The sequence below is a fragment of the Lissotriton helveticus genome, chromosome 5_1 (genome assembly GCF_964261635.1).
Source record: "Lissotriton helveticus chromosome 5_1, aLisHel1.1, whole genome shotgun sequence".
In the NCBI taxonomy this organism is placed as follows: domain Eukaryota; kingdom Metazoa; phylum Chordata; class Amphibia; order Caudata; family Salamandridae; genus Lissotriton; species Lissotriton helveticus.
The window spans coordinates 93,076,267-93,148,355 of record NC_136065.1 but is presented as its reverse complement, the minus strand read 5'-3'; positions in this window follow the sequence as shown (position 1 = coordinate 93,148,355).

Here is a 72,089-nt window from a genome sequence, read left to right as displayed (position 1 = left end):
CTTTGATATTAAGTAAACTGATTCAGTTTACTGAAGTTCAAAGACGCCGAGGGAGCTGCGGGAAGGGGGGGTTACGCCTGTATGCCCCAATGGACGCACCGCGCCTGGGTATGGGGTTCCCTATTCAAGCCTAAGAGACCTTCTATATTTTATAAAACATAGTACCTAGCTAGGGAGGGTGGCATTCAAGGCACTATAGGACCTGTTTCCACTATCATTATAATATGATTTCTCCTTTTGTGTTTTATGGAATTGTAACAATGCTGATCGTATTATTTTTAATCATATGTCTGCTTATGTTAGCAAAAATATTGCATCTTAGAGCACGTTGTTAAAATAAACATTTTAAACTTTACCGTGTCTCTTTTTACCCATGTTGTGGACTGGTATGAGAATAATAAACAAAGAGTGTTCTTGATTCCCACCATTCCTGAGTATATCTGAAGTCGCATGTTCTGGCTTGTCTAATCATTGGTTCCTTTGCCATAGGACGAAGAGCTAATGAGGCACTGATGCTAGTCGGTTAGGGGTTCTAGGTACTGAGGTGAGTATTTTGGTCCACCACAATTCACTGAGGTCCTGGGTCTCTGTGCACAGTTCTGTGTATGAGCAGAACCCCTGCAACAAGAAGAGGACTTGGAGCAAACCCCTTTAGAACTAAGAGGGTCTAGAGTCAACACCCACGGGAGCACCGGAGTACTTGAGTTACCTCACCCAGGGAAGCCGGGTGCATAGGTGTCTTTTCGTGTCGGGTTTCGTCGCTGATTTCAATAGCAATCTGCTGCAAAGTGCTGCTGGCAACCAAGTCAAAAGTGTCTGAGTGGATCCAAGGGTGGATCAGAGATATGAAGAACCTGAAAGCAGAGGGGACAGAGTCTGGGTCACTTAGGCGATGGGCGGATGCCCACCGATGTCGGGTGATTTCAGGTGAAGCTTGACTCTTCATCCACGAGGTCCAGGAGGCATCGACGATGACCAGGAGTTGGATTCGAGCTGTCCCACAAAGTATGTCGAGTGCTGCTGTGTCGGTTTCCGGATTGGACCCAGCAAGCCTTGGCAACAGCAACCCATGCAGAAAGCAGAGATTGGCTTCTGTGCAGACCAGCAAGGTCCGAGTGACTCACCACTTGGTGGAGAGTCAGGGCACATCTGGAGCAACCAGGGAAGCCCAAAGGAAAGAAGAGTTACCTTTCGTGGGGACCCACCAGTCAACGGACCAGGGATCGCGAAGGGGCCTTGAGCAGAAATGCTAGAAGCGGGCTCGCGGAACACTCGTGGAGTGTAGGCCCCCAATCTTCGATGCAGATGGTGCTCGGGACTAAGACTACAAGTAGCCCAATGCACAACTTCGGGAAAGCTCAGGAAGTCAATGCCCTAGCAAATGTGCACGGTGTCCAGGAGTTCCGATTCCACTGCACTCGTGAGGGCTGCAGGTCTCAGCTTTGCTGGGATCTCGTGTCAGTCTCTGAGAAGTCTGGAAGTCCATGTCCTGAGTCCGGCGGGAGCTTCGAAAAAATGCAGACCGGCAAGATGCTTCTTTGGTGCCTGTTTGAACAGGTGAGTCACTCCTTGACCCCAAAGGAGATTCTTCAGTCCTCTAGGCGAAATAGTGTGTCGAAGTTCCAGGATTCAGTATCAGAGTTTCGTCCAGGTATAATCTAAAGTCCTAAGGACTGGGGTCCCATACTTATACTAAGTTAGGGGGTTGGACATACTCTGGGGACCCACCTATGGGAGGGTCTGGGGAGAGGGGTGCACCAGAGCAGGGGCTGAGTGCCCCTGCAACTGGTTTGAACTGGGGTATGCACAGGGACACCAGGTGTGCCCCCAGCACTGTCTGAAAAGCATTCTATGAATGCACCCACCCAGCCCCAATACACTAAAGCCTGTCTGGGAGGTGATTACACCTCCCTGTGACAGGAAACCTATTGTCCAGGCCTCCCCGGCCAAAGTTTCATCCAGTAGCAGGAGGTCAGACCTGTGTCTGTGGCTGCAGCATTCATTTTGTGATGCTAAGGCTCTTTTAAGCTATTACCGGTTAGACCAGTGTGTACATGTCTCTCCCTCAAGAAGGGTGGAATTCTACCCCCGCTGTCAGAACTGGCGGGGGGGGGGGTAGGATTCCAAAGTGTTTGACACCAAACACGACATGTTTCCATGCAGCCATTCCAAAGTTAGCATTTACTGCAAGGTTATAATGCACTTAGGAGTATATGGTCTGGCTGCATCACAGAACAGCCTCAAAGAATAGGCTCTGAAAGCTGCAGAGGGGTCCAGATAATGCATGGGCACCCTCTCACACAAAACCAAGCACTCTTCCTTCAGGATGGATAAGGCTTGCCATAGGAGTGACTTATAGGTTTATATGTGTCAGTGATTAAAGGTAGATATAGGTAGCCTCTATCTTAGTAAGGGGTGCATGCACCACCTTACCCAGGCTGCAGTAGCAGACCGGTGGTGCCATTTTGGAAGGCTTTCCAGGGGTGGCATACTACATGCTACAGCCCCTGGTAAGCCTCTGGTACCACATACTAGGGACTCACAAGGGTAACCCAGTAACCAATCTGGAGTGTACCTAAATACATGCAATCATTTTATTGGGGAAGCAGCTAGGCTGGGATCCTGAATAGCAGGACCCCAGCCAGACTAAAGTCGAGAAACAGTGAAACACCAGCAAAAAGTGGTGGTAACCATAGTAAGCAGATCCTAAACTCCTACAAAGGGGTTTCACCTCTGCCCGTTTCCAGTCGTATGGGCAGACGCCGGATCTGAGAGAGGCGTTGATGGTCCAACGTAGCTCGGGTGTGATGTCGGTGGCGGCCCTGTGGAATATGTGCGGTGGGCAGGGGTTTGCTGGGGCTCCGGAGTGGGTATTCTTCATGGTCGCGGTGATGAGTTTGATGGTAGCGGGGTCCCAGGTCGTGATGCTTGGTTTGTCGGCGGTGGTAGGTAGGGGGGTGGTGTCCGGCGCTGGTTAGCTTAAGTTGTTGTTGAGGACCTTGATCTTCAGATGGAATTAGGAGCTGAGCTTGTCGCAGAGTTCCTGGGAGGGTGTGACGTCCGTGGGTTCGCTGGTGGGTTTTGCGAACTGCTTTATGGCGTTGAACAGCTCCTTGGCGTTAGTCACGTTGGTCTGCACTTTGTCTCTTATGAAGGTCCGTTTGGTGTCTCTTATGCGCTGGTGGCATTCCTTCAGGGCACTCCTGTGGTTGTTCCGTGCTTCCAAGGTTTTCTGGTTTTGCCAGATGCTATCTAGGCGTCTGCAGGAGCTTCTGGCTTCTTGAAGTTCTGTGGTGAACCAGGCGGCCTTCAGAGGGCGTTGTTGGTGGGTGGCGGAGGGGTGCGAGCTTGCGGGTGCAGCAGGAGATCCAGCTGTGGAATTCCATGGCTGCGGCGTTGGTGTCAGTCGTGGCGCTGGGGGGGTTTTGAAGGAGGGTGGTGTGGAGGTGTTCCTCTGTGACCTTGCTCCAGTTCCGTCGTGGCGGGTGCGGGCGAGCTCGGGTGCAGTGGTGGTGTTGAAGGTGAAATGGACGCACTGGTGGTCCGTCCAGATGGGTTGGGTGGTGTGGCTTATGTGGATGTTTGTTCCTCCCGCGAAAATTGGGTCTAGGGTCTGGCCTGCTCTGTGGGTGGGCGTGTTGACCAGCTGCTTCAGTCCTAGGTTGACAAGGTAGTCGAGGAGAGTGGTGGAGTCAGGGTTGTTGCAGTTGTCGCGGTGGAAGTTCAGGTCCCCGAGAAGAATGCAGTGCATGGAGGTGATGGCGTGGGGTGCAGCGAGCTCGGTGATGGTGCTTGCCGACTGGGTGCGAGGTCCTGGTGGTCTATAGATGAGGGTGCCGCATAGCGTCGTCCTGAGGCTGGTCTGGATTTGGAAGTGGAGGTGTTCTGTGTTAGAGTGGGGGGTCACTCGTGCTGGATGTGGAGAGTCGGAGGGGGGTCTTGTGTGCGATGGCGTGTCCTCTTCTCTGGATCTTGTAGCCGTCGGGGATGGCAGTGGTGATGTCGGGCCAGAAGTGGCGTTTCCATGAAGAAGGCAACGTTGAGCGAGAGGGTGTCGATCAGGTCCCAGATTTCTATGGCGTGTCGGTGCATAGAGTGCATGTTTAGGAGGATGGGCCTTCGGTGGTAGTGAGATCGTTGATGCTGGCGAAGGATCTGCGGCAGGGTCTGCACAAGAACTTTCCGTGGGTGGTGTTTGGTGAGGTTCTTGCGCAGTCTGCATTTCTTCCGGGATTGAGTGCATGGAGGGTGGTTGAGTGGTAGCGAAGAGGCCTGGGAGGACCAGGATTCCTGGCGCTGGTCACGGTCGGGTCGCAGACGGGTTTGCCTTTGGTGCGCCAGCAGCACGGCAGGCATCTTGTAGGGGAGGTGGGAGGGAGGTGCAGCAGGGATGTAGGAGCAGGAAAACTGCAGAGGGGAGGGGCCGCGGAAGCAGCAGCTGTGAGAGGGGGAGCGGGAAACGGATGGGACGGCGCAAAAAAAGGATAACAAGGACACAGAGGGAAAATGATGCAACAAGGCAGAAAATACGCAGTAACAGACAATCAGGCACAAAGCAGTAAGAGACAACCAGGCACAAAGCAGTAACAGGCAATCAGGTACAAAAGGCAGAAATGAGCAGTAAACCGACAATCAGGCTAACAGTCAGCAAAGTGGGCAAAACGAAGCAGAGCGCACCAAGGCAAAGCAGGCAGACAAAGCGATCGGGAGACCTAGGCTCGAACCCCTACCAGCTTGGGCAGAGGCACAGCTCAGCAGACCGGAGCTACGTGGAGGAGAAGGCAGGTTCCTGGCCGAGGTCAGAGGTCCTGCTTGCACTCACCACACAGCGGCTGGCATCTAATAGGGAGGTGAGAGGGAGGTGCAGCAGGGAGGTGGGAGCGGGAAAACGGCAGAGGGGAGGGGCCACGGGGGCAGCAGTGGCGGGAGGGGGAGCGAGAAACGGGCGGGATGGTGCAAACAAGCATTTGCAATGCAATAGGTCTCGCATTAGGAAATTTTGAGCTATTGGTATTGTAAATGACAATTTTTTTATTTCTGTGTTTGTTTTGAAAATAGCTAAATTAATAGCTTTGTCATTTACAATGCCAATAGTTCTAACTTTCGCAAATGTGACACCTATAGCATTTGTAATGCAATATGTGTTGTATTTACGTGACTTAGATGTATTGCTAGTACAAATAACAATGGCTTTTAATCTTTTTAAATAATGAATACTTAAATAAAAGTTATTGTAATTTATAATGGCAATAGCGTAAACTTTTGTAAATAACTTTTGTGAAGATTGTGTTAAGTGTATTTTATTGTGACGAAAATACAAGAACAGAAGTGAAATATTAACATCTTTTTGTGACATTTGTAATAAAGTTTGAGACATTGAGAGAACATATTTGAACCAGTTGTTGTTGAATGGTTGCACAGATTGATGCTGTGGTGCCCCTGAGTGGTCGTGCTGAGTGAAGGCGACAGATAGATAGAGTGAGGGCGATAGATAGATAGAGTGAGGGCGATAGATAGAGTGAGGGCGATAGGTAGAGTGAGGGCGATAGATAGATAGAGTGAGGGCGATAGATAGATAGAGTGAGGGCAATAGATAGATAGAGTGAGGGCAATAGATAGATAGATAGAGTGAGGGCGATAGATAGATAGATAGAGTGAGGGCAATAGATAGAGTGAGGGCGATAGATAGAGTGAGGGCGATAGATAGAGTGAGGGCGATAAATAGATAGATAGATAGATAGATAGATAGATAGAGTTCGGGTGATAGATAGATAGAGTGAGGGCGATAGATAGGTAAAGTGAGGGCGGTAGATAGATAGAGTGAGGGCGATAGATAGATAGATAGAGTGGGGGCGATAGATAGATAGATAGAGTGGGGGCGATAGATAGATAGATAGAGTGGGGGCAATACATAGATAGAGAGAGGGTGATAGATAGATAGAGTGAGGGTGATAGATAGATAGAGTGAGGGCGATGGATAGATAGATAGAAAGTGCCTATAAATAAACCCATCAAAAGCATAAACACCTAATAAACAAAAATGCCTGATTATTGAAAAGGAATAGACCAAGATATTAGATTTGTGCAAATTCAATAAACAGAAGCAAGACAGTGAAGGGGCAGGAGAGAGTGAAACAGAAATAGAGGAAGAGTGGAGAGGCCAAGACAGTGAAGGGGTAGGAGAGAGTGAGACAAAGAGTGGAGAGGCCAAAACAGTGAAGGGGCAGGAGAGAGTGAGACAGAAATAGAGGAAGAGTGGAGAGGCCAAGACAGTGAAGGGGCAGGAGAGAGTGAGACAGAAATAGAGGAAGAGTGGAGAGGCCAAGACAGTGAAGGGGCAGGAGAGAGTGAGACAGACATAGAGGAAGAGTGGAGAGGCCAAGACAGTGAAGGGGCAGGAGAGAGTGAGACGGAAACAAAGGAAGAGTGGAGAGGCCAAGACAGGGAAGGGGCAGGAGAGAGTGAGACAGAAATAGAGGAAGAGTGGAGAGGCCAAGACAGTGAAGGGGCAGGAGAGAGTGAGACAAATAGAGGAAGAGTGGAGAGGCCAAGACAGTGAAGGGGTAGGAGAGAGTGAGACAGAGTGGAGAGGCCAAGACAGTGAAGGGGCAGGAGAGAGTGAGACAGAAATAGAGGAAGAGTGGAGAGGCCAAGACAGTGAAGGGGCAGGAGAGTGAGACAGAGTGGAGATGCCAAGACAGTGAAGGGGCAGGAGAGAGTGAGACTGAAACAAAGGAAGAGTTGCGAGGCCAAGACAGGGAAGGGGCAGGAGAGAGTGAGACAGAAATAGAGGAAGAGTGGAGAGGCCAAAACAGTGAAGGGGTAGGAGAGAGTGAGACAAAGAGTGGAGAGGCCAAGACAGTGAAGGGGCAGGAGAGAGTGAGACGGAAACAAAGGAAGAGTTGAGAGGCGAAGACAGTGAAGGGGCAGGAGAGAGTGAGACAGAAATAGAGGAAGAGTGGAGAGGCCAAGACAGTGAAGGGGCAGGAGAGAGTGAGACAGAAATAGAGGAAGAGTGAAGAGGCCAAGACAGTGAAGGGGCAGGAGAGAGTGAGACAGAAATAGAGGAAGAGTGGAGAGGCCAAGACAGTGAAGGGGCAGGAGAGAGTGAGACAGAAATAGAGGAAGAGTGGAGAGGCCAAGACAGTGAAGGGGCAGGAGAGAGTGAGACAGAAATAGAGGAAGAGTGGAGAGGCCAAGACAGTGAAGGGGCAGGAGAGAGTGAGACAGAAATAGAGGAAGAGTGGAGAGGCCAAGACAGAGAAGGGGCAGGAGAGAGTGAGACAGAGTGGAGAGGCCAAGGCAGTGAAGGGGCAGGAGAGAGTGAGACGGAAACAAAGGAAGAGTTGAGAGGCCAAGACAGTGAAGGGGCAGGAGAGAGTGAGACAGAAATAGAGGAAGAGTGGAGAGGCCAAGACAGTGAAGGGGCAGGAGAGAGTGAGACAGAAATAGAGGAAGAGTGGAGAGGCCAAGACAGTGAAGGGGCAGGAGAGAGTGACACAGAGTGGAGAGGCCAAGACAGTGAAGGGGCAGGAGAGAGTGAGACGGAAACAAAGGAAGAGTTGAGAGGCCAAGACAGGGAAGGGGCAGGAGAGAGTGAGAAAGAAATAGAGGAAGAGTGGAGAGGCCAAGACAGTGAAGGGGCGGGAGAGAGTGAGACAGAGTGGAGAGGCCAAGACAGTGAAGGGGCAGGAGAGAGTGAGATGGAAATAGAGGAAGACTGGAGAGGCCAAGACAGTGAAGGGGCGGGAGAGAGTGAGACAGAAATAGAGGAAGAGTGGAGAGGCCAAGACAGTGAAGGGGCAGGAGAGAGTGAGACAGAAATAGAGGAGGAGTGGAGAGGCCAAGACAGTGAAGGGGCAGGAGAGAGTGAGACAGAAATAGAGGAAGAGTGGAGAGGCCAAGACAGTGAAGGGGCAGGAGAGAGTGAGACAGAAATAGAGGAAGAGTGGAGAGGCCAAGACAGAGAAGGGGCAGGAGAGAGTGAGACAGAGTGGAGAGGCCAAGGCAGTGAAGGGGCAGGAGAGAGTGAGACGGAAACAAAGGAAGAGTTGAGAGGCCAAGACAGGGAAGGGGCAGGAGAGAGTGAGAAAGAAATAGAGGAAGAGTGGAGAGGCCAAGACAGTGAAGGGGTAGGAGAGAGTGAGACAAAGTGGAGAGGCCAAGACAGTGAAGGGGCAGGAGAGAGTGAAACAGAAATAGAGGAAGAGTGGAGAGGCCAAGACAGTGAAGGGGCAGGAGAGGGTGAGACAGAGTGGAGAGGCCAAGACAGTGAAGGGGCAGGAGAGAGTGAGACAAAGAGTGGAGAGGCCAAGACAGTGAAGGGGCAGGAGAGAGTGAGACAAAGAGTGGAGAGGCCAAGACAGTGAAGGGGCAGGAGAGAGTGAGACAGAAATAGAGGAAGAGTGGAGAGGCCAAGACAGTGAAGGGGCAGGAGAGAGTGAGACAGAGTGGAGAGGCCAAGACAGTGAAGGGGCAGGAGAGAGTGAGACAGAAACGAAAGGCACATGGCTAATTGCGAACAAATGTGAACATTAACAATGCAAAAATACAACAAAGGAGGGCGAAGTTGTGGTGTGCATGGACCTAAGAACAAACTGCAGGAAGAAGCTGCCTCAGCCATGTCTGGAGGATGTAAGAAGGGGTCGACAGAAGGCCATTCCTGGCGAGGCAGCAATTGTTCCAGTGTCGTCCCCTTTACATGGTCAGTAGGAGCAAGTGGGAGGAGGGAGTGGGAGAGGGGTGTGAGATAGTCAAAGCGTTTACTGTGATCAGTGGCCGCAGGCTGCCAGTGGGAGGGAAGGGGAGTCTGGTGCGAGGCGTGGGGGGTGAGGGAGGGGGAGCAGGCATATGGTGGAAAAGAGAAAGAAACAAGGAAGCCTCAGGTGTTTCACCGTGAAAGTTAATAAATGTGTTCTATTATTGACAAGAAATGAGAAACGGAAAGTTAGACAAACAAGGTAAGAGGCAACAAATAATTCATTCATGAGCATCAACGGGAAGGAGCATTAAAGAATGAAGCTTTTACACAGCTGTTGAATCTGGCAGGTGGGGTACAACATATATCTGGAGAAAATTACAACTCTTATGTCGAGAAAGCTTATGACTGGGGGTTCAGTTAAATAAAATGCACGGCTAGGATGGGTTCAGATTACAATGTATGAGCATAAACATCTTTGCTATGCAGCAGCACAAGTGGGCAAATATCGGTATGCAACGGGCTTACCATACTAAGCGCATGAGACATGCATCTACACTCCAACGTGCACACTGGGTAAAATAGGCCTGGAATGTCATTGTGGCATATCCTAACACCAGCACACACATTGTGAAAGAGGAGACGTATTATCTTTGCACTGGTGAAAGTACATTGTATAGAGTGTTGGATGCGGTCTATTGTGTGCTGTTCAAAGTGCCCTCCAATACGTTACAGACATGGCTATTTAACTTCTGAAGACATGGAAATGAAGAAATTTCAACGTGGGGCAGAAAATGTTGATAACTGCGCAGTATTCGCTGTCATACTAGCAGGCCCAGCTCAATTCTTGTGTTTAGCCATGTACAATTTACGGTACAATCTTCAGTAAGTTCTATGAGCCCCACCAGATGTTTTTTAAGTTTTTAGAAAATATTTATTGAAAGAATTGAAACAAAGTAATCACATTAGCATCATAAAAACATGGTACACAGCATTAAAACTCTAAGTAACATATCAGAAGAAAGGAAGAGATATATAAAAATAAAAAGAGAAAAGAAAGGAAATCAGAAAGAAAAAAAAAGGAATAAATAAAGCATGATAAAAACAAATATGGAATTATACTATAATCATGAATAATAAATATACCAAAATGCACCTGAAAAAACCACATAAAAGATCAGAGACTCGTACTAGAACAAGCGAAAGTCATTAAAGCAAAATTAGGCATGTGACATGAAATAAAAAAAACATTATGGAATATGAAGAAGCCTTCATGGGGGTTTAGGAACCTCTTGTTGCAAAGGAGAAATTGGCAAAGAGCGTCTGGCATAGTCATCGAACAAGGAGGTCACAGGTTCCCATAATTCTCGTCTCTTGGTCGCCAGGGACATAGGGTAAACGAAAGTTGTGTCCAATCTATGATTATAACAGACTGCATACCACCAGGCCTGATACGATATTTTGGTAAAATCCTTCCAATTTTTGGTAATTTGCTGAAAAGCAACCGCTAATAATAAATCTATAATCCTAGTACCCATGGTACACTGTTTCCAAATAGGAGAAACACTCCCCAAGAAAATGTGTATAACAGAAAAGGGATGTGCGGATAAAAAAACTTTGTTAATCTGGGACCATACCCGTAACCAAAAGGCATGCACCAGGTGACAATCAAAAAGCATGTGAAAAAGATCTGCACCTGACTTGGAACAAGACCAACATGAGTCCGTGGCAACTGGAAACTGCTTGCTAAGAGCAAGTGGGGAAAATAATAAACGATTATAGATAAAAAATAGTGTCTGGGTCGCATTAGCAGCTCTAGAGGATTTGCGCAGTTTCAGCCAAATCTTGTCCCATAAAGCAATGGGCCAGGAAACCTGGAAATCCTTTTCCCATAACTCCTCTGTTTTTGTTTTAGGTCTAGGAGAGGAGGGTGACAAAAGAGAGGCATACATTTTGGAAGCCTTTACACGTTTGAGAAGTAAAGAATATAGGAAAGGCATGTTGGAGGGCAAAGGAAAAGCAGGAGAAGAAGAAACCAGATAAGCATTACGAGCCTCTTGTAGAACAGATATTAATAAGTCAAATCTGGTACCAAAGGAAGAGGGAAAGTGGAAGAGAGAAGCGACTGAGGAAAAGGTATGAGGCCGGCCATGATGATATAATTGGTGTATCCAAATAAGACCATGTGTTCTCCAAGCCTTCCAAAAAATGGGCTTATTATTGATCAAAATCAAACCATTATTCCAGATGGGTTGATCAAAAAAGGACGGAATCGGGAGACTAGGGAGAATTCTGAAAGTGTGTTTAACAATAGGAGTAGTCACACATTGTGGTTTGCGAGAGAACATAAGATATTCTTTAAACTGAAATGGAGAAATAAAAGATTTCTCCAAATCTAACCAAAGAGGAGAGAAAGCATCATCTTCCAAAAACCACTTAGAAACATGATGCAACAAAAAGGATTTATGATATAAAGGAAAATTAGGAAAATTCACTCCACCTTCCGATTTGGGGCGAAACAACTTATTCAAGGACATACGAGACTTTTTGTGACCCCATAAAAATGCCGAAAGAAGAGAGTTGATTTTTGTGAAATATGTGGAGGGGATAGAGACCGGGATGTTGGAAATAGTAAAGAGAACAATAGGCGATAACATCATTTTAATCGTGTCAAGCCTCCCCCACCAGGATAAGTAAAGCGGATGCCATTTAGCAGTAAGAGTGGTTAATTTTTTAACACAGTCATCAAGACAACGCATAACCGTACCTTTTAGGGAAGCCGTGAAGTTAAGACCCAGATATTTAATGGACTGAGAATTCCAAGAAAAACCAGAAGCTGTAAAATCATGTTTAAGAGTAAATTTTGTAAGGGGCAGGATTTTGCATGTATCCCTATTTAATTTGTAGCCAGACACAGACGCAAAAGAATCCACCTCATTTAAGAATGCAGGAAGGGAAGAACTAGGATGGGAAAGAAATAAAAGAATATCATCTGCATACGCCGCCATCTTAATTTGGGACTGCTGGAAAGTAAAGCCATGAATGTCTTTATTTTGACGAATTCGTAATAAAAAAGGTTCCAAAGCAAGATCAAATAAAAAGGGGGAAAGAGGGCAACCCTGACGAACCCCTCGCTTGAGAGATAAATAAGGAGAAATACCCCCATTCGCCGATATGGCCGCCCTCGGGTGAGAATATAAGAGGGAAATCAATTTGGAAATTTTTGGACCAAAACCAAACCACTTCAAGGTTTGAAAAAGGTATAACCATTTAACTCTATCAAAAGCTTTCTCAGCATCAAGCGCAATGGCAGCAAGAGACTGAGAAGAGCGGGAAGATTTAGAGAGAATATCGAAAAATAGCCTGGTATTATCTGCAAGAAATCTGCCCTTAACAAAGCCAGACTGCTCCTTGCCCAAAAGATCAGGCAAGTGCGATTCCAAACGCAATGCTAGTGCTTTCGAGAAGATATTATAATCAATATTAACCAATGATATTGGACGATAATTCTTACAATGCTGCGGATCCTTACCAGGCTTGGGAATAATACAGATAAGAGCGTCTGAAAAGGAGCCAAAAGCGGAACCAGATTCAAGAAAAGTAGAAATAAGAGCATGCAATTTAGGGATAAGTAAGTGAGAGAAGTGAGAAAAGAACTCAACAGTAAACCCATCAGGACCTGGAGCCTTCCCAGGTTTCAAAATCCGCAGAGATCGCAAGAGTTCCGATGATGTTATTTCCGATTCTAAGGAAGAAAGATCAGGAGGGAAAACAAAAGGAGGCTCAATGTGAGAAAGGAATTGGGAAATGGAGTCCTCAGACGAAGTAGACTCAGAGGAGTAGAGCGTTTCGTAAAAATGTTGGAACTCCTGCAGAATGTCATTATCTTTATGCTTTAGAGAGCCGTCCAGACCATGAATAGTGTCTATGTTAACCCGATTTTGTTTAGCTTTTAAGTAATTGGCCAGCAATTTACCAGCTCTGTTTTGGCCGCCGTAAAATTTTGCACTAGACTTTAGTAAATAATTAGAGGCATTGTTAGTTGTGTCTTGGTTAAATTTAAGCTTGGTAGCAATAAGTGCGTCTAAACAGTCTTTGGACTTTGAAGTATAATAGGAATGCTCTAGACTTTTAATTTTAGAAAAAAGATCTTTGGTGACTTGTTGCGCCTTCTTCCGTTTACGGGATACAAATTGAATGATAAAATCTCTAGCAGAAGCTTTAAAAGCATCCCATACTACCGGGAATTGAATCTCGAATCACTTTGCAACCTGCCACTGCCTTCCTGGATTCTGTGAGGAGAATCTGCGCATCCAACCTCCACGCCTCGCGGAACCCGCTGCGCGGGTCCCGCTTCGCAGAGGGGCGATCTATTCTGTGTTTGGAGCCTGCTGTTGGGGTAAAACAGGGGCCGAGGGCTGCGAGCACAAGGACTGGGACTCCATTTCCCAGGAGCCCCAGGAACCCGCGCCCGCTCCACCTGGGCTGCTCTCCCTCCTCGCCCCGCCCCCAACAGACCGGTGAGACAAATACCGGCTTGCCCTTCACCTCGTGGGATCACTTTGCAACCTGCCACTGCCTTCCTGGATTCTGTGAGGAGAATCTGCGCATCCAACCTCCACGCCTCGCGGAACCCGCTGCGCGGGTCCCGCTTCGCAGAGGGGCGATCTATTCTGTGTTTGGAGCCTGCTGTTGGGGTAAAACAGGGGCCGAGGGCTGCGAGCACAAGGACTGGGACTCCATTTCCCAGGAGCCCCAGGAACCCGCGCCCGCTCCACCGGGGCTGCTCTCCCTCCTCGCCCCGCCCCCAACAGACCGGTGAGACAAATACCGGCTTGCCCTTCACCTCGTGGGATCACTTTGCAACCTGCCACTGCCTTCCTGGATTCTGTGAGGAGAATCTGCGCATCCAACCTCCACGCCTCGCGGAACCCGCTGCGCGGGTCCCGCTTCGCAGAGGGGCGATCTATTCTGTGTTTGGAGCCTGCTGTTGGGGTAAAACAGGGGCCGAGGGCTGCGAGCACAAGGAATGGGACTCCATTTCCCAGGAGCCCCAGGAACCCGCGCCCGCTCCACCTGGGCTGCTCTCCCTCCTCGCCCCGCCCCCAACAGACCGGTGAGACAAATACCGGCTTGCCCTTCACCTCGTGGGATCACTTTGCAACCTGCCACTGCCTTCCTGGATTCTGTGAGGAGATTCTGCGCATCCAACCTCCACGCCTCGCGGAACCCCCTGCGCGGGTCCCGCTTCGCAGAGGGGCGATCTATTCTGTGTTTGGAGCCTGCTGTTGGGGTAAAACAGGGGCCGAGGGCTGCGAGCACAAGGACTGGGACTCCATTTCCCAGGAGCCCCAGGAACCCGCGCCCGCTCCACCTGGGCTGCTCTCCCTCCTTGCCCCGCCCCCTAATTAACTCTCCCAGCAATCCTGTAGAAGCTATAAAACAAAGCGCGAATACCGCTGCGCGGGAGCGCGCGGGAGCTCGCCGGGAGAAGCCCGGGACAAGGGCGGGACCGTCTAAGGCCGTCCAAGGTCGATCAAGGTCGGGTAGGGACCACTCTCTTTCATTAGTGATCCTTGATCTCTTTTATTAAAATAGACTGGTTGTAAAACATAGTCTTTTTATACATCTAGTTGATTTTAGAACCCATATGATGTCCTTGCGTTCAGGGAAGGGTAGACAGGTAACTGTAAAAACGAACAATGGGAAAGCCACTGGAACCTTAGATGATTTTTTAACTCGGGCAACTGGGATTTTAGAAAAAGAAATTGCCTTTACCGAAAAGCGTTTGTCCTTAGATCTAATAACAGGAAAACGCTCATCCTTGGGAGGCATTGGCTCTAAAATTACCCCTAATAAGGTAACCATTCCTGAGCAGAGTGTAGATAGTGTAGATAGTAACTTAGAGGCTAGTCCAAATTTAGTGATAATCTCTGATTCTCAAACATCCACGGTAGCAGAGCCAGGGGATTCCCAATATGAAGCACTCACATCCAGTCTTATACCTATTCCACCAGGTATCATGGGGGATATCGCCCCAGACGGCAACCTGAGCAATAACGGGCCCATTACCACACAAGACCATGTAGCAATCTGCGAACGGGAATCGAAGAATCCGAATAAACGGAAAAGAGGGGGAAACCATAGAAAAGGGACTAGACCCAAGACAGCGAAGCCAGCTCCACTCAAAGCCCCGCTAACTGCTCCCAAACAAAAGGGTACCCACCTAGCTGATGTTGGACAGAAAATTTTCTCATTTAACACCAATAATAATGATAAACTTTTGGGGAAAATTGAGAAATTGGTTCAGTTGCTTTTGCTGCCCCTCTTAGAGAAAACACAAATTGTTAATCTAAAACTAGACCAATTGGAACATCTTATCTCACTTAATACCAACTCCCTTGAAACTCTAGTAAATAAGAGTAAATCACCTGAGGTGGGGGGTACTAACAATAACAAGAATATCAACGCTAACAATAGTAACCCAAAAAAAGGGGGAGAGAATAAAAATGCCAGTAAAACACCTAAAACATCTGCATCTGATGACCCCAAGGCAGCACCGATCCCTCTAGCTCGAACAAAACCTGTGCCATCAGTTCGCACTAAACCTGCAATGGCGGTCACTGTGGGGCCCCCAAGCCAAAATATGGCCAGTACAGTCCCAACATCTATAGACACTACCTCCAAACAGGGAACTACACATGGGCCCAAACCAACACCTTCACAGGGACAGGCAGCAGATAATGAGAGAGCATATAAAAGGAAATTACCACCTGTAAACTTGCCCCCAGATTCAGCCCCTTTTATGGTAATTCTCACAGGAGTACCCCCAGTTCTTCCAAATAAAATAGAAGTAAATCAGGAGTTGAAAAACAAAGTAACATACTGGCTCAATAACAACAGACCACTTCCTCCTAACTCTAGAACAAAAATACTTAGTGTGCGTAGAGTTCCCTGGGTAGGTCCAAGTGAGAAGGACCTAGAGGGGGATTGTATCCTGATTAATTTCAGTGACACCTGGGTAAAAGACATCATCTGTTGTAAACCAAGATTAGCTAGAGTTGGGGACATTCAATGTATAGGTCTAGAATACTTCTATCCAAAGTTGAATTTCGTTCCTCCGACCGTGATTCACAAGTACACAGGCCAGACACTTTACAGTGATGCACACCCTGGGTGGGTCCGGAGAAATAGGGCGGTATGGGCAAACGAAAACAACTGGGGACCTTTGCAACAGGGTGATGGCTTTCCTAGGGGATCAATTTATAATAATAACAATGCCGTGCAAACCTGGTACAACGACCCAAGACCAAGATTTCAGGGAGAAGACTACCTAGGTTGGTTTCCAAGTAACATTCCTTTAAAAAACCGCTTTGATCCACTTGTGGGCATGGAAGAGCTAGATTGACCATCACAAAATTCTCCTGGTAAAACTTCGACAATAGGAGAGTCCAGCCAGAGGGAGAAGGGAGAAAGTCGTAACGATAACTTATGGGAGAATGTTCCCGTTGGTGACGATCGTACTTCTAACCCCCAAGCCCCTGAGGCTGTCCCTACTAAAGAAAGTGCTCCATGTCCAATTATTTCAAGGCAAAATCTGGAAGTATCACCTGAACCAGCCAGAAAGAACCAAAGTGAACCAAGGATGTGCCTAATCTCCTGGAACATTGCTGGGCTTGCCTCAAGATTGGAGGATGAGGCATGGTTAGACTTTGTGGGTGTTTGTGACATTTTGTGCCTCCAGGAAACATGGAGTCGATCCACTCAGAACATTGAGGGCTTCCAAGCTTTTAACACATTAGCCGTACCTTCACAAGCGGGTAGGGCAAAAGGTGGTCTAATGACAGCAACTTCGCTAAAACTATGTAATCTTGCAATTTCTAAGATAGTTGATACCCCATGGTTTCAAGTGCTAATGTTGGTCAATTTGTTCCCTGAACCATTGTTACTGATTAATTGGTATTATAACATCTTCGACAATAATGAGACAACTGTAATGTCGAAGCTGGAGGAGGCCATAGCCAGGGCACGCCACGAGCAACCCCTACTCTTTGTCATCTGGGTGGGAGATTTCAACTGTTCGCTATGCACCCATGGGGATTCGAAGGTGTGTGGTTTGAGAGACTCCCATGATCATCCTCTGACACACTTCAAACACACACCCCAGGGGGACGCTCTAAATAATATCATTATCTTAAATGATTTATGTATAGTGGAACCCTGGGTTGGTCCAAATTTGGCCCCGATACCAACTTTCCAGGGAAGTAGAGGTATGATGAGTTTCATCGACTTTGCAATTGTTTCTAGTGGGTATTTTCATTATGTTGATAAATTGGAAGTAATTGCTAATGCTGCCAGTGACCACAATCCTTTAATCCTATCCCTGCTTTGTCCTGTTAAACCCAAACATTCTGTCTGGGATCAATCTATAAAGTATAACAGGAACCAAGGAATCACTCTTAAATGGGGTAAAATAGACGCAGCACGTCTTGAGGCAGAAATCCTAAACGGATATAGCTCCGAATATGAGGCATGCCTAACACCTACAGCTAACCCCGAAAAGGTTATAGGGAATTTTGAATCATTATGCGGGCATGTAGCTGAACGCCTCACAAAACCAATTGGGAAAAACAAAAGGTTAGGGCCCAGATGGTTTGATGCTGCATGCTCGGCAACACATAGATCCCTGAAAGTGGCATTAAAACAAAAACCTAGGGACATAGAGTTGGTTAGAGCATCTAGACTGGCCTATAAAGAAGCTATAAGAATAAGGAAGCTGGACTTAAAAAACCTAGCCTGGGAAGATCTAGAAAAGGCTTCGGAATTGAAGGACAGCAGGCTTTTTTGGGAAGTTATTAATCGCCCCCTTTTTATAAGTAATGGCAAGGACAATATTGTGATGCAGATCGCATGTGAAACTTGGGAATCACACTTTGGGGACATCTTTAACCCACATGGAATTTTACTCAATGAACCACCACTAGGTGATGCTAGGGAACTGGTGGTTTCTCAATCCTCTTTGTCCTTGAGTTCATCACTTACCTTGCAAGAAGTTGAAGATGCTCTGTCGAAAGGTATACCATTAAAAGCAGCCGGTCCTGATCTAGTGCCTCTGGACTTTTTTAAGCACAATGTTAAGGTTTGGGCTCCTCTGCTGTTAAATGTATTTAGAGCAGTTATTATTGGCCGTATTCCGGCATCATGGAAGGAGGCAGTAGTGGTGCCAATTTTCAAGAAAGGCGATAGATCTGATCCCCGATGCTATCGCCCTATCTCATTAATTGATGCATCGTGTAAAATACTGGGCAGGGTCATCTTAGCCAGACTGGAAACATGGGCAGATTCGGTGGGCATTATTGTAAACTCACAATATGGGTTCAGAAAAGGCAAAGGTACCGTCGAACAGTGCCTGAACCTGGCTCTGATTATAGGGAAATACATGAAGGCAAGGAATTCTTCCATCCATCTTGCCTTCATGGATCTCTCAAGTGCATTCGACACTGTGTGTCGGAGCAAGTTGTGGCAAATGATGGAGGCTATGGGTTTCGAGGAACCCTTGGTCACCTTGCTCCGTAGACTCCATGAATCAACCACAGTAGCTATAAGGTTTGGGCCAGGGGGAGAGAAAACTAAGTCTATTCTCTCAACTGAGGGCGTCCGCCAAGGATGCATATTAGCTCCTTTTTTGTTTCTTGTGTACACCAATGGCCTGGAAAAATACCTGTTGGACCACTGCCATGATTTTCCAAAGGTCAACGGCAGGAGCATACCAATGCTTTCTTACGCCGACGATACGGTACTAATGACACTCACAGGAAACAGTATGCAGCATTGTCTTGATGCCTTCCACAATTTTATGTTGGACCTAGACCTGAAGGTAAACTTTACCAAATCCTTTGCTATGGTCTGTGGCCCAAAGGGTACCAAAACCAGAAAGTTTGTAGTAAATAACTCCACCATTGAAAAGGTCGAAAATTTTAACTATCTGGGAAACCTTTTCAATAACAAATTAAGCTGGGCCCCGTTAATGAAGTCTCGAGCCCAGAGTGCCAGCCGTTCCATTGAAGGTCTGTTTCGTTTCTGCGGCAAACTAGGCCAAAAACCTGTCACACATTTAAAAACCCTGTACAAAGCAAAATGTTTGTCGGTAGCTACCTATGGGGCAGGGGTTTGGGGGACTGAAAGCCCCGACACGATTCAAATCATGGAGAACAAATTTTTAAAGCGTGTATTGGCTATTCCATCAAGTTCTTCAAATAGATTTGTCCACGACGAGATAGGTCTGAGTTACGTGAGTGACACCATTCGTCTCTCCCCCTTATTATTATGGGGTAAGATATGGTTAGCAGAGGATTTACAGCTTTCTAGAGATATCCTCCGGGACTGTTTAAAACTGGCAAACATGAAACAGATCCCCTGGCTATCGTATGTTAACGAAATGCTCCATAAAATAGGTCTGGGTGACATTTTTGACAACCCCGAAAATATACAGGTAGATATTAAAGCGGTTATTAAATCAACTTATTGGAAATCCTCATTTGTGCACTCTTCGGTCAGCCCTCACGTTTCTAGGGTTACTTTACAGCACCAGTTTTATTTAACCTTCACAAATCATGTTCAATGGCGATTCTATTTGACAAAGTTTAGGTTACACATCTTGCATTTTCTTTTTGCGTTTCCTAAACAGGGGGTTTGGTGTGAGAGACTGCCCCCCTGTGCCTGTAACAATAAAGATAGCCAAAGTACGATCCATGTTGTTCTCTTCTGCCCCCTATATAAGGATCCGAGAATTAGGTTTATTAAGCCGATCCTTAAGGAAAAGCAACCATGTCATTATAAAGAGGGTTACGACCATCTGTTATCTTTGTCTTCATCTGGTGTCTGTTGTGCAATGCTAAATTTTATTCGAGTGTCACTCTTGATTAGAAAAGGGTACGGTTAAATCTGGCTCCAAGAACCTGTCTCATTGCCAATGCTTATTTGTCGTGTCGTGATTTTCTTTCCCTGTACTCTAATGCATACCCTGGTATGAAGAACTTATGAATTAACCTAATTTTGATTGAAAGCAAAACTTATGGGTTCTAACTGTGATCACATTAATTAATGTTTTTTATTAGCTTAATGCTATAATTTTAAAGATTGTCTTTTAAATGAATTTCAAACTATGTTGTAAATACAATTGTTGACTTTTATGATTCTTCTTCTGAATCGAATAAAGTTTTTGAAACGAAACGAATCTCGTCAGATTGATTTAGCAAGAAAAACTCATGGAGGAAAGAAGTAAAAGACGAGACAAAAACAGAATCAAGGAGAAGGGAATTATTGAATCGCCCTTTTTTGGTCGAATTAGGTTTGCATAACACGTCCAATGAAATGGAAACTGGGGCATGGTCAGAAATTAAAATAGAATCAATTTCAGAGGAAATAAGGGACTGAGACAGATGATGCGAGAGAAAAAAATAATCCAGTCTCGATTGAGTGTGATGAGGCGGGGAAAAAAAGGAATATTCTCGCAGGGTAGGATGACATAATCTCCATGCATCGAGCAATTTAAATTGGTGGATGAGATGTGTAAAAGATTTATGTGATTTATGGGGAATGTAAGCAGTAGCTGACTTTCTATCCAAGAATGGGTCTAGAACCTCGTTGCAATCTCCAACTAGAATGAAATTATCATTGTAATTTTGTGTGATCTGAGGGGCCAGGGAGGACCAAAAAGAGGCATCACCAGAAACTGGAGCATAAACATTTAAAATAGACATAGGGACCCCATCTAAAGTAAAGTTAACCAAAACCCATCTACCTATTTGATCAGTACAACTTGTAACATCTTTAACAGGAAGCGACCTACGAAATAAAATCACAACTCCATTTCGTTTACCATCCCCCGGGGAAAAATGAACCTCTCCCACCCAACCTCTCTTCAGTTTGACAGACTCTTCAGCCGAGAGGTGAGACTCTTGTATGCAAGCTATATCTGCGTTAAGTTTAGCAATATGGGATAATACTCTTTGCCTTTTAATTGGGGAATGAAGGCCTCTAACATTCCATGTAACAATTGTCAACGGCATACCATAATAAGCAAAGTGAAGCATGGAAAACCATTCATGGTGCGTACGAGTAAAAATTTAAATAATCATGCATGTGTAAGGCATATAATAAGATAACAAAAACCGTACTATAGACATCAATAATAAGTAAAAAACAAAGTCAAAGAAATAACGAGAAACAATTAATGGAAGGCATAAGCTAGAAGAATACTGAAAAAAGGAGATGAGAAAGGAAAGTAGTGAAACAAAAGAAGAAGGAAAGACCAAACTAACAGTAGAAGAAAATGGAAAAGTACAGAAGAAACAGACATAATAATACCTAGAGAACCATACAAGTAGGTTTAGGAAAAAAATAGAGGAATATAACCTCGTCAGACAATTAAAATCAGGAGTAGTGAAAATAGATGAAGAAAATGAAAGATCTAAGGGAAAAAAGTAGAAGAAGTATAAAGGGAACCTGAAAATGGAGTGACAAATAACAAAGAAATCAGAAGCATCTGAATAAGAGAAAGAAAAGGGAAAGGGAAGGTCATGAATAAGAACCCAAGAAATACATCTCGACCAAATAACAAAAAACACTAGGAAAAAGGGTAGGAGAAAAAACTTACATAACATCCGGAACAACACCAAACAAGGGGTGGGAGGGTGGAAGCCACGTGAACGATGGGGCGACCATAGCTCAAAAATGAGGATGAGGGACGGGAAAAGACCCAACGGACCTCACGAACATAGGAAAGGAACCAAAGGAGCCGGGCAAGAATCTGTACAATAGAAAAGAAACATGAGATCAAACATAATAACCCATAATGTCTCACAAAAAGTAGAATATGAAAACCAATCCATTGTCATAACTTCAACTGCAGAACAATAAAGCAACACCACTACAATAACGGAAGACTACTTGGAGCTTGACGCAGATGCAGTATCCATCTTCTCGCTGGAGTGGGAATATAGGAAGCTTTTCAATTTCAAGGGGTCATCATAAGTGGTAGTTTTGTTATTAATAGTCACCTTGAAAAGGCAAGGGTGGAACAAGCCAATTGTGCTCCCAAAGAACGCAACTGAGGACGAAGGGACAAGAACTCCTTACGTCGGTCAGCTGTTGACTTGGCATAATCCTGCGAAAAGAATAAAGGATGACCAGACCATGTGATTCGATTCATCGCCCTTGCTGCAGATAAGACTGTAAGTAAGTCAGTATACTCAAGGAAGTACATAATGACACCTCTAGGTTTCCTCAGTGAAGCAGCAGAAGAGAGAGTACCTCTGAATGAGCCTAGACGATGCGCCCTTTGAATGTTAAGGTTGGTGTCCTCCGGCAAATGGAGAAGCTTAGGCAAGAAAGATTTGAAATATGCAATGGGATCAGAACCCTCCAAACCCTCTTCAAGGCCATAAAGACGTAGGTTATTACGTCTACTCCTATTTTCCAAATTCTCGATCTGCTTATGGAGGATGGAGACTTGTGCACAGACTGGATCTACCTTGGATATAGAGGACTCCATTGAGGCGACATTCTGTTCAAGAGCAATAATCCGTTCATCAACCGAAAGCCATTTGTCTGACAACTGTTGTAGCGTGGACTTAGTCTCTTCAATGAAAGGACGCAGTGCCCATATCTCGTCCAAAAGTAAGTCAATGGTGGTAGCAGAAGGCGCCTGCGTAGGAGGCGAAGGAGGATCCTTTTTTAATCTTTTGATTGTGCCTTTTTTTGCAACAGGCAATGATGCCACAGAGGATGACGATGACCCCTTAGCAGGTGTGATGTCAGGTAAGTCTTCCATCGCAAGACACTGGTAGCGGGACCCCGTATAACCAAAGTTCTTTTTAACAGTGGTGGATGGTTTGCGCAAGTCTTTGTGTAATCTCCCCATATAAAAAGTGCACAGGTTCAAGAAAGCAGGAGTTAGTGGCAGAAATGAAAATGAAATAACCAAATCGCAAATGTCATGCAGAATGGAGGAGGAACACCCAAAACATATCCAAGCCACAACCCAATGAACCTCACAATATAATACTGCAACCCATGCCTTATAAAAGTACCTGAGCAAATGGGGTTAAGTGGATTGCGTTAAACATGCTCCCCATACAGAATAGAAATAGCAGTATAATTATCAAAAAAAAATTATGAGACATGCACAATAAACCACTGCAATAAACAGTACATCGTCAAGTTTCATTAAATGGTGCAAGCTGAAAATAAAAACCACCTACTAAGAAAAACGTTATGACATTATATGCAAGGAAAGGTGACTGACCAAAAAGAGTGAAAAAAGAAACAGCATGCAGTCAAACTGGATAGAAAGAAGCATATAACACAATGAAGGTATCAAGGAAACCTTGTGGATCAAAGCCCTAATAGTGAAAACATTTTGTATAAAAACTATGTAGAGCACATAAATTAAAATGCCGCATAAAAAAAAAAATGAGAGAAATGCTATGAACCACTAGCTAGGGCAGTAAGAAAAGAACTCCATAACAAAAATCCAGAAAATGAACAACATGCAAGCAGGTAAACAGTATATGCGCAAACGTAGCTCTGAGTCTAACAGCCTGATTCATCAAGCTGATTTGCGCTCGCAAAGGGCCAGATTCTGAGAATCTGGCCCTTTGCGAGTTCGATTTTTGCATTTGGTATTCATCATCCCAAATGCAAAAATCACTATTAGCGAATCCGCATATTTGCGAGGAATTGGATTTGAGGAATCTCTAATAGAGATTCCTTAAATGCAATTCATCAACCAAATAGAAATAGCGAAATCGCAATATTTGGTCTCAATTTACCACCAGGTCTGACTTGGTGGTAAATTGCGTAAATAGTGTAAAAAGCACTGTAGTGCATTTTTTTCTTTTGCATGTTACACACACACATGTCCTTTGGACATGTGTGTGCGCAACACCTGTTCAAATGTGCATTTTAGGGGTGCTACAGGGTGTCCTTTGGACACCCCTGGCACCCTTAAAATCGCTATCTGATTTGCGAGTAGCAAATTGCTACTCGCAAATAAGGGATACTCCCCATTCATTCCTATGGGCTTTTTGGCCCATAGGAATGAATGGGGAGTTATTTCCTTTTTTTGCGAGTAGCAAATTGATACTCGCAAATAGAGAACATGTAGGAATCGCTATTTAATTAGCAATTCCTACATGAATACCGTTTTGCGTGTCCTCAATAGCGAGTCGCTATGATTCGCTATTAGGGCCACGCAAAACGGCCCGTTGATGAATCAGGCTGTAAGTGTCAGATAAAACATGAACGATGCAATGTTTCTGAAGCGATTCCCACACGTAGAACTGTTAATTAGAGGAGGCAGTTCAAGGGGCAGTTCAAAGGGCACTTGTTGATGAAGAGAAATACCTCAGAATGCAGGCTGAGGTGACGCAGTTCATTAAACTGTCGTGGCTGCGAAAACAAAAGCGACCAGAGTTGAGGTAAAAGCTCACATTTCAGCAATATGCGTGGGGCAGGCAAAAAACCAGCTGGCAGCAAAAGCGAAGATTGTCATACAAGCATTTCCATTAGAAAACAGACAGTTGCGCAAGAAGCCTTCACCGCTAGAAGCAGAGCTCCGTCAGCGGTATGACGAAATGGCACCTGCAGCCTCTCAGAAAGTCTCGTCACTCACTTAATGTGGCAGGAGCACGAAAACGATGAAACGTGGTCTAGAAAGGACACCGAACGACGCCCCTCACATTCCGCCGGCCTCTCGGTCAGGTCCGGAGCAGAAAGTCGTCAGTAGTGCGCCGTCAGGACTCCCATTACCCACGCCTCCCGAGGAGAGCTACAGGTATGCCGCCATCTTCATCGGGCGTTAGCCACGCCCCCCCACCAGATGTTTTAATGCAGGCTAATCCTCCTCCTCTTAGTGATTTCTCCACTGGCTCCTAGTGAGATGCTCAGGACTCTCGATGAGCTAGTGGTGCATGGATGTAGGAACGGTCCTCTTCTGTGCCTGTATGCCCAATAGTGCTAATGGAAGCAACCTCGGGGTACAATTCCTAGAGAGGAAAGGTCGACTTACAAGTTGATAGGAAAGTGTAAATAGTCACAGCATGTGGCTGAAAGTCAGTCCGGAATGGTTAGCTTTTACCTGCTAATTCCTGTTGTCTAAGAGATGGCGAGATAGATAAGCATGAAAGGCCTGCGTTGGAGCTAGTGAAACAAATTGCTTCAGGGCATGTATATATCCTGTCTGCAAGTTGAAACTGATGGCTACCTGGATAGGAATAAAAGTTCTTCCCACGCACAGACGTTTTGCATAAAATGGTATTATATTGTAACATCTGTGACTTAGAGGGAAACATGTATAGAGAACATGTAATATTATAAGGACATTGATTCTAATAGATTGTAGAACAAGAGAGTGTTGTATAGAATTAGAGTTGTATAAGCAAAATGTAATTTTGTTTTGGAGCACTCCATACAGTTTAAAACGTTTTTTATCGTAATATTAATAGCTGTGTAAGTAGTGTTACATTTTGAAAAGAGGTAGTGCAAAGTATGAAAGTAGGACCTGCTACGTGTGGTGTGAGGCACTGTGAGGGTTTGAGTATTTGTTTGTAGTAAGCTCCATTCCAAAGAGTTAATGGACATGATTTTGAGGCATGGAATATGGGCCATACATGAGACAGGTGTGAGTGCGGCTGAAAGACATGTCAGCCTGATTACATTGTTATGGGGGTCACAATTTACTGGAGCACCAGGCGTGTGCACAGTCACTGTTGTCTAGCCTCATATGGAAGTGAAAAGTGTTGGGTTAAAAACAACAAGCAGGAGACCAAGTTCTCCCCTGCAGTCCCTTCCCACTGGTGGCAATCATTTTAAGGCAGTGATGTCTCACTACAGCTGCTGCCGCAACCGTAGAAACAAGGGGAGAAATAGAAGGGCAAGGGGAGAAACAGAAGGGCAAGGTAGAGACAGAAGCACCGGAAAGACAGGAAGACAGGAAGGCAGGGGGAGAAACAGAAGGGCAACCGGAAAAGCAGAAAGGCAAGTGGAGAGAAAGAAGGGTAGCGGAGAAACAGGAGCCGGGTAAAGACAGAAAGGCTTGGAAGTAACAGACCTTCAAGCGTTTCCAATGCCCCGATTACAAAATGATGGCACTTCCAATATTAGAACGTAGTTGCAGTTCCGGGTGCCTGAGCAGCCTGCAGTTCTCAGTTTGATCTTACTGTAGTTCTGAGAGTTTGACCTGTAAACTGAAGCACGAGTTTCCACCTTGAGTGCCCTTTCTCGTGTCACTCACGCAGCTGCCGCTGTGAGTTGTGATAATCAGTGGGGGGTGCCATGGGCGGGTCAGGCAATCGACTCTGACAGCTGCTGCTGCACATAGCTGAACAGTGAGTCAGGCGCTCGTGAGAAACATGCTCGTGGTAAAGTACCAACATAGGCGGAGACAACAACCACGGCCTAAATGTAATAAAAAAACAAGCAGTTACGAAATTCGAGCTTTTACTTTCTACAGCACCGTCCTAACAGGAACGAGGGACGCTTTGAAAGTGAAAGCGGGCATGGCATGTTGTGCGCGTGAAAGGCACGGCATGGGGTGGCAATGCAGTTTCAAAGAGTGGGAGGGAGGGAAGGAGCGAGCATATGGGGATGAGGTGTGAGTGAGAGGGAGCAGAAGCCTTTGATGTGGTGATGTGGTGTGCGAGGCCAAGCTCTCGGAAGCAGGCGGCTCGGGGAGCCCGTGCACGAGCACATGCACTCGACGAAATCCGCAATGGTTTCAGAGCTTGGTTGATGCTCTATACTCTCGTCCTATTTATCACTTACGTGATAGAATAGGCGAGACCTAAAAAAGGATAACAAGGACACAGAAGGAAAATGATGCAACAAGGCAGAAAATACACAGTAAGAGACAATCAGGCACAAAGCAGTAAGAGACAGTCAGGCACAAAGCAGTAACAGGCAATCAGGCACAAAAGGCAGTAATAAGCAGTAAACCGACAATCAGGCAAACAGTCAGCAATGTGGGCAAAACGAAGCAGCGCGCACAAGGCAGAGCAGGCAGACAAAGTGATCGGGAGACCTAGGCTCGAACCCCTACCAGCTGGGGCAGAGGCACGGCACGGCAGACTGGAGCTACGTGGAGGAAAGAGCAGGTCCCTGGCCGACATCTGACGTACGTCGTCTCATTCTGGCGTATGAGTGAATTAAATGCCGGAACATTTAAAATGCCCTCACCAATACAGATCGCGTCATGCGACCCACGTGATCGGACAACTAATCCTTACACGATCCTTTCCCCACTGCGGGCGGACCCGCTGCAAATAGATCTCTATTACTTCAGTGAAAGTCCCAGAGGGGAAAAAAAGTTTAGCCGTTAGGTGTACCAAAGATTTGTATATTGCTAAAGCGCAGAGAAACTCCTGACCGCGCTTACAGCAGACTTATATCCATAAGTATACTGGAAACCCATTCAGTCAACAACTCTCACTGAGACCTACTGAAGGAATCGCAGTTAATATATCTACTGACTTTATTCCATTCAATTAAATCATTTAGACCCAGTTGGTCTGCTTTCTTTGAAAAAATCTAGCGGGCTTCTTTTACGGCTAATATCTTGTCCACAAAATCATTGGCGGCTATTATTCGTTCCAACACCACCCACTAAAATGCTCTATAATCGTGTTTTTGTTTAAAAAAATGTTGCACCAACTATGCAGTAAGTTTCCATGCTTTAATGGTGCTCAAATGTTCCTGAATGCGGACCTTAATTTTGCGGGTGGTTAAACCAATGTAATGTAGCCCGCACTGGCATGTTAGTCTGTATATCACGTTCACTGTGTTACAATTGGAAAACTTGTTTAGATGCCATATCTTTCCACTCCTTAGATGCACAATACTTGTCTTCTCAGTCAATTCACATACAGAACAACAACCACAAGGCTAGTGTCCATATGGCATAGATGTAGTTTTAGGTTTTTGCATAGGCCGCTTATGCACCAATTTATCTTTTAAATTGCATGCACGCTTAAATGCAAACCTGGGCTGTGGCATTTTAAACTCCGCAGTGGACAGCAATGGCCAATGTTTCCTCATCACTTGCTGGATTTTTGAGGCTAAGGGGTCAAAAGTCAAGACGACTGGCAGGCAGTTGTCAGATTGTTTCACATTCTTTTCCAAGAGGCCATCTCGGGGTGCGTTGCAGGCTCTTTTACGTGCTCTATTGACTACCCTTTTGGGGTAAGCCCTCTGTACCAATTTATCAGCAAGATCTTCAGATTGTTCCATGAATGCACTTACGGTGGAACAGTTTCTCCGATATCTTAAAAATTGACCTACAGGTAAATTGTCCCGTAATGCTCTCGGGTGGAATGATTGATAGTGCAGTAATTTCTGTCCGTAGATTTCTGATATACCCCCGTACACAGTTTGTTATCCATTACTGAAATATCCAGGTCCAAATAAACTGCTCGTTCATTACTTTTTGTCCATGTAAATTTCAGACAAACATCCAATCCATTCAGCCATTCTAAAAACTCAAGAAGAAGGCTCTCATCACCAGTCCAAATACACAGCACATCGTCAATATACCTCTTCCAGAGGCAAATATGCCTCTGGAAGGGGTTTGACGGATGGTGTATATAGTGCTCTTCAAACTGGCCCACAGAGATCCAGGCCAGAGTGGTCGCAAAAGTTGCGCCCATCGATGTTCCGGACACTTGTAGATATAGCCTGTTCTTATAGCTAAAATATTTACGTGTCAAGGCCAATTCAATACATTGTAACAAGAATGATTGGGGGGTGTCATAGAACCATTCTTGTCTGCCAAGCGCACGTGCTGCTGCCACCAGTGTTGCCTCTTGCGGTATACTAGTATACAAAGGCTCAATGTCTATTATAACTAAAAACTGTTGTGTAGGATCAAATTCAAGATCAAAATGTCCGTGGTGTCTTCTATGTAAGAGGGTTGTTTTAGGACTGACTCCCTCAGAAAACAATCCGCAAACTGGGACAGTGGTTCGAGGGCGGATGAAATACCCAAAATAATCGGGCGCCCAAGGGGAGGTCGTTGTGCCTTGTGTATTTTCAGCAGTATATAAAATGCCGGAGTCCTGGGTTTGGTGTTAATTAAAAAATCTGCCTCTTTGTCCGTGATCTACTTTTTATCCATTGGTTGAATAACCATGGTCTTTATCATGTCTTGCAGATCATTCACAGGATCTCTCTGGAGTGGCTGATAATTCTCACGTACTCCCAACAGTCTCATGACGTCTGCCTCATAATCAATAGTATTCAACACAACTACAGCTCTGCCCTTATCGGCGGATTTTATAGTTATGGGTTCATTATCATGTAGTTTTTTACAGCCTGCCAATCATCACGGCTCATGTTGTTAAATGCGCCCTGTCTCTCTGATTGTTCTAATTTAGAGATCCAAGGACCTTCTGTTCAAACCCTAGTACCTTTGGACCTACTGATGAACTAGGTGGACAAAATTGAGAGGGGCGATGTAGATGGGTAGAAAATAGAAAGGGGTTCAGGCTCCTATTTGACAAATAATTTTTAAGCTTGATCTTTCTCATTGTTTCAGGAATCTCTATTCTACACTTGAAATAATCATGTCAAGGGGTTGGAACGTAGCCCAGTCCTTTGTTAAGGACCCTCAAATCGCTAAATGTCAACTGGTAATCTGATAAATTTACCACTACATTGTTTACAACGGGATCCTGCCTCGACTGTGGGTTATCCATGGTGAGTACGTTGGCCATTGCTGTCCTTGATTCTACCGGGCATGGCCTCAGCCCCTCTATCCTCTCCCTCTGCTGCCCTGCTGATTCTGCCCTTAAAAAGAGCCTAAAAGGGCCCCCAAATCTTCGCTAGACTTAACTTGCGCATTAAATCTAACCCCGCCCTGGTTGGATGTCTGTGCCGATTCTTCCTCCTCACTGGAGGTGTTGTCGAAAGTCCAATTTTGATGAGTTCTTCTCATCTGCTGCCGGCCACCTCTATGATAATTTGTTTGAGGGACCTGCTCATTCCCCTGCTGATAGTACTTATACTCTATGCAAGGGAAAGCCCATTCGTGAGAATATCTTTCAAGATTTCTTTGTAGGCCTCTTATTTTTTGATTCACCATGTAGTTTTTGTACTCCGCCAAGTCTTCTTGAATTTGCAACAATTGCTCCTTCGCATCAGTGATGGTTGTTTCCTTTTTAAGGTTTCCTTTAAATCTAAAATCTCGGCCAACAATTCGTCACTCAATCTCTTGGCCATGTTAATGATCAAAATCAGCCAATCTCGAGTACATTTATTGGTGATATAACTCCAGTCTAACCTGAATTTTTTATCTTCTAAAAACATTCTAGGTTCTATTCCCACAAAGAGACAGGCTGGGGAGGCACCCACACGGAGGTATTCTGTCATTAGAGCCCCACGGGGGCCACCCTTACTTGTCGCTTTTTGGTGTTACTCAATTTCTCCCATTCCTCTCTTACTGAGGCTGTATTCGTCAGAGGGGAATCATGGAACAACGATGGACCTAATAAAACAGCAGCGATTTGGTAGTAAGAAAACGCTAAACAGTTCCTGTTCATCCCTGATGAAAGACTCTGTTGTAAAAGAATTCCACAGATATATACAAGCATCAAAGGGCAAATCAATCAGGCTGCAAAAGGGCTCGTAACTGGTTGGTCTGGTGTATTTAAAACACTATATTCAATGAATCAGAATCAGAACAAAGCTTTATTTCTATTGTGGCATAACAATCATAAAAAGCACATTAAGCAAAAAGATAAACATAAATATAACAAAGATTATCGTCTGTGGAGTTAAAAAATAATTTACGTGAATGACAATTCCATACTAAAATAGAATACATGAAAATTTACACGAATTAAAACAGGTAAATATTTATCAAGAGAGTGTTTGCAAGGGGCTTCCTCCACGATCCTAAATAACAATGCTCTTTCTGTGATGGAGAGTCTTTTTTAAAAACATGGATATCCGCCAGGCAACATGTTCATTTTTTAGAAGCTGGAGCTTGGTAAAGGCAGGTCGACATTGTCTCTAGCCCCAGTTGTGTAGGATCGGGATTAACCAAGACGTTCTTGCCTCCGGATAAAATTTACAAAATAAGACCAGGTGCATAGATGATTGAGACAACAGGTTATCGCAAGGGCAGCGTTGTAACTGACTTGCCCAATCATTCATCTTGGGTAAAGAAAGGAGTCTATGTATTGTCCCCAGTCTGAATCTGAATAGTAAAAACCTATCAAAGCCAGCTGGCACAAAAGCTAAATATGGTTGTAAGTTGAAAGTTGTAAGGACCATCTGGTGGTTCAAGACACTAGGTTTACAGACTTCTCCAGATAGTCTTTTGCTTTCCAGGAAAGAAAGAACCTCCTTTCTAAGATTTTTCCTGGAAACCAGGGTGCTAGTACTGGGGTTAGTGAAGTATTCTGGGTTGCCCATGTCTTTTGTAAAGTCTTGGATGAACTTAATCCACGGTGTCCTTAGTATCCTTAATCCACGGTATCCAACCTCAGACTATCCTCTAGTAGGTCCCTATTAAATTTAGTTTCATCCCTTGATCAAATCCTCTGCCAAAGGAGGATTGGTTCCATTTTTATGAGGTCTGAAATGTGTGAAAGACCCAGCTCGGCATGGCAGACATATGTGGAAGTACAAGAGGATGCAGACAATATGTATTTGATGAAAGAATTCTCCATTAATTGTATTGAGTTTGTGTTAACAAAACCCCAGATCCCGGACCCATAAATAACAGTTGCAACACTTTTTGCTTTGTACATTTTTTAAAGTTCCAAGGGTGGTTTACGTCCCAATTTTTTCGCAAAGCTGGCTAAAGCAGTTGTTGTTCTAATTAAGGCCAGCTTTTTTGCTACCACGGCTTGGGCCCAAGTATCATTGTGACTGAACAGGATGCCTAAATAAAAGAAACTATTGGCTGCGGCTATCGATTTTCCTTCCACAAAAATATCCCTACATTTCTTAATCCCATGACCATATCTCATTACAAACGTTTAGAGATGTTAATCCTAAAATCTAGCTCCTTCATGAAGTTAAAAAAATTGTTTAGGGTCTTTTGTAGGCCAATCTGGGTATGGGACATGATTACAGCATCATCCGCATAGAGTCATTCTGGGATGGGACGATTACCAACTTAGGGGAAATCATTAACCTCTTTAAGGAGAGCCTGTCCTAACACATTGATATAAAGGTTAATCAGGAAGGGGCTAGGACACAGCCTTGCCTAACCCCCCTTCCAATGGGAACAGAGGCAGTACGCTCACCTCCTAGGCCAAATCGTACACATGATTTAGCTCCATTGTAAAGGCGGCGAATAAAATAGGTAATTTTTTGTCAACCCCAAGTGATTCAAGAATCTCCCAAAGCTTTGAGTGCCTCACGCCCTGAGATCAACGAAAACTAGGTACAGGTTTCCCTTTTTGGCCCTGACATATGCTCCCATGAGGATTGCTAGATTTAAACTCTGCTCCACAGTCCCTAGTCCTTCACGGAAACCATATTGAATGTCGGATAGAATTTTGGTTTTCCTGTGCCCAGAGTTGCAGGCGTTCCAAAACAATGCGTCCTGCAACCTTGGCCATGGTGTCCAATAGGGAAATGGGCCTGTAGCAGGTCAGATCCTGACGGTCTCCCTTCTTAAATATGGGGACAATGGTGGATTCCACACAGGTTAATAAGAAAGCAGCCTTGCAACTAGCGTTGATTATTTGTGTAATGATAGGGGCCCATAAGGTGATGTTGGACTTATACAAGTCCAGGGGTATCCAGTCAGGACCGGAAGCTTTCCCACCTGCGCTGAGCGAGAGTGCCCTGCTTACTGCGCTAATACTGAAGTATAGGTCCAGTGGCTGACAAGACGGGCCTATACCATCAGTATCACGATTGTTAATAGAGCAAGGACCGTTATATATCTTAAGAAAATGGTCGATCAACAGTAGGGCCCCCCGCCGGAGTCAGGAAAGGTGTTGTAACAGCCTTCCAGAAAGCGGCGCTATCTTTCATTTCTACGGCCGAGGTAAGCAGCTCCCAGGCTTCTTTCCTGAGGGCATTCTTCCTCTCTAAAAGCGCTGATTTGTAATTCCTTCTAGCTTCTTTGATTTTAATGCCATTCCTTGGGATATTATGGAGCTCCTGTTTCAGGTGTGAGTCTGCACGAGTGCACGCCGAGTCAAACCATCTCTGGGGGACTAGCTTTTTACCACCTTGTCTAAACATTACATCGCTAACTGCAGCTGCTATGTCTTGAAAAGATGATAGAATGCTCTCAGGGGAAGCTATTTCATTCAGACAGGTGTCGAAGGCAGATCTGCACCTTGTAATTAATAATTTATTAACTATCTCAGGGTCGATTATGTTCCATCGAAGAGTATACCCATTAACTTTATCAAGTTTTATGTTAGCTAAGGCCTCATCTACCACCTGTTTGTCACTTCTCAGACTACTCACGGGGAGTTTGACCGTAATACATAAAGGGTAATGATCACTCACTGGGTTCTTATCTACTGAAAAGGTGAGTAGTCTGGAGGCGCACGTGTTTGACACTAAAATATAATCTATTGTTAAGTTAAGGCCTCTGCCGTTAAAAGTCTGCGGCATCTAAATAGGTCTTGTGCATTGGTCGTTGGCAAAACCTAAATCTAGGTAAACATCAATTCATTAAAAAGTTCCCCTGCACTAGAGTGACAAAAATGAGTACCATATGTGCCTTCCTACTCATTAAAGCCACATATCCTGTCATCCTCATGAGGGCACAGGGCGCAATTAAAATCCCCACACATAATGAGCATATTTTCACTACCCTTTGCATTACACATAATTCTTAATTCATTATGCAATAAATCAACCACCCTGGGGACACTTTCAGATGGAATATTATTATAAAAATGTCCCAAAGTTATAGAATGAGAAGCAGTTAAATACAACGTTAAGAGTTGATAATCAGGGGGGCTTAGATTCGGTTTTAACAAAGTTTAGCCGGTTAGAAACATATATGCAGAGCCCCCCTTTGTCTCTGCCATGCAGGCCCCCTATCGATTGGGTGTTGAATGTTCTGTAGCCATTCATATGAATGGGGTCCTTCAGCCATGTTTCTTGAAAACATATGATTTCATAATTTCAAATATGATCTAACCATACAGGATTACTAAACTTAGCTCGTAAACCTGCAATGTTCCATGATACAAGACTACAGCCTGTGATTTTGTTAGTGGCGGGGGTACTGACTGCCGCTATGACTGTAGGACTATCAGCTTCACATCTTCTCTGCTGCCTTAATTTGGGCCATATGTCAGACGATGCCTGTAAGAAGGTCTGAGCCCCTTGGGGCAGGACTGATCTAAATATATTCTGGTCCCCGGGAGGGAGCCCATTCCCCTTACCCTGGGCTTCAACCACTTTGCGTTCCATTGGGGATTTAAAAGTTGGCTCTTCAAGTGAAATGCGCAGTGTATATACTTGTGTTCTCACCCGCACCCTATCCATCCACTGACTTTTTTTACCCTCATTAGGGCAACTATTCTTCCTCTCATTTCGTGGTCAATCAATATCGTCCAGCATGTTAAAAATGTCGTAGCGATTAGTGATTGGGACTGAATACATTGGCTGGCCTGTGGGAAAAAGGGGGGGGATGCACCGGGTTCAGTGCTGGATAATAAAGAACTTGTAGCCTGTAGACCACTATTCAATCAAAGTGCATGAGACAACATGTATAGAAAAATATATATATTTGATTGATTATTTTCTCATTTTATACATACTGTTTATCAATTTTTTCTGACACCAGTCATTTAGATAGCATACATTGATAAACATAAAATATCAGACATAATTAATTATCTCTATTATTAAAAAATAGACATCATAATCATAATAGTCAAACCATCTAACAATATATTGCAAATGACCCTATATAAATGTGTAACTACAGTTGTTGCACTCTAGTAAATTCAGCATACAACTAGAAAGGGAAGAGAAAGACAAATATATTGTCTATTAGTCCATTCCCTAGACATTGGTTTAATTGCTGGCTATCAACGCATTTCGGCTGAGCCTTCGTCAGGGTTTTCTTTACCAGTGGTTACTAATGTGATTTCCTCGTGGTTAGATTTTTATGAGGTGACTGCTTCTTACACATCTTTTTCAATAGATTATCTGAATTTAAAATAATCTTCCGTCCTTTATGTATGTCTGGATGGGACAACTGACTGAAACCATGTGGTATAGCTACCTTCAGAAAACTTGACGTTTTCACACCCTGGATGAAGTCCCGCCTACTTCCCAAAGATGGGTATTATTACAAACCATATGGTGTGAATCTCTTTCGATAGTTGCAGTTTTTATTATGGATGGTCAATATTAGGCAATTTCATCATAAGGCACTTGGTCAGGCAACGATCTTGACCTTTGCTTCATAGGTAAAGGATTACCCTCATCTGTCTCCCGATCAGTTTGCGATAAAGATTTGGCTGGCCACCATGAGTATGCTCCATCTCCCTAGACATATGCCATGGATGGATAAATGGGCGACAGAGTGATGACGGGTAAAGTACCCCAAGGGTAATATAACTGACTCATCTAGTCTAGCAGGTGCCTTGCCCGACCTGTCCAGTATTAAGCGGGCAAAGTCTGGGGTCCTGAAGGATACAACTATACAATCCCCTTGTAAAGACTTCATAGACTTGCCCACCCAACCAATTCTACGTGCCATCTTATATTCTGAGTATAGGAGGTTGATGTTAATCCCAGTCCTAGTACTAAGAAAATTGAAGGATTTGTTCCACATGGTTGATCAATGCTCAGTGTTACCAGCCAGACAACAACGAGGGTTTTGGCTTAAAGCACAGTAAGGCTGTGCCAATATCAGAGTGAACAAAACTGGATGCCAGTACTGTGCAACAAATTGTCCTTTCTCACATAAATGAGCTAGCAATCGCTCATCTAAACAGACCACTCTTTCCGTCTAGTTTCTTATGAAAATATATCAATTTATTCAATTTTCAATATTTTGTTTTCAAAATTCATCCATTGTTATACATTTCAGGATATTGATTTGATTTTTTTCTACAACGTGCTCAAATTTTTTTTTAAAGAGTATAAAACAGTGGAGGAGGGTGATTTAGGTGCTTTGCTCAAAGAAAAACTACATCACAAAGACATAAAACATTGTGACATACAACATATATTGACACACAACTATTGGACACACATGAATGACAAGACGTGGGGAAAGGGTGGGTGGTGGGGTTGCAGTAGAAGGTATAAATGACTTTTTTGGGGGGTTTTTTTGGGGGTTTTTTTGACACAAGAACTTGTCACTCAGTTCTTCTCAAAAAAGGTTAATAGCTAGTGCTAATTATGATTCTCATTGAATCCAGATACTTTTTCATCAAGGTTCAGTATTCCTATAACCTTCTCAACATCTAGACCATCAATATTTCATGAATTTATAATCACAATTTGAATTTATAATCACAGTGATTGGTCTAGGTACTCCAAAGTATATACCAAACTAAACAACCACAAATAACAAAAATTGGTCGACGCGTTTCGAATCCTTTTAGAATCGAAGGATTCTCATCAGGACCACACACAATAAATCTGCAAGACACAAAATAAATAACATACTGTCAGTCTTTTGTCTAGAGGCACTCTCAACTTTCATTCGGTCTGGCTCTCACTCTCTTTAATTACCTGTGTCACGTGAAAAGGTTGAAGCTCAGTTCACTGCAAGTAGAAAGAGGGGAGCCCCTGTTATATTCAAATTGTACTTTCAGTCTATTGTAATTACAAGTCTGCGGGAGTGATTGTGGTCTGATACTCACATAGAGATATTTCGAACTCGCCCCGTAAGGGAGACTCAGTCTCCTTGGTCGCGATGTCCACAGTTCGTCAATTAATGTTTTTATTCTGTGTGAGAAAACAATGGGAAGTTATTTCTTGAGTTCCTGTGAATCAGTTTCGCTCTAATAGTCACTTCTGTCACCTGTTTGCAAGCCAGCGGTAGGCATATGACATGTGCATGTACTCCCTTCCTGCTTATGGGTTCAATGACCTGCGCCCTTCTCTCATGTGGAATCTATCACAAGTCCCCTGTGATCTAGGTGCTCCGCTTTAAAAATAAATAAACCTTCGTTTGGGTGTGAACAAAAGAGCACTGTTTGCTGTTAACCTGACGCATGGTGTCCGCCCCTGACTCAGACTAGTGTTCTCATTATTAATCTGCTTGCGTGGAGCCGGTATAGCGCTAGATTAAACATCCGAGGCTGTTAAGCCTAATTATATGTGGCGGCGGATTTCTCTATGTACAGGGATGGAGTTCAATCGATGGCGATAGTATTTACCTTTCACACGTTTGCTCATCTCCTCCGGACACAGAGCGGAAAAGGCTCCTCATATGGATCTTTGACCCCGGAACTACTTGCAGCGCTCTCACAATTGGAGACGACGCAGACCGGAGGAGATGAGCAAACGTGTGAAAGGTAAATACTATCGCCATCGATTGAACTCCATCCCTGTACATAGAGAAATCCGCCGCCACATATAATTAGGCTTAACAGCCTCGGATGTTTAATCTAGCGCTATACCGGCTCCACGCAAGCAGATTAATAATGAGAACACTAGTCTGAGTCAGGGGCGGACACCATGCGTCAGGTTAACAGCAAACAGTGCTCTTTTGTTCACACCCAAACGAAGGTTTATTTATTTTTAAAGCGGAGCACCTAGATCACAGGGGACTTGTGATAGATTCCACATGAGAGAAGGGCGCAGGTCATTGAACCCATAAGCAGGAAGGGAGTACATGCACATGTCATATGCCTACCGCTGGCTTGCAAACAGGTGACAGAAGTGACTATTAGAGCGAAACTGATTCACAGGAACTCAAGAAATAACTTCCCATTGTTTTCTCACACAGAATAAAAACATTAATTGACGAACTGTGGACATCGCGACCAAGGAGACTGAGTCTCCCTTACGGGGCGAGTTCGAAATATCTCTATGTGAGTATCAGACCACAATCACTCCCGCAGACTTGTAATTACAATAGACTGAAAGTACAATTTGAATATAACAGGGGCTCCCCTCTTTCTACTTGCAGTGAACTGAGCTTCAACCTTTTCACGTGACACAGGTAATTAAAGAGAGTGAGAGCCAGACCGAATGAAAGTTGAGAGTGCCTCTAGACAAAAGACTGACAGTATGTTATTTATTTTGTGTCTTGCAGATTTATTGTGTGTGGTCCTGATGAGAATCCTTCGATTCTAAAAGGATTCGAAACGCGTCGACCAATTTTTGTTATTTGTGGTTGTTTAGTTTGGTATATACTTTGGAGTACCTAGACCAATCACTGTGATTATAAATTCAAATTGTGATTATAAATTCATGAAATATTGATGGTCTAGATGTTGAGAAGGTTATAGGAATACTGAACCTTGATGAAAAAGTATCTGGATTCAATGAGAATCATAATTAGCACTAGCTATTAACCTTTTTTGAGAAGAACTGAGTGACAAGTTCTTGTGTCAAAAAACCCCCCCAAAAAAACCCCCAAAAAAAGTCATTTATACCTTCTACTGCAACCCCACCACCCACCCTTTCCCCACGTCTTGTCATTCATGTGTGTCCAATAGTTGTGTGTCAATATATGTTGTATGTCACAATGTTTTATGTCTTTGTGATGTAGTTTTTCTTTGAGCAAAGCACCTAAATCACCCTCCTCCACTGTTTTATACTCTTTAAAAAAAAATTTGAGCACGTTGTAGAAAAAAATCAAATCAATATCCTGAAATGTATAACAATGGATGAATTTTGAAAACAAAATATTGAAAATTGAATAAATTGATATATTTTCATAAGAAACTAGACGGAAAGAGTGGTCTGTTTAGATGAGCGATTGCTAGCTCATTTATGTGAGAAAGGACAATTTGTTGCACAGTACTGGCATCCAGTTTTGTTCACTCAGTGTTACCAGCCGGCAGCACCAGGGCATTTGCCAACACCACGGTGTAAGGTGTTACTTCGCGGGTAAGTGTAGATTGGTAGCTGAACACTGGGCAGCCTGCACGAGCAGGGGGCCTTGTCCCCACCGTGTTTGAAAGCAAGCCTCTCTCCACTTGAGAACAATCATCCCTGCTTGTGGTGCTGCGAAGTGGCACTTGTGAGGGTATAACCTGGCTCAGTGATACACCACCCGCGATCGGAGTGGGCAGTACTCTTCTCATCTCCGGGTTACTCAGGCCAGAACCTACAGCGGGTATATTACCAGCACCACTACACCCTGGATGATTATCAAATAAGGCACCCACACTCCTCCCATGGTTCTCAGTTGGCAATTGCAAGGGAGTCAATATGAGTATTTCGAGATTAACTAGCCTTGCTTCAATGTGATTACGTTTTAAAATTACAGGGCCCAGGAGAGTAGATAAGATTGATTCCAGCTTACATGTAAAATCTCCTTGAATTAAATTGTTAGAGATTTCCACGATAGCTCCCTCATTCGGCACTGGTGTGTTATTATGGGTGGCTTCACTATTAGATTGGCAGGAATTCCGACCTCCAATTTTTGGCATGGATTTCTACGTTGATTGGGCTGGTTTATAACTACTCTGACCTTTCCTTTTCTTTGATGGTGGTGCAAGGGAATGACCCTGGGCAGATTTGGCCTTCCACTTCTGACCCCTTGTTGTAACTGGGGACCAATGTACTGTGTCACTAATTATCGGTACTGCACAGCCACTGGGGCTGGGCCCGTGACGTCGAGACCAGTTACAGGGAGTAAGACTTTTTCAATTTCCACCGTGCTGAAAGAGGGTAGGGTGGTTGTAGGGGCATCTCGTAGGAGTCTACTCTGGAGATCCAGAGATAACCTCCTTTCAGTTAATTCAGTCTCGTGAATTAAAACAGATTCAGCCCTTGTAAGGAAGGCGTCCAGAGTCCCTAAAACACCCTGCCCTGAGGTGAACTTTTTACTCATGATAAAATAAGCGATTGCAAGTTCCAAAATTCAGTAAACTCCCAAATAAGTCAGTGCAGCTTTACAACAGTACCTTGTCGAAGTAATTTCACTGCAAGTCTCTCCAGTGCTCCTAATCAATAGTATGGCCCAGCCCATCCTCCTTCGGCCTAACGGGTTCAGATGGGCTCGCCCTTGGCCCGGGCCTTGCCCGGGCGCACCCACGCACGCGTCCAGCTGTACTGGAGGCAGTGGCGTCCTTTAAGTGCCGGCTGGCACGAAAGTAATACGCGGTTGCTGCCGCAATGCCCCCTGGACCCGGAAGTCCTTGTGCTGGTGTCTGGCTGACTGGTGAGTGACCGGCAGCGTGTCCCGCGGTGCGGGAGGCAGTGGCGTCCCTTAAGCACCGGCTTGCACGAAAGTAATGCGCAGCTCCTGCTGCAATGCCCCCTGGACGGACCCGGAAGTCCTTGTGCTGCTGTCTGGCTGACTGGTGAGTGACCGGCAGCGTGTCAATGAAAGCTCTCATGGCTGAGCCGCCGTTCACAAGTTCTTCACGAAAAGGAGCTCTAGAGGGAATAACAACAGCCAGATCACCCTCCATCCATCAATCATTAAATCAACAAAGACCTGGCTTGCAAGGGGGCAACAATAAATTCATACAAAGGACCAGGGGTCAAGGGGGTATTTACCTCCACCCAACCGCAGATACATTTTTCAGTCTGAACCCGTCCTAGGTACCCAAAATATTCAAATACAAAACAAGTCAGAACACTCCACAAACATATTCTCTTGATAAAGCAAAGGTCAATATAAAACACATCAGAAAGGAACTGAAAAGGTGAGAAAGCAGCTCACGTGTGCTACACCAGAGGAGCTATCGGAAGGTTCTCACCTGCATTGCCCACATATATCATCATCTGTTGCTTTCTCACTGAGAGTAAGGAATGTGTGCCCAGTAAAGAAACAAGAGGTGAAAACTAGAAGTGAATGTATCCAAAACAGAAACCCCGTGACCTATACAGGACAGTGCAGGGCCGGCGCTAGGCATGGGCAGCATGGGCGGCTGCCCAGGGCCCCGAGCTCAGCCCATCAACAGGGGGCCTCGCAAAAGTGTTAACTCACCACATCTTAGGCCTCGCGCCTGTGGTGAGCACTGCGTGGCCCAGGGAAGGGCTGCCTCTCCTCTGGGCTTCAAAGGCTTGTGTGGGAATAGCGGAAGAGGCCCCCCTCCCCTGTGCCTTGCAGCCCTTGGCAATGGCTGTTAACCCCCAAGGAGGGGGCCCCTTTCCCCCGGGGCCTTGCAGCCCCACGTGTCCCGCGAGGCCCTTCTGAATTTGCCAGGTTTGACCTGTGATTAAGGATGCTGTCCACTTCCCACGCCAGTGACAATTAGCACGCATTTTGGGGCCTCACAGTTTTAACATTTATAAAGACAAGCAACTCTCACTCTTTCAGATGCTGATGAGCTGCGAAAGAGATGCTTGTCAGTGGCAGAAAAGAAGGCGTTTTAGCACACGAGGGGGGCATGCACCATGAAGGATCAGGAGCACCTTCCGTAATTTAAATGCAAATAGCTTTCAATGTGTAAATTAAACCCGTTTTCTTCTGCTCTTTTTATATAGCGCAAACTTGACCCAAAGGTATTGGAGTGCTTTACGTGAGCACAAGTTACGTTAAACATGGACATATTCCTTTTTTTAGGCACAGTGTGATTAAGTGACTTGCGAGAATCACAGGATGAGACACGGTCAAAATTCAGCAGCCCTGAAGTAACGCCACATCTTCTCCCCACCTCTACCTCTCCGGGGAGTAATCTTTTAATGTCTATTTCTCACATGAAAGCTGTTTCAAAGTGCTGCCCTGCTGTCAAACAGTGGACGCGGCACAGGGCCAAAATTATTTGCCCAGAATCAAACAGTTGGTTAAATCAGTAGAGCCAGGACTGCAGTGCACTCCTACATGGAGCAAACCCTATATATTTTCCACTGTACTGCATTTAGGTGAAATACCCCAAGGTGCATCAAGAACCCATTTTGCTATTCCTTAACAGCGAAAAATAACGATTCACTATTAAGGAATAGCAAAATGCAATGCATGAAGATATCACTAAAAAAATAGCGATTTCTTAAAATTCCTTAATTGTGACTCGCAAATTGCGAATCGCAATTAAGGAATACCTCCCCATTCATTTCTATAGGCCTAAAGGCCCATAGGAATGAATGAGAAGACATTCTCAATTTGTGAATCGCAATTAGCGAATCGCAAAATGAGTGCGATTTCAAGGGTGTCCAAAGGACACCCTGTTGCACCCCTGAAATTGATCTCTGCACACATGTTGCGCACACGCATGCCCCTAGGGCAGTGGTCCTCAAACTTTTTGATGTGGAGACCCCCTTTTCAAACCATTTTAGACGTAAGGACCCCCCTCTGACAAAATTTTCCAGAAACTAGTTCTCCTCCTCATCAGCATCTATCGACAACCATAAATGCCCCTGTTAGCCCTGGCATCCTTTGGCACATTTCCCGTGTTTTTTTCCTTTCTGACCTTCTTATGAAATGTGGCGCATTCCAGTCCTTTTCCCTTCACAAGTTGCTGCCTAGCACCAACATAGCAGGATTGTTTTTGTACGGGAAGAGGCACTTTCCTTCACCAAAACAACCCTTAGGGGCATTTTCCTATTTCTATGTCAGCTGCAGAATGCAGCACACATAGAAAGAGGAAAAAACGAGGGGAAATGAAAACATTTCTCCTTGCTACGCTTCTGCTGGCGAGGCATCAGTTTTTGGAGCTGCCCAAGGTTAACATGATTTTGTAAATAGGGTCAGCTTCAAAATCCATAGGCTTTGTGTGGGAACCCCAGGCAAAGCCCATGGAACACCTCCTTGATCAGACCCCCCAGGATAATGCGGCATAGATTTGAACATTTTGCGGCACAAAAATTAAAGTTTAGCGGCACAAAAATTGAAATTTTGCGGCATTATTGCGGCACTTTATTTTACTTGTAATCATTCCTTTCCAGTTTTAAATTATTGAAACTGTTTTAGCAGAGCATTCCAATTTGAAGTAGACATGCTTAAAGTGTGTGAGAGAGTTTGTTTGCCTTATTCTCCTTTGTGGTAACATTCTGGATCATAGGTTAAGCCATGCACAATAGCCCAGGGTTGCTAGTCCTCCTGTTTTATGTGGCACTGTGCTGACTTGGGGCTAGTGGTTTCATGCCCCAAAAGGAAAGAGGTGGCATGAGGTCGCTTGGTCATGTAGAGCAGGTCTGCAGACTCCTCGGAGGGATGCCTGGCTTCGGACCTGGGTGACTGAGGGTGTAAGTGGTGCAGATGGAAGGGACCCTTGACTTGCGAATGAAGGGCCGGCCTACGGACGACTGGAACATGCAGAGCACATCTAAATGCCCCTCAGAGGGTAGCCTGGCATCGGGTGAGTGATTGAAGGTGGAAGTGGGACAGATGGAAGGGACCTTTAACTTGGGAATTAAGGGCCTATCAATGTCTGGTGCATGCAGAGCATGTCTACAGACTCCTCGGAGCATGTCTCGAGACTCATTGGAGGACTACCTGGCAAAGGGCATGGGCTGTTGATGGTGGCAGTAGGGGGTAGGTGGTACTGTCACTGGAAGGGAAGGGCCCTTGACTAGTAATTGCATTGATATAGTGCTTACTATCCTGACAAGGCGTCAAGGTGCTTTTCGGTGAGTACACGCTATTCCGGAACCCAAAAGGGATTAGTGGTGAATTAGTATAGGGAAATACTAAATGAATTTGAGCTGTGTACGTGTGAGTCTGTTAGTTGGTTTGAAAAGGATAGTGGAGGAATAGAAGAAGGAAGGGTCTAAAAAGTGTGTATTTGGAGATCATAACATTAGGAGTTTTGGGATGAGTAAAGAAGAGATGGAGGGGCAAGAGTCTAGAAGTGGATAAGGGAGAAAGAGGAGGAATTGCATGAGTCTAGGAGGGATACATGAGGGAAGGGTGTAGAAAGGCTTGTATTTATGGAATTATGTGTATAGCAGAACTTACAAATAAGCTCAGCACAACACAGTACCAGGAGAGCTTGAAATACATTAGTTTTATTTTGGTGAAAGACACAGGCACGCTCCTAACAACTTTTACCCATGTAACTCGTCTTGCAAATGTGCCATCCTGGCACATATTTTGCCTCTACAAACTCCTGCAACAAGAGCAAATTTGCGGCAAATAAGCATCATGCCCCTAAATATTACAAGGCATCTTGTGAGGACGCGCAGGATTCACATTTCACATTTAAAATGGGACGCCCAAAAACAAACACAATAGAACCTCCAAAAAAGATTGGCAGTCACCTTTGGAAAAAGTCTCATAACCCTATTGAACAGGATTTATATTACGATTTGAGCAAATGTTACCCTTCTAACAGCTACTTACAAACTGCTACTTTATCTCACACAAACCAGCACATCAACAGAATAAATAGAACAATGGCAAGCAAAAGAATGGAACCACCGTAGTCAACTTTAAATTGTGGCAAAATTACAATTACTGTGCTGGTCTGTACAAGATTGAAGTGGCCATGCACTCACATTAATGAGGAACGCAAATACTGTCCTGGGAAACGCAAACGTTTAACATTCCAAAATAGAAAGATGGATTTCCAGGCCGAGTCCTACGGAGGAAAGCAATACACAACTTTCACTGGAATTTTTTTTATTTTGACTAAAGCCTTGCTTGCTCCTTACTAAAATCACGGAACACAACTATCCCTCTTCTGCCCCAAAATCTCCCACCTAAACAACCTGAACTTCAGTTTATTGTGAATTTCACGAGCTGAGGAGGAGGCAGGAGTCTTTGGCAAAGACACCACGCTGTGGGACTCCACCTAAATGTGTACCCATCCATCCTTCAGTCGCACAGCTTCATCTCTAGTCGACCTAGAGGTCTCAGCTAAAATGACTCGTAAAGTTACTAACAAATACATTTTAGGGCTAGCTTTAGGCCTGCCCATATCAACCAATTGAAACTCAGTTGTATTATCGAGCTTGGAAGGATGGAAGAGTGAGTTGTAACAGCTCACAGTAGAATCTTGCCACATAAAGACCTGTTTTTCCAGTACTGGCTGAACCTGTGACCTGCTCAGCCCCAATATACACATCAGATGTCAAGAGCACTGTCAGGCTGCCTCGATTTTAGAGGACGCAGTACCGACTATACTCTGTCTTACACATTTACAGGGATGTTTGTGCTGCCTTTGAATACATGTTTTGCGTGCAGAAGAGAAGCTTTCTTGGATGCCGTGGTTTGGATTTTTGGTGTAATGCATTTATTTTAGCTATGCTGGCTGTGCGGTATTTTTAACAGCTATTATGGTATGTCAGAAGAGAGATGGATGCCCCAAAGTGTAGAAATACTGACAGATTACTGGAGCACGAGGATCTAATTGAAACCGGAATGAGTGGAGTTAGGAGCGATTCTCGCTTTGCACAGAAGGGAGATTCCCTGCCTTTCATTTAGGCAAGCAGGTGATAACGATCTCAATTAGCGAGACCAGCTGTCTTTTTGCAGGGACAAGTAAACCCAGGGAATCTGCGACCCCCTTCCTAGAACTCCACGACCCCTCTGGGGGCCGCGCCCCACAGTTTGAAGACGTCTGCCCTAGGGCATGTGTGTGCGCAACATGAAACTTTGAAAAATGCACTTTAGTGCATTTTTCAACGTTTTTGCAAATTACCATGAAGTTGTACTTCATTGTAATTTGCGTGCCCTATTAGCGAAATCGCTATTTTTTAAACTTTAATGCATTGCATTTAAGGAATCTCAATTTGAGATTCCTTAAATGCAAGTAATGGCAATTTAGCAAATTCTCAATTTGCGATTTTTGCATTTGGGATGATGTATCCCAAGTGCAAACATACTGGTAGCAAAGGGGCAGATTCTGAGAATCTGCCCCTTTGCGACCAGATTTTCCTTTGATGAATCTGGGCCTATACCATGGGTTGTATGAAGTTACAAAGCATACTTTTACAACGCATGCCTTTACAACACATTTTTCACATCACAACATCCTTTACAACGAATTCCATTACATCGCATGACACGACATCGCATTTTAAGAAACTACATTTACAATGCATTCCATTACATCGCATACTACCTTTACAACACATACCATTACAACACATACCACTACATTGCATTTATGGTAAGTATTGGATAGTATAGGGGTAAAAATTACTATTCTAACTCCAGGTAGTGCAACAGTAGGGTAAGTGTTGGGTAGTGTAGGGGTAAAAATTACTATTCTAACTCCAGGGGCTGCAACAGTAGGGTAAGTGTTGGATAGTGTAAGGGTACTATGCGTTGTAATGGTATGGATTGTAATGACATGTGTTGTAATGACATGCGTTGTAGTGTCATGCATTGTAGTGTCATGCAATGTAATGGTTACTATATGTGTTGTGTTTTAAACTTAACATAATTCTGGTGAGTAAAGAGCCTACACACAAAAAAGATTGTCCTATGTCTCTTAGCATGTGCGTGTGGGATACTGATGGGAGGATTTATGTTAAAACAAATTACGAAGTATTAATGTCATCCTAAGGTAGCACAATAATGGCACGGAAAGATAAGGGGGCCTTTTGAAATTTGCAATTATATCCATGGTGCGAGAGGTTTTCTCTTGTGTCATTTTATTTTTTGAATGATCCCGCCCTTCATTACCTCACAGTATCTCCCCCCTTTATGAGGCAGAACTGGAAATTGTATCATGGACTTATCTCGAAACAACAGGTTAACGAGGAGTAAATAATATACATCTTTGTGAGACCTGCACCTAGCTTTTCCATCCAATGTGACAAATGTAATTCATTTAATACAGATTTAAAATATATGGACTTATTTAATTAGTATATTTATATTTTTGTCCATGTTGTGACTGATATCCACGTTAGGTCTCTTCAGGGATGCCAAATAAGATCAATAGTCCCGCGATGTAACTTTCAAAGCTCCTCCACTAGGGCGGAGGAGCGTTGCCCCACTGCTTTCTCGCAGTGCGAAAAGCAGAAACACAAAATGCAAAAACTACCATTTTATGTTTCTGCTACGCGCACTGCGAGAAAACAGAAGTGTTTGGTTGGGGGCGGGCGGGTCTGCTTTAGGACAGGGGAGGAGTGCCTTGCACTGTTTGGTCTGCCCTCCAGGGCTGACCAAACCAGTCATGCACACGCTGGCTTTTCTCCATGTAGGCACCAGTGTACCCTACATGGAGAAAATGGCCTCCCCATAGGCGCCAGGCTGGTCGGCTGACATTGCAGCATTGTGATTGGCTTAGGGAAGGGAGGCTGCCTGCTTCCTGTTCCTGCTAGAAGCAGGAAAGAAGGAAAGCAGGTCAGGAGCAGAAATGACGCGAGACCTGGGAAGGTAAGTTTATTTTATTTTTAAACTACCCCCCCCCCCCCCCACCCCCGCGCGCGAACCCCCGCGAGACCTTCCACCCGCGAGTCATGCTGGCCGCAACTGGATTTTACATGCAAATTAGAGGGGCCTCACAACTTTCCTTTCGCCCAGGGCCCCAGAAGTTCTAGGACCGGCCCTGGGACAGTGTGTCCCAGAATTAAAATTGAGTTATCTTCCTCTGTGCACCTCAAACACTGATTTACATACAGTGACACACCCCTCTTTGTAGGCTCCACTTATTATAAATGTAATTAAAGTGTATCAATAATTTAATGTATTAATCTTTATACCACTCCTAAGAGCTCAAATACCACGTTAACTGCCACATCAACTGCCACACTAATAATCACTGCCACACAGTCCATTGCAGTAATCTGTGTTAATATAATGCATGGCTAAACACATAAGGTCCCAAAGGCAAGACCAATTGCGTTGCAAATGCTTGTTTAAATCTACTCGTGTCTTTTCCTTTTCTCACTGTTTTTCTTAAAGTCTTCCTCCTTCCTATTATGTTCTATTTCTCAAGCAGCCGAGAACACAACGTTAAGTAATGAACTATCCCCCATTTGTGCTGGCAATTTGAGACGATATTTCCATATCCAGCATCAACTAATGGCGACCAGTATATTGTCAACCAACCCGAGCCTTGGCAGCAACCAATAGAAATAAAGAGGCTGTCAGCAAATCCGAGTCTGCACTGACCTTAATCAAGCAATGAAACCCAGCAGACTCGCAACTAAATTATAGACTGAGTTGTCCTGAGCAGTAACCAATAAAGTCCAACAGACTCAGCCAATCCACACTGGTGCTGCCTATCGCGGCAACCAATCGGAGCCTACAGACTGTCAGCTAATCCCAGCCTACGATGCGTTGTCACACCCACTTTTCAAAAGGAAGAGAAACGAAACTCAATCAATTTAACTTTTGCATTTCAGAATTATGGCGGCAGCAGATCAGCTCGGGAACCTCAAAGAAGAGGCCACTTGCTCCATCTGTTTGGAATATTTCACTGATCCGGTGATGATTATTGATTGTGGACACACCTTCTGCCGCTCCTGCATCACCCAGAGCTGGGAGAGAAGAGATGGAAACTTCCCCTGTCCACAGTGCAGGGAGATATCTCCTGGGAAAAACCTCAGACCCAACAGACTTTTGGGGTACGTGGTGGAATTGTTAAAACAGCTTCATCTGTCTTCAGTGAAGCCCAAAGGGGAGAATCTGTGTGAGAAACATGAAGAGAAGCTGAGGCTGTTCTGTGCAGAGGATCAGAGGATGATTTGTTTGGTCTGCCGGGAGTCCAAGGAGCACAAAACTCACTCAGCAAGTCCTGTGGAGGAGGCTGCAGAGGAGCACAAGGTACGTCTCTGGGCGTGCTGGGATCACGAAGTCAGATTGTGAGGAAACTCCGGAGGAGTACAAGGTTTGTGAGTGTGTTCTTCTGTAACCACAAGTGAAGAGCACAAGGTGTCTCTGAGGAAATTAAAGGTCATTAAGCCACCCGGTGAGCCACATCAATGTGCAGCCGGAGAGCACCGGCTGTGTGTGCAGATGCTGTGAGGTCACCTCGTGCGTCCAATAGAGAAGGCTGCAGCAGAGCACAAGGAATGCTTGTGCATTACAAGGGGTCACAAGGGAAGGCACCCCTTAGGAGTTTAGGTCCACATAGGAGGCTGCTGAAGGGCATTATGTACGTGTGTCGATATTTATTTAATGCAACCTGTGGGCCCCAAAGAGAAGGCTGTAAAATGTATGTGTATTCTACAGAGGAAGAAGCTGCAGAGGAGCACAAGGTATGTGTGTAGGAGTCCAGGGTTCAAAGGTGAAATCACTTGTTAAGTCTTTTAAGGGATACAGGGAATGGGTGCCGGTAATATGGGATTTAGAGAGCACATAGTGTGTGTGTGTGTGTGGGGGGGGGGGTCGGGGGGGCGTCAGGATTCCGAAGTTTAGACACCGAGTCTCACAGAGGCAAACAGCACATGTATGTCAGCTTTCATGGAGATCAGGTTGTTCACTACGAGTCTCATAGAAGAGTAGCAGAAGAGCACAAGATATGTCTGTGGGTATTCAGGGATCACAACGAAGTCTGTGGATCTCCGAGAGAAGGCTGACTGAAGGCACAAGGTATGTTCGGGGTGTTCAGGGATCGTAAGTGAATACTCTATACGAAGGTGCAAAAGAGCCCAAAATGTGTCTGTGAGAGCGCTGAGACCACAGGCCGTATACCATGAGCCACAGAGGGGACTCCGGGAGATCACAAGGGATGTGTAGTTCATGAGCGCAAACATTCAGTATCAGAAGACTTGATGCGACTATTCAGGGTGTAGCACACGGGCTCAAGTGGTCATCGGACATAGTGGAAGAGGTGCAGCAATGCAGGGTGTGGCACATGGGCTGACATGGACATGGTACAGAGCAGAAGAGCTGCAGACAAATGTGCAGCAACCGTGCGTGTAGCACACAGGGTCACATGGTCATTGTACACAGCAGAAGACATGCAGCAATGCAGGGTGTAGCAGACAGGTTCACATTGCCACAGGACAAGACAAAGTGGTGCAGCAACAAAGGGTGTGGAGCACACATTCATATGGTTGTGGTACACAGCAGAAGAGGTGCAGTGATGCAGTGTAGACCCAGGTTCACATGGTCCTTGGTGACCGCAGCAGACGAGTAGCAATGCAGGGTGTTGTAGCACACAAGCTCACATAGGCGTTGGTGCGTATGACTCACCAACATTGCACAGTTCCTCAGATACAAAGGGAAGTGCAGGGTACATATGCAACAGACACACACCTTCTTTACTGGGCACAGAGTGAAGTTCTCTTGTAGCGTTTCACGCAATAAGAACAATCCACACCAGATATTTATAGCAAAAAAGGTCACTTTTTATTTAAGACAGTCAAAAACAGATATCCATTTCTTTGCATTTGTTACGATAGAAAGAACACATTGCTACATTTTCCCCCCTAACATTTTCCATAGTAAATGTAAAACCAAAAACATTTCCCAACAACTTATCAATCAATACCCCCAATACTGTACAATCCCCAACCATTGTTTTTTCTCCTCATTATCTTTCATCACCATTTTTTCTCCTACCATCCCCCACCCCCGAGGGAAATGATAAGCCCGCTCTAGACTATCCAGACCCCCCCACAGAGCGCCACCCAGGAAAACCAAAGAGGTTTCCTGGCCCCACCCAGAATGTGAAAATAAAATGAAAATCATTTGAGATTGCCATCACACCACAAGTTTTCACCCCAAAAACCCGCCAACAAATCTTGTAACTCCATCAAGTAATAGGCTTGGCCCATCCGAGACAGATGTACCCCATCTTCTCGAAAAAGATGTTGTTCAATACCCCTAATATTTTCATGAGCCAAAATTCTAATACCCACAGCCGTACAGAAAGTTTCCATTGCTCAATTCAACCTCCTGCGACCTTTCTCCACTGCAGCGTGGTTCCGAGCCCCCCTCCATTGATGACGATAAATTAATTCAATCCATACTACAGATGTACCTGACCAATACATCTTCACTTCATCTTTGCCGCTTCCCTACCCCTGACTTCCTCGCTGCCGACTAGGCGCTGACGCGGGAGTAGATAGGGGTAAGACGCCATCTTGGGGGGATTTTGAGGGTTGCGAACCAGTTGTTCTCCTTCTCCCGCCCTCCCTGGGATTTAAATCGCGCTTAGAGCGCTCACGCGCTATTCTGGATTTAAAGACTCTCCTGAGGCGGAAGCCGGGAGTGACAGGCTCCGTGGCAGAAATCGTTTTTAATATTGTGTAAATTGTCTGTTTTTTAACATTGCTAACTGCAAAGTACATTGAGACCTGCAACGCGCTTTGGGCGCTCACTTACTTCATCTTTGCCGCTTCCCTACCCCTGACTCCTTCACAGCCGACTAGACGCTGACGCGGGAGTAGATAGGGGTAAGATGCCATCTTGGGATTGTGAGGGTTGCGGACCAGTTGTTCTCCTCCTCACGACCCATAAATGACCACCAGCATGCGCCCGTCCGCGCCAGTTCGTCGACCATCGCCCGAGATGTTGGCCAAGTTCTCCCGGCTCGAGGGTATTACTCTAGAGAGGATTTGTTTCAGCTGTGCCCCCCCTAAGCCTTATGGCTGTAGGGCCCCTCTACACCCCATGAGTGGTCCGCTAACTTGCTCGTGTGGCTTGTTTGCCCTTTCTGCTCTTACCACTATAGGAACCTCTTTTAAACATCCGCTGCAACAACAGTTAAAGGTGTTACAGCTGAATGTGCGGTCCTTAGCTAGACACCATGCGGAGATATTTGACCTTATAACTGATGAATCTCCGGATATTTTCTTTTTAACAGAAACCTGGATGAGTGACGATATGTCTACCATCCCGAATTTAGCTCTACCCCCTGACTATTTGATTACTATGGTAAATAGAGCTACCAGAGGAGGCGGTATTGCCGTGATTACGAGATCTGCCTATTCCTGCCTCTTTGAAAAGGTCAATATGGAAGGGGGGGAATGTGCACATTTTAGCATTGCCATAAATACACATTTTACCTTTTCAGGGTTATTAATATACAGGCCTCCTGGATCCGCCTCCGGATTTAATAATGCCCTTCTGGAGACTGTGGAAGCGTTCGCTGTGGGGTCAGCCAGTTTTAGTATACTGGGTGATCTTAACCTCCACTTTGAGCAGGAGCACGAGCCGACTATTCGCACCCTCATGGCTAAGTTAGCGGTCTTCCAGCTCCTTCAAATAATTAAGAGTCCTACTCATATAGGAGGTCATGTGCTGGATCCGATCTTTACTAATATTGAGATGCCAACCACTACTACTCCCGCTCCAATAGCCTGGTTTGACCACTTCTTCTTGGTTGATATGATCTTTGATATGCCTAACGATCTCAACAGATGCAAGACACGCACATCCCTAGCTCGTTGCTTATTGACCAGTTCTACTACAGACATGTTGTCAATGTGAAATAAGACACACCGGTCTCTAAAATCCTCGCCCCAAACCCGTAACGCCACTAGTAGGGGAAAAAACTCAAGGAAGGCAATACTGCGGCCTTGTTGAACCCACTGTTGAGGCCATCGTTCTGCACACCAACGTCCTTCCCAGAATAGTCCGAAGCCATGAGCCCCGGAGGCGTCTGAAAATATTTGAATCTGCCATATAGTGTTATCTTCAACAAAAAAGATAGAAACACCATTAAATTCCTTCAAAAACTGTAGCCAAATCAAGTCATCTTTCACAGCCTTAGTAAGTCTTATCCGAAGGTGAGGAAGGGAAGCTCCAGACATGGCGAAACCCAACCTTCTGCAGAATGTCCTGCCTGCCCTCACCACTCTACAAACGAAATTCAAATAGCCAAGCAAGCGCTGCACTTGTCTGAGCTCAACCTTCTGCCTGCCTAGCACTTCTCGCAAAAAGGACCTAATTTCATCCACTTTGTCACCTGGTAAACGAGCCATCATCATCTCCGTGTCAATCTCAATACCCAAGAATGTCAGCCTAGTGGATGGTCCCTCTGTCTTTTCTTGAGCTAATGGCACACCAAACTCTCTCGCCAGCTCCTGAAAACAATCTAACACTCTACGACATTGATTAAGCTTTGCCTGGCCAATGAATAAAAAATCATCCAAGTAATGACAGACAGATGTATGTCAACATTTCTGCACCAAGCACCATTGTAAAAATGTGCTAAATGTTTCAAACAACGCACAGGAAATGGAACAACCCATAGGTAACACTCTGTCAACATAGTACGCATCCTCAAAAAACATTCCTAACAGCTCAAAGTCCAATGGGTGAATAGGCAATAAACGAAACGCAGACTGCACATCACATTTGGCCAGTTCCGCACCAGTGCCCGCCAAACGCACTAAGCGCAAAGCGCCATCCACAGATGTATATGAAACATTAGCATCCTCTGGCGAGATGAAATCATTGACAGATTGGCCCTCCGGCCATGATAAATGATGAATTGGCCTAAATTCACCCGCTGCCTTCTTATGGATCACTCCCAAAGGAGATACCATCAAATTTTGGAAAGGACACTGACTAAAGGGCCCAACTATTCTTCCAGCTTGTAATTCTTTGTCCAGTTTCAATTGCACCATATGGGGCAAATCCTTAGCAGACTTTAAGTTATCCGCCCAACGATGATAACGAGGCCCTTGATAACCTATTCTAAAACCCACTTTAAAGCCCCAGAATAATTTTGCGGCCGCGTCTGCATCTGGATATGTGTCTAACCATACCAACATAGCCTGTAAATTAACCGGGGTATGAGCCTTTTGGAATAACAGGTGGAATGGACCCTCTGCCTCTCTGCACTCTCCCATGGTCACCAAACGTTTGGTTGGGGAAACACTGTGTAATGGGATGCCTACCACCACATTGCAAGCATTCATGCTTAAATTAGCAGAATTGCCTGACGCAGGTGCCGCGGTTGAAATTCCAACATGCACCTGCTGCGGGCAATTGTGCTCTACCCATCCCACCCGCTCCCATTGGGACGGGACGCTGCAGAAAGGGCCGGTAAATTATGAGCAGACCACTAGCACTATGTATGGTTGTCGATGTCTGATTAGAAGACATCCATTGCAACCAAAGTTCTTGGTCCACTTCCCCCCAAGTTTTGTCATTGAAAATGCTGACTCTGGCCCGAAATTCCTCATCATAATTGAGCCAGGCATAACCATCCACTTGTAAGTGCGCTTTCCTAATAATATCTATATATTTAAACATTGCAACTGCCCTTTCCGGATGCCTCTCACAGTACACGCTAGCGTAAATGAGAAAGGCAGCCGTCCAATTCTCAATGTTCTTGGGTACTCTAGGGCGACGAGACAGTTCCCATTCTTCTTCCTTTGAACCCTCCCCGGCCCGAATGTCTCTAAGTAACAATCTAAAAACATCTACAAATTCGTGGTTCCAAATCTTTTGTCTAGTTTTGTCTGAGAGATGCATACCCCAAGGCATGACCAAATCCATATAAGGAAGTTTTGTCCGACTGTTACCAGTACCTGAAACCTGTTTATTACTAGGAACTTTCTTAACAGACCCTGTATTGTCTTCACACATCATTTACCTGTTGGACCGTACATGACACCGGTGTGACCTTTGAAACAACCTCTGATTCCATTGCACTAGTTACCCTCCCTGCATTGCCGCCCCCTTGAACAACAGTATTGCCACTCGTCAAAGGTCGTGACCACGCAGCCCACCAGTTAGACTTACCTGACGTTAGCTGCGTAGCCCGCTTCTGAAATTCCTGAGGATCATCGTGCCCACGATGTCTGTCGCGCTGAACTCGATCCGCTGAGAAATCCGCTCCTGATCTTTGTAACATACTAGAAGAGATGAATTTACCCCGATCCCCAATTCCCAACTCCTGAGTGACAACTGAAGGAGCCGCCTTTTGTACCAAAATATCCACATAATTCTCTTCATTTTCATTATCCTGCCCATAAAATGTATCACCTTGAATCATAGATAAATTTCTCCTAGTATTACTTGTACTCGGCATCTCACCATCTCCAATTCCCCCATCATGAGCCAACCAAGAGGTCACAGGTCTCCGCTGAGAGAGCCCGGCCGTTGCCTCAAAATCTGCACTGGGTCCGCCTCGTGAATACCTCGACCTACCAAAAGCCGCACTATGCTTCGCAGAAGTTGAAATGGAACCCTTATAACCTGACCTAGAGGCAGGGACCGCCACCAATTTCTTACCGCTCCGACCAGAAACCGCGGAAGACTTGCCCATCCCGGAATCCCTGATGTGACTAATCGCCTCCTCCTCTGAGACATTGAGTGTTCAACCCAAACCCATTGGCCACATTGGGGACCAAACGAAGAATCAAAGTCCACCTGAGGGTGGCAGGATGGGTGGCGAGGTTCTGGAAAAATGGCAACCACCTCCGCCTCATGACCACAGTCTATTACCTGCTGCTGGTTGTGATGCCTTATAGGCCATACTTCTATCTCCTGATCTAAAAGAACATCCTCCTCTGCCACATTGTCTGGGACACTCATTCCGGTATTGAAATCAAGTTGGGAATGTACGACGTTGTCCTTTGACCTGAGAGGGCCTCTAGGTTTGGAGGTCAATACAGATTGCAAACTTGACCCACCCCTCTGGTCCTCCCCACCTCCCAGAAAAACAGCTTCAAGATGTTGAGGCATTATGTCTTCTGACACCTCAGGGTGTCCTTCCTCTTCCCCTTCACTATCCAAGGTGTAATCAACCAAGGCAACACTGTGTCCCACCTCCATGACACTAGGAGCTATATTAATGTTACCAAAAGCTCTAGGAAGCGCAGACAATTGTGGGGGCACAACGCCTGTGAATGGTGCCTCCTTATGTAATAACAATGTGCCCTTCGTCATGCCATGCTGTAAATCTTCCACCTGGCAGCCACTGCTTATATTCCCCACATGCAATGAAGGGGCCGGCGCGCTGCCCGCACTCCCAGCGCCGTGCCAGCCCCCCTGTTTGCCAGCCTTCTTTAACATATGGGCTAAGTACGGTCCCTGACGACCCTGTCGCATGTCCGGCGGGGAGGAAGGGCACGGCTCTACCTGTTTTCCCCGCGCACTCCTCCCTGAGGAACGCGCTTGACGTGGCAGCAACGGCATACCAGGGGCATTTGGGGAAGTCGGTGAGGCGCGGCTTGACGACGGCAGACATGCTGCCACCGCTTGACTCACCCCCTTGGCTGCAGCACGCCTCGGGCGTTTAGCGCCTCCTTCCGTCTCCAAAGGAGCGCCCGGCCGGAGCAAGTCACTCTGCCCCGCCTCAACCAGTGCGCCAACGGCGTCCCTCACAACGCTGTCCTCTGCCATGGCAACCTCTCGACGCTCCTCTAGCCGGCTGCTGGTAACTCCTCCTCCAGAAAACTCCTCAGCTGATAGGAACACACACAGCACAACAAAACTGCGCCACACTCCTCCCGCCTTGCCGATGACGTAATTCCCGCTCACATCTTCTTAAGTAGCCTACCTAAGCTCCGCCCCCTTCTCCCCTACTGCCCAATCGCGCTAAGGTGGATTGATCCACCACGCGAATCCTCCCAGGGGGACACCGGCTCGCGCCACGGTCCCCCTGGGTCCCCATTCTACATGAATTACTGACTCTTGGGGACTCCTTCTCAGGAGGAATGAATGTTGGGCTGGGCTGTGATTACAGGCTCTAGAAGTAGAAGCTCGGAGTCTCTGGCCTTCTTACCTCCAGTTGCTGTACACTGAACTTGAGCTCTGGAGAAAGTCCTCTCCTGACAGGCAGTCCAGCTCATTGGTCCTTCAGCAGCAGGACAGTTTATTCTTCAGTCCTGGGATCTAGCGCTTACCTGTAGAAGTGAGACAGCCGAGATTCGCATCTCTGGCCTTTGCCTTCCTTTCAGTGGTGTGCAGAGCTCCTTTGAGTTAAAGGGAGGCACTGGATATGTACAGGGGTTCATCCTATGTCCAGTTTAAGGTAGATGGCTTCAGTGTAGTTGTCCCGTCAGATTCATATTTTACCGCAGACTTTTGGAGGGAAACAGTGAAATTTCAAGTGAACCACAAATAATCTCTCCTTCCATCAAGATAGATATTCACACCAGAATGTTGTACTTGTCCCTAAGCACATTCTAACGAGAGGGGGGAATGAGAGGAACAGTGAAGGCTGTGTGCAAAGAGAAGGGAGTCATTGAGCCCTGACTGCTTAAGAATCTGAAACACTCTACAAAACCAGGGGATCCACATACACTGAGGCACCATCACCACACACGAGAGCCTAACCTTGCATGTTCACAAGCGCTGAATCCAACAAAGAATGTGAAACACTACAAAAGAAGGGGATCCACAGAAACTGAGGCATCTTCACCACACATGGGAGCCTCGCATGTTTCAAAGCACTGACTGCAACTAAGAATCTGAAACACTCTACAAAAAGGGTATCTACACATACTGAGGCATCCAGTGGCAGCTGATATTGAACGGTGGTAGGGTGGCGGATCGTGTTGTTGCGGGCTGGGTGAATGAAGAAAAACAATAAAATAAATACTCTCCTGTCTGCCGCCTCCTCTCCGCCCGCTTCCAGGGCAGGAAGCACCTGGCTCCCAGCCTCCCGATAGCCAATTACAACGTTGTAGTGCAGCGTGGTGATTGGGCTGAGCGCCGTGGATCAGCACTCAGCCAAAGAATGGGAGGCTGATCATGTTCTCCATGCAGGCTGTAATGCAGCCTGCTCGGAGAATATGCAAAGTGCGCATGACTGTTTGACGAGAAGGCAGGCTAAAGCATCCTGCGCACTTGGAGTGGGAAAACCGCTCCTGCCCTGTCCCTCTGGGAGCAGAGCAGCCCCGCCCCTACCCAGCTGAGCAGAGGGGAAAGATAAAATAATAACAATGAGTTTTATTTTTTCCTCTTTGACCTGCTCAGTGGGGCGACGCTCCTCTGCCGAGCGGAGGAGCTGCCACTGGAGGCATCATCACCACACACGGGAGCCTCACCTGGCATGTTCCCAAGCGCTGACTGCAACTCAGAATCTGAAACACTACAAAACAAGGGAATGCACACATACTGAGGCACCATCACCACAAGCCCTCACCCCACAGGTTCCCAAGCACTGACTACAACAAAGAATCTGAAACCCTATATAGATCAAGGGGATCCACACACACACACACCGAGGCATCATCACCACATGGGCGCCTCCCCTCACGTGTTCCCAAGCACTGAATCCAAAAGACCTGCGCCTGAAGGTACCTGAGCCTGATAGGTCCGTAAGGCCATGCTCTTGGCAATACAACACTTTACAAATCCCTGTCAAAAACACATGGGCTGCACAAACAACCAGGGAAATAATGGAGCCCAGATATGACGTACACAGAATGAGAAGGTAATGCCATTCTCTTTGCTCTCTGGGTCTCGGGTAACAACTCAGCCACTACTACAATGAACCATCCACACCGTTAGTAGTGCCATGGGCAGGTCATGTTTAAAGCAGTACAACTGTGGGTGGACCTCAATCCCCAACCTTGTCTTGCCCTCTGCTTGGACACAACCCACCACATACAAAGAACTTCAAGTGCGAGTTGAAGCCCAGCTTCCTTGGTCTTTTCAAAGTGTTCCTGAATGAGAGGTCTGTGTCGAGGGTAGGGGTAAAGCCTGATAGGTTTAGGTTGGAGAGCCTACCCTGCAATGGGGTTGGTTTGAGCTGATGGCGTACAGGAAGAATTCAGTCTTTGTGCGGTTTGGCTCTTTGTACATTAGTTGACATCTGTGGTGGGCTGAAGGGTTCCTGAAACTTCTTGATTTTTTTTTCAGATGGTTGGCTAATGAAATGGACGGTTATGTTTCCTCTTTTCAGTTGTGCTCGATAAAGAGGTGTAGAATATTCGATGGTGAAGGGGGAGGCGAGGTGCTCAGTCCAGCCGAGGTCTGTAGGAGTCCAGCAGCAGAGATGAGGAGATGCTGATAGAATGAGTTCTCGTGTGTGGTCTTTGGACGAGGGACTGAACCAGGCCTCAGTGATGGAGAGTGAACCTAGATTGTGATGGATGAAGACATCAGTGATGTCTGAAGTGTGTGTAACTGCACAGTGCGCATTGATGAGCATCAACCTAGTATGAGGTTATGATAAAACACAGTATGAACTGACACAAATTCACTGACAGTGTTCCCTTGTTCATGCTTACTGTCCCAAAATATTCTCTGTTTTTTGTTGGTATGGGCAGCATACATGGTTATTACACTTATAAAACCGGTGGTGTAGTGTATAAGTTGCTGGTCGAGTGAGCTTTGGATTGTGCATTGAGTAACAATAGTGTTTTGCAGGCTCTTGGTTCCTGCGGAAATGATGAGTAGTGTGCTTTACAAAGTGTGTGCATGTGTATGTAGGTGAATTTATCAGCAAGTGTAGGTTGTGCCCGTCAACCGACGGTGTATAAGTCTATATAGGTGCCACCAGGGAATAAATCTCCTTTCTTAGTTTCCCCCACACTCTTTTTCTGTTGAGGGTCTGCCTGTCCGCCGTGAGTGAGTAAAGCAGGTGGTGGGTAAGGGATTGTTCTGCGGTATACAGCTCAGGGAAGGCTGACCATTTTCTGATGCTCCCCCAGGCCAGTGGCGCGCTCTTGAGTGAGTTCATTTCAGTAGAGCCCCATCAAGGTGCCCTCCCAGTCAGGGCACTCAAGGGTATTGTATGGGTTGTGTCTCTCTCTTTATTGCTAAGTGTGCCATATATGGCAGGGGGTGTCTTCAGTAGTGTGTGTGTTGTGCCTGTGCACAGTAGTAGTACAGCTCAAAGTCTGGTGCTGCTAATCCCCCTCGTCATACGGCAAAGAGTGTTTCCCAGTTTATGGCTAGTGTTTTGGAAAATGTCATTAGGACAAAGTTTGTTCTTCAAAGTAGGGCCACATCTTAATGTAATTTTGGGTTTAGTTGTGAAAGACGAATGTCTTTATCGAGGAGAAGTAAGTGCCAGTGATGAAGCTAGTTTACTTTGAGCAGGAATTCTGGCCTAGTCCTTCCAGATTCAAAAAGGTCTAAATAGGTGACACCCTTGTCTGTGTCCTTGTGTGTGCTTGGGGCTGGTACTTACGATCTGGATACATACAACTGATATATACCATCTGTATATGTGTGGCAGGTACTTAGTCTTCATTTGTGGGGCTGGTACTTACAGTCTGGATATGTGGGGCTGGTACTTAGTCTGGATCTGTACAACTCAGGGGTCGAAAAGTCATAGAAATTTTACTAGACCTGCAGGTCTAGTAACTTGAAAAACTGTAATGTACTTGACCTCTGTCTCTGAAAGCTGAGCAAATGTGAGACGATAATAAGATTTAAAGGAATCGTTATTTCTCATTCACTTTGTGAGCAATAAAGATGCCTTTAAATCTTATCTTGTCACAGATGCTCCACTTTCAGATACAGAGGTCAAAAATCAGTTTGTCTTCCTACTCGCCAGAAAGGCCGAGTAGGCCCTAAAAATAGCTTGTCCTGATTAAATCTTGCTCGCCATAGCGAGCAGGCGAGTGGACTTTTCGAGCCCTGCAACTGATCGACACAATCTGTATAAGTGTGGCTGGCACTTGCAGTCTGGGCAGCTCTGTTTGGTAATGTAAGGATTTTGTTTTGTAAGGAAGACTTCACTCTACGGATCTACACTTATTCCTTGTACTTTCGTCCCTGCAGGTAAAACTTCAAGAGTGGCTGCGTCTTCAGAATATATTGCTCCTCTTTCTTCAGAAGTCGAAAGTCAAGGAAGAAGAACAATATAAAACCATGAGGGTGAGAGGCTGCAGTCAGTGCTGTGTGTCTGTATTTGTATTTGCCTGTGTCTTTGTGTGTACCTTTTTAAAAGTTTAAGACAGAAGCTGATAAGACACCCTATAGATTGGGTTGTGGCACACACTGGGTAACTAGAATGACTGCTGTTGGACATTGGGGCTGAAATCAGCCAAGGGTGTGTCTTAACATAAACAAAAATAAAAATTTCTCTGCTCACCCGAACGTAATACTTACATACTTAAATAGTGTGCATAAGTATATGTATGTACACGTGTGGCATTATCTGGCAGAGTATATATCAGTCTGTGTGTACGTGTTCATACGTATGTGTTTATGTCTGGATGCTTCTGGAGTTATTTGTGGGAGTGCATGCATGCCTGTGTAGCTCTATAGTTGTGTATTTTTGAGGGCATTGTTGAGTGTCTGTGTGTCTTTGTATGTATATATTTTGAGCCACAGAATCTGCCAACACGTGCACGTTTGTGTGCCATGTGTTTGGGGGATGTGTATTCTTTAGTCAGAATTTATTGGCTGCAAGTTTGTGCTTCCATATGTGGTATTTTTAAGTGTGCAAATACATGAGTGCATCTGTATGTGCGTGTTTGCGGGCCTCGGTGAGTTTGTGTATGCATGGGTCTGGAGTTGTGCATCTTTGAGATTATAAATGTGCATCTGTGTGTGAATATGTGTATGCATGGGTGCGCCTGGAGAGTGGGCATTTGTAGGATTGTGTATGCACTTCTGGAGATATCATCTGCAAGCATACATATATATGTGTGTGTGTGTGTGCGCGCACATTAATGTGTGGGTCTGTATAAAATGTGTACCTCAGTGGAGTTATTTATGTATGGATCTGCAGCTATCTATCTATCCATCCATCAGCCTGAGCAAGCTTGGTGTAAGACCCTTTCTGAAGGTGTTAGCAATGTAATCCTGTCATGCATTGCATATACATCAGTGAACCACAAAACATTCAATAGAGTTCATCTAGATCAGCGGTTCTTAACCTGTGCTCCGGGGAACCTTTGAGGTCTGCTACACTTACTGAAGGAGGGGGGGTGGGGTCTGTGAAAGTTTAGAAAGAAATAAAATATATAATATGAATAAAGTGAGCATAAAGAAGCAGAATGTATTTGTTTAATGAATGTGTGTTTCCATATTTGTGTAATTTTGCAGAAATCGTGAAAATTGCTTAGGCTGGGGTCTCTTGATTTCAGTGATTATATGGGGTCCTTGTGTTTGAAAGGCTCCCTTGAGCCAATGTGCTGATAAGCTCTCCTGGGATGTACCTGCGGAGAGGTACTGTGACCTCTGAAGACTAGGGGACCATTTCAGCAACCCGAAGACTTTTCTCTGCTCTCTACTACTTTTCATCTCTTCTGATGAAGGGCTAAACACAGAAACGCATGTCTAGAGATCACCGCACTACCTGCACCAACTTTGGGGAACAACTACAGCAACTTTGAAAGCAAGCGGACAGCATTTACCAGGATGCAATGGGGTAACTACTCTGGGAGGAGTTTGCTTCCCCCCCCGTCCTTGTGTTTGAAAGGCTCTCTTGAGCCAATGAGCTGACAAGCTCTCCTGGGATGCAACATGTGTGCTCCCTCCTCCCTTGGATCCCTGGATTCCAGTAATGGTTAAATGGGGGTCCACAGAAGTCAAAAGGTTAAGGGACACTGATCTAGATACGAAATTGAGCACGGGAGCTTCAACATTGTGTTGATGAGTTTCTTTCTTGGGTGTGGAGCTGGTGACCATTGACCTAGTCATATGATTGGTATATCCAACCCCATGACTTCTGACAAAACAGTTGGTACTGAGAAACTGACATGTCATGGACATATTTTAGCTTGTAGAGTGCACACGTTCCCTATCTTCTGTTTCAAAGCAAAGGCCTTTTTATAGTGAATTTTAACCTATAAATAGTTCATTAGTTTTAAATTGAATGCCCTTTAATCTTGACAAGTTTAGGGCCATGGACATTCCCTTCTTCAGGAGATATGCATTTCTCAACCTGGAAACAACAAGGGTACAACTCTGCTTCAGCCACGGATCTCAGACATTATTTGTTCAGCTCAATCCTCGTTGCAAGGTTTTTCTGTAACGGTCTCATATATGGGCCACCGTTCCATGTGTCATATTTTATGCCTGCATTAAACTGCTGTTACAAAGATGGGGCATAGCTGAACGTAGCACCCCAAGACAACTAGGACCCATGGCCCTGACTCAGACTGGAAGAAAGGGCTGTACTGAAACGCATCTTCAATAGTGCACATTGATCACCACTCAGACTCCATGATTGTGATATTTAAGAATTCATCAGTTGTGTCTGTGGTGATAAAGTTAAAGAAGATGTCATTGACATAAACAGCTCATGGTATTTGCTAAGCTCTCCCAAATTTTCGTGAAGTGTTTTTCCTAATGTACACTCTTTATTCTGTAGTGGTTGTTACTTCACTTGTCGCTATGCCGCCTGTTTGTATTCTCACCTGAGTACCCATTTATTGCTGTAAAACACCAGATCACAGCTGTGCACTCCTTTTACACAGTCAGACCGCATTGGTGGGGTAGGGGGGGGGAAGAATGAACAGGACCGAGAGAGGCGAGTGATCCTCAATAGTTGCAGTTAAAGCCATTTGCTTCTTGTGTCCAGGGGTCTGTCTTTATGGCGTTGGCTGGTGGGCCAAAGGCGTTCCTTTCTGCACTTGACTCTCAGGACAGCGAGGTCAAGCAGTCAAACGCTTCTCATAAAGATAGAGTGCAGGGTCAGCACTCAGAACTCAACAGTCAACCAACAGGCGCAATCATTTTATGTCTGGCCCATTGCTTAATTTTAGTTAGAAAGAAAGACCTTTAAGTTCATAGAAAAACGAAATATCAAAAAGTTCAATAAAGGTACAATTACATAGTGGCATTGTACAATCTCCAATAAGCAGTGGTTGAAGTGGGGAAAAAAAAGTAGGGGAACTGTGGGTGGAGAATCAGGGGGCGGGAATAACCGAAGATTGAATCAGTGGGCGGAGTCAGGGGTGTGGCTATAAATAGCAAAACATACCAATTTTTTGTACATATAGCATTTCACTGACCAGTTACAGCTTATAACGTTATTTAATTAAAACAATGGATAAACATGTTTGAGGTTTAATTCAGGAAAAAGCAAACACTCCTAGGGAATACAGGTTTATGTAAAGCGTGTGAAATATAAGCAGGAACAACATGTTACCTTAATGCTTTTACTCATTGTTCAGAAATCCATGATTATTTTTTTGTCTCAAACATTGAGGTCATGAATACAGGGCTCCTCCTATACACATGTGTTAAGCAGGGCTCAGAAGAGAAAGGGACTCTTCAGGAGAATCTTGACTCATGGAAACCCACAAAGGCTCCTTCATATTCATGTCGCCAGCTAGCTGCTCAATCATAATCTAGCAAAAAGAACAACTGAATGCAGAACAATATCATACATTCACCCCAGTACAGAGATCTGGGCCTAAATCCATTGTTTCTTTGCTCACCATTGAGGTTCCGTGGTTTTCGGAACCGGACTCCATTTTGTTTGCGTTGTTCGTGACACCATTTTTGTGCTGCCCTCACGTAGGCCTAGGTGGTAAACGAACGAACAAAGTTGCATGGGCCTCATTGTTCATGTATGCATTAACAGGCCCTTTTCTGACTTGTGAGTGAATTGCAAAGACGCTGACCCCGTCACCTGAAACTGACCCTTTCACGAAGCCAATTTCCCTTGGTTTGATCATTGTCTAAGATTGCCACTTAATGTTCAGGACCTCGTTAACCTTTAGTTTCCTTGCACATGTTTTATCTTGTCCAGCATCTATTACTGTTTCCTTTATGTTCTGACATTACATGGGTTGTGCTTTTCAATTATAAATTTGTCCGGCTTGCAAATATTGAATTTGGGACAGTCCTAATAATTGGGTTGGGTTACTGTAAATTGGGTTTTTGTTAATGTGATACTCAGTTAGAAAATGTGTCCTATTGGTCAGAATTTTGCGCAGTGGGTGTACATTTATAATGAGAATATGGTGTATAAAAAGTGGTGTCTTGCTCTATGAAAATTGAGCAGTTTCCTGAGTTGTACACCGTGTTGTATTTCTTGGTTTACTGTTACTAGCTGCAGCTCATAAATTTGATCTCTGACGCCATCCAGAAGTATTCCGTGTCTCTGTTTGCCAAGGCAGGAGAACGCGAAGACTTTGGGCGTGTCCCTGGCGCCACTGGGTTCTAAGAAAACCCGGTTCTTCAGTTGGCGCCCAACGGTGGGGCGACTTCAGCGGTACCGGTCCAAGCCCGAGGATCGTGAGGAAATTCTGGGGGAAGGCCGCCACTTCATTGACCCCTGCATGTCGAGGTGGACCGAAGGTCTTTTCTGCGAGGCTTCCCGCTTTCCAACGGCTACGAAGGACTGCTGCCCTGACTGTCGCCCTGTCTTGGACCCTTGATTGATCATTTGTAAAGCGAGACGATAGACGGTCTTCTGGTGGCGTGACAGATATTTTGGTTAAGTATAAGTGGGTCGTTCCCACGACTTTGTTTTGGTTCTTGGTTATGATTCGGTTTTTGCAAAAATCGAAGCCGAGGGGCTCGTATATTTACGAGTGTATCGATAGTTGATAACCCCTTGAAGTTTGAAACTAGACTAGTGAGCTATAAGATGCCTGGTTTTAGTAAATTTGGGAAATAGTTTAGTTGTGGTTGCAACAGGGATTCCCGATTGGAGGATTCATGTCCGATACCTCCGGTTAGAACTCCAACTTATGAGCTCTGTTCAAAACACGGAGTGGGTCCTATTACTTATAATGAAGTATGGGTCCGCTATACAAGGAAAGATGGTGTTTTACAATGGTCCCAACATGGTAGTTTTGAATTAAATATTTTAGATAATCTGGAATTTGCGCTATTTAAGAAGAAAGCCCGGCCGGCAATGTTTGACTCTTTCCGCCTTTGGCGTAAGGAAGCCAAACAGCGAGAAATTAAGCAAGCAAAGAGAGATTGGAAAGATAACAATATGTCAGTACTACAAGCTGCCAGGCAGTTTAGGGAAGATGGAGAAGAGCGTGCGAATGAAGTTTCAGATAGACAGCGTTGTATGGCCATTGATAAATGTTATCCGGCCTTGCTGCCTTCTCCTCCGAAAGTAATTGAAGATCTTGAAAAAGATCCTTTAATCTCTCATTTACTGAGATTGCCACTCCCTTATGTGCAGGTTGCTACTGCGCCTCCATTACCCCCGGTTGTTCCACCCTTTGTTGTTCAACCCACTGCTGTTGTTTTGTAGTGTAGTTCCTATATCCCTTATAGGTTCTGCGCATTGGAATAACATACACGATAGGCTTGGCATAGGACTGAGGTCTGTATGCCCCTATTATGTATATTAAACTTAATTACTGTGTACCAGCTAGCTCAGAGGCCACTAGAAACTTCTTGAAGACAAGAAGGGAATAGCTTCTGAATGTAATTACATCACTGAATGCATGATAAAAATAAATGAAAATTAATGAAAGTTCAAAATACATTAATCAGAATTAAAAACTGGATGATTAAGTACATCATTTAGAATATAAAGGTTTGTTCAGGTCGAATACATTTATAAGTCTCTTTTGCATTTGAATTGAAAATGGACGTGGCTTCAGTTTTATGTAGTTCCTGTGTTGTAGAAAGTGTCCACTAAGAGTCATACTAAAAGCTAGCTCTAAGCAAAGCCGGAACAGAAAAAGATTAACCCAGAAATACTCCATAGTTCTATTCATGGAGAAGCCAGGTCTGTATCTTTTGGAAAGGAAAAGGTTCAAAAATTCGTACTTGTATGTTTGTTGTTTTGTTTTTGGGCTGGCTGTCGCTTCCTGTTCACGTGGAGCCATGGAAAACGTATCATAGTTCATGAAATAGCCAGTAGCTGTAAGTTCAATTGTTGAAATTGCATCGTATTTAGTTTAAGTTATTTTTGCTGTTTTTGTTGAAAACCTTGAAATGTTGAAATTAATAGTTGATGTCTTTGCTGAAAAAACATTCAGATGCTGAAGTTATTATTTGATGTTTTTGTTGAAAAACGTTGAAGCTTTTATTATTTGATGCTTTTGTTGAAAAACTTTGAAGCTTTTATTATTTGATGTTTTTGTTGAAAAACTTTGAAGCTTTTATTAATTGATGCTTCTGTTGAAAAACATTGAAGCCTTTTTTATTTGAAGTTTTTGTTGAGAAAACGCAGAAGCTTTTATTAATAGGTGCTTTTGTTGAAAAAAACGTTGAAGCTTTTATTAATAGGTGCTTTTGTTGAAAAAAACGTTGGTGTACACATTTGTTTTTGGCCAAATTGCAACTTGAGTGTAGTCTTGATTTTTATTTTTAATTTGAAAGGTTGGTTCAAGGAGAACTGGTTCCATTGCATTGTTGCATAGTCCCCCACTCCATGGATTTGATTGCTCAAACCTGATGAGCCTTTCAGTTTGAATTTCTGGAATAGTAGTGAGAGGGACGTCTACTATTGTGGAATTCACGAGGCCTACTGCTCAGTATTGGCCACAGAGGTTTCGGTTGATTCTTTCATTTGAAATGAATCTGGTGTTTTTATCACGGCAGTATGCGGCAAAAGTTCAGTTCTTGTTCCTTTCACTTTAAGGAGTGGCACATGTATTTCTGTATGAGGGCCCAAATTCCTTTGTGTCCGCGATCTTTTTTTCTCTCTGCCCAGATCCATGACTTTTGGATTCAGACAGGACTTGCCGTGATTACCTCGACTTCCCAGTGGCGGCCTGTTTCACTTTGACAGAATCATTGTTTGTTTCTTTGTTTCCTTTAGTTCCTGTAAAACAGCCAAACGATCATAGATACAGAATGGTTTTCATCCGCCACTGTGCCTTCACATGTATGATCAGGTTCCCATATTTGTAAATGAGGTGACACCTCCTAGAGAGCTTCTTGGCTGAGTGTGTATTTCCCCCTGAATCTATATAAGTGTTTGACCCCACTAATACCCTGCCTAATACCCTAGCTGTTAAGGATTGCTCTATGCCCCAGTCCTTCCTCTCCTCAACCGTAATTCCCTCAGGATGGCGTTGGAGAGGAGTACCGCAATACTGCGTCCATCCCTTCCATGGCCTCTCAGCAGGCTCGAGAGCCAAGTGTGGGGCCACAGTCAGGGTGTAACGTTGATTGCGTATCTCCTGTTGTGGACTCGCAAATCTTTCTATAACAGTTTTGAGCGTCAGCCAAGTATTGAGGCCATACTTATAGGAAACTTGAGCAAGGACCCACTGCCACTAAGATATATTTTTAAGCCACCTCAAAATGTGAGGGGCCGCAGTGGTCCTTTACACGACACGATCAAGTGGACAGTCTGAGGCTGTCTAGCAATGGGACCTGCGCGGGTCTTGTGATGGTATAGCCTGGCATTTGTTTACTGATGTTGCAGTTCAAGACAAAGCCAATAGTCTGTCTTCTGATCCCAGGCCACCAATAGCACTGTTGCAATGAAGAAATAGTAGCTATTACCCCTGAATGCGCGGATCCCAAGCCCTTGTGTGCTTTAAATGATTAATTCCTGCCTACTATCCATATTTTGAAAATACTCTATCCCCCACTCCAGGAATCTGAGCATATGGAATGTTATTTGCATCTAACTTGTAGGAGTATTTGAGTGGAAATTTCTTAGGCACTGCTGTGCTGCTTTGCGTGAAGCAATTACAGCCACCATATTCTAACCGTCTATTCTCGTTGTTGGACGAGTGTGCGCAGCTATGGAAGCTGTGTGAACAGCCCCCTTTGTGGCTTCAACAGCCAATGAATTCCCTTCAACGTGCACGCCATCACGTTTATGACTCAGTGTGTTAATCACGTGAGTTTTTGGTAGGTCGTTTCTCAACTCCACTACCTGTTCCCATAATTTTGTATTTTAATTGTGCCACCTTGTTTCATCTTTAACCCCATTTTGTTCCCAAAGGTGTACATTTTTATTATATTATTGCACACAGTAAAAGGAATCACACACAATGAGTGTGGGGAATTCTCGATCCGTGTTTAAAGGTGCAAGTATCAGGACTTTAAAAGCTGCCAACCAAGCCATGCTATTACCTAGAGGTAGTTTTTTTGCTGCAATGAGGACGGAACTTGCCATCCAGCATCTGATCTTTAACAAAAGCGGCCGGTGGGGCAGACCCATCAGTGTAAATTAAAATTCATACTGATCTAGAGGCAAGATTTCATTTGGTAGAAGGTGTTCTTTTTCATATTGCAGGAATGCCTGTGTTTTTAAACTTGAATCAAGTCTGCATTCAAAGTCTGATGCAGCAAAAGAGATAGCTCTTTGTATCCATTCTGGATGTAAGGCTTTGGCATTAGGAATGCTAGCCCATGTACTGGGGTGACAACAATCATGCCTCTTCCCTTTAGCCAGTGCTCTTTCTTTTGCTACAGCCTGAATGGTTGTCAGAATTTATTTATTTTTCTGTTGAATTAAAACTCATTTCTGTGTTTGTGTACAGATGAGAATCGTATGTGAATGGTACAGTTTCACCTTTATTAAAAGTTAAAATAAATGTACCCAAATTGACCCAAAATGATACTGAGTATCAATAGGTGCCAGTTTACACGTCTGTGTATGTATTTGGTAGCAATAATATCTTCCTGGTGTGAACAAAGAATATTGGTGTGTTCTTATGTCCAGTGTTTGACTGAAAAGTCATGTTTGAAAAATGTCGTAGAAAGGTTTGTGAAATCAAAAATGTATGTTCTGCCAAAATCTAGGAATCCCAGTACTGATATGAAGTTGTTTAATGTATTTGGAGGCTAGAGCAGTGCACACTTTTTTTTTAAAAAGTTAGCTGCCAGGCTTTTCCCTTTACTTGAAAGCTCATATCCCAACAATAGAATACTGAGGTGGGCAATTTCTGATTTCTCGAAATTAAATTTGTAGCCCCCAGAGGCCAATCCCATAATAATGGCACTCACCCTGGTCAAGTGTTTCCCCAAAAGGTTGTCCGTTTAGACAAATTTCACACAATATAGGACAACACTTCTTCATCAAAGTGCTTTAGCAATTCAGTAATTCTTTCAGAAAATGCTCCTGAGCTGTTCTTATACCCACGGGGGAGATGACAAAACATTGTCTCTGGGACTCTAATATACTAAATGCAGTTAGGTACCTGTTTTCAGGTGCTATAGTTTGACAGAAACATCCATTTGAGATAACAAGTGTTTATTTTTATTTTCTCCGGCATAATGTTATTCATTAATGCGGCACTATCTGCATGTTGGACAGCATGTGTCTTTGTGCAAGTGGTGAAACTATTAACAGGATCACATGGTGGGTTGAGCCTTCATCCCATCCAGCGTGATTTTTATACATTGCTGGAGCTTGGGCCACTGCCCACTCCTGTGCATTATGCATGTCTAAGGTCAACAGGGAACATGGTTGCAAAATTCAGGAAAAATATACTTTCTCCCTTTGGGCGCTCCCTGACATAGTTGCCTGAAAACTGGTTCTATCACTCTGGAGGGAGTCCCGTGCAGATGGCATGAAAGGTTATTCGCAGGATCATCACAGGCCTCGTGTAAATTAATACCTTTGCACAAAACTGTACCAATTAGTGAATTTTTGCAGTTGTTGACCCTAAGGACTACTTCTTTCCCTTTATGTAGTGTAAGGTAAAGTCCATGTTGACTTAATGTATTCTTTACCCAACCTCTCATATAGGCCTTCTGGTATATGCTGCAGAAAATACTGAAACTGGAAAATCGTATTTGAGACTGGCCATGTTGTAACATTTGCAAGTCTTGTTCTATTATATCAATTGCATATGATACAATGGTGTCCAATGAATATATTCTGGAGGACAGAGTTGTTAAACCATTGTCTACTACAGAGAGTGTTTTCTCTAAATTAATACGATCAATCTCTCGTATTCTTTCCGCAGTCTCTATTTGCGTCACTTTCCATGCCTCCTTGTATGCAGTACATATACCGGCGTATATAAAACGTTTTTGACGTGGTTTGCGAGGTCCCATTAAGAAATCTCGCAAATCATTGCCTTCTTAAAGTAAAGATAAGTGTTGTTTTATTTTTTAAATTGAGGTGTGACTTGTCTTCTGTTTTAGAAGAGTCCTGAGCGTGCTGGTCCCTGGACTGCTTGCGCTCTTCTTTGTGTGCTGCCTTTCCTTCACTCCCTGTGTTGTATATCTGGAGGAATTTGTATCAGTATCCTGATACCTGTCAGGTTTCCAGTGCTTAATTTGTGCCGGGGCCTATGACTGTCTGCCACATGGTAGTGATGTCTGCCAATTTAGGTACTAGCACAACAACTTCTGTTCATTATTTAAATTTAAATTTGCAATTAGTAGTATTTGCCTCCAAAGCCATTTTTAAAGCTTTGGGGGGCCTGTAATAGTATGAATTGTCACACTTTTAAGAGTGTGATGATTAGTAGTGTGTAGGTGCTGTCATTGGCAGAGCTGCCAGGGGCAACCGGTGGTGCAAGCTCTAGTGTCCTCCTGCTGAGAGCCCCGGTACTACTTTTTTTTTAATACAAATTAAGCACTGCAGTTTTCCTAATATTATCCCTATTCCAAAGGTTATACCTCTTTGCAGAGGGCTCCTGTTGAGGAGACCTACCTTGGGACTGAGAATCTTTTCTGAAAAATGTTTTTTTTTAATTATTTTCCCACTTCTTTAGAAGAAGTATGTGTCTGCTTAGAAGTGTCCTTCTCAGGACTGCCCATTAGCTGTGATTTTTAAAAGCTTTTCCACCCAAACTGTCCCTTCCCAGTTCTGCATATGCAGTTTTAATTATTTTGGGAAGTTCTTGTGGTTGGTCTATAAGACTGACCTCTCTTAGGTGTTGGCGGATCGCCACTGAAGCTGCTTCCCCTTTAATGTTAGCTAGTATTATTGTTGATACCTGGTCATAATTACCTAGTAATTTCATACCTAAGCTCAGAGCTGGTTCAGCTCCTTACTTGTTCTGTATCTGTCGTAAGACATCTGGAATTACTGCTAAGGAAGGAATACCATGAGTTCTGGTATATATGGCAGCAAAGACTGCACCCCAATTGGTGCAGTCCTCTAACTGTGGTGATATCCCTATGGGCAAGCAGAGTGATAGTATTATATGCTTTCAAATGGTGTGGTATTCAGAAATACTGCTTTATAACTGGGTGTTTTTCTGAGCTACCCAGAAAGGAATCTGTTCAGATTTCATGGGCAGTTTACCCATTACTGTGTGTGTGTTTTGCGGAGTGATTTTAGAAGCGGTGCTCTGTGTAGGAGCTGTATTATTTGTAGCTACTGTGGGCTGGACACCAAGTGTCCTCATGACGAGGTGTGTCATGACTCTGTAAGAGTTTCACTAACTCTTTGTGTTGTAAGAGTAGTGCATCTTGTGGCATTATATCAATGTCAGGATGTTGTGTGTAGCAGGCTAATGTCGGCCATGTAGCTCCTAGTCTACGTAGTGGATTGAGCCTGGTTTTATTTATTTGTTTGTAGGGCGCCATTAAACCAGAAATTGTGATTCTGGTTAGTGAGCGGAATCTTAATCTCCTTCAAAAGGAGTGTAGACCGCTGGGACTTTTTCATGTATGTAAGAATGAAAAGTCTGAGTTATTGCATTTACTGCTGGGAATATAACCCAAGAATAGAACACATCTGTTTGATAATCTTCGTGT